The sequence below is a fragment of the Pristiophorus japonicus genome, chromosome 8, assembly GCF_044704955.1.
Source record: "Pristiophorus japonicus isolate sPriJap1 chromosome 8, sPriJap1.hap1, whole genome shotgun sequence".
NCBI lineage: Eukaryota > Metazoa > Chordata > Chondrichthyes > Pristiophoridae > Pristiophorus > Pristiophorus japonicus.
This window is the reverse complement of record NC_091984.1, coordinates 72,236,377-72,308,465: the sequence shown is the minus strand read 5'-3', so window position 1 is coordinate 72,308,465 and position 72,089 is coordinate 72,236,377. Positions and strand designations below refer to the sequence as shown.

Below are 72,089 nucleotides of genomic sequence, written 5' to 3'. Positions count from 1 at the left end.
TCTTCACAAGCAACTGTTGGTGGATACCACAGTTACACTGCAGAAGGCCATCTCCATGAGCCAGTCATTCATGTCCTCAACCTGCGGCTCCAGACAGATGTCTTCCCCTCAGGGCTCAAACTCGGCAGTCCTGTGCACAGAGTGGCGCCGTTTAGGGACTGGACTGTAGAGCGCGAATCCTCTCAGGGAAGAGAGAACAGGCCCCTCCGAGTTCCTTAGCTCAGAGTCCACCGAGGGGGGCTAATCGAGTAGCACGAGGGAATCACAGGGCTCAACAGTGCTGCTTTAAAGACTATGTTTGTAAAAGCTGCACCACAAAGGGCCACCTCCAGCAAATGTGTAAGAGAAATAGGACTCACTATCGATGAGGAGTTCGCAGATGGCCAGGAATCCAGCGTGGATTATGAATTGTTAGACAGAGAGGTAGCCCAGTCCCACGGGGAGGTACACAGCATGTTTACCTGCACCATTGAGTGCTCCCCGCTGAAGATGGAAGTCGAGATAGAGGGAAGTCCAGTCTTCATGGAACTGCACACGGGGACGAGCCAGTCAGTGATGAATCAAGGAGCCTTTGAGAGGCTATGGGACAATCCGGCTGAACGACCCGAGTTGGCCCCGGTTCAGGCAAAGCTGTGTACCTACACTGATGAAATCATCCCAGTCGTTGGTGTGAATGTCAACGTACTCCATGATGGCGCGGTACATAAGTTACCTCTTGCAGGTGATGGACCAACACTGCTCAGCAGAAGGTGGATGGAGCAGATCCATTGGAAGTGGGAAGACTGTGCCCCTCCAGCGATCGATGTCCTCTGCACTCAGAGGCAAAGCAAGCCCTCACCTGAGAGTGGACCCAACACCAGAGAGCAGTCCAGCACAGCACCCGAAACACAAACTGCTCAGCACGACTGCGTGGAGATGATCCAGCTGAGACGACCCGAACGCACCCTCCAGGCCCCAGTGACAGGACTCCGGAGGAAGAAAATTGGATCAAGAGACGACTCCCCAACTGCGGAGGCAGAATCCGGGGAGAAGAGGATCACTGCAGTCGACATAGTGGATGAAGGAAAGCTGGTGCCTGAACCACGAGGTGATGCGCTGAAGACAAAGATGGCCACGGCCAAACCACGAGGTGCAGAGCTGATAGAGCAACACATGGCACCAAACGGAGAAGCGGATTGGGGTAAAGCAAACCAGGCTCTCTTAAAGGAGGCCTGCAACCCACTACAATTAAAGCTCCACATATTTAAGCAATGTAACAGTAATTGTAATCTAGAGACAAAAGGTGCAACGGATTATGTAAAGTGTGTAACCGATCATGTAAGATGTGTAACTGATAATCGGAATTGTATACATGCAACAATAATGTACAATGTGTAATTGATGATCTGAACTGTGCAGATGCAACCAGCGAGAATAAGTCGCATGATCGTGATCGAACCCCTCGAGTGTCCATCATAAGCAAGGAAAAGCTGTGCAATGCAAGATTCCCACTGCACGCAGCCAATGCAGCGGGCAGACACCCATTGGGTGCACACAGGTCCAGCGAGCTACCCAATGCTGTAGCTTGCGTCCCGGGGACCAGAGTCAGGCACCATGAAGTGTGGCCACAAGCAGCTAACACACATGAGCTGCGAAGCAAGCGACCTCAGCAGGGCAATGGCATCGATACCATGTCCTGGGTCGGCTCCATCTCTCAGGCAACCGATGGCACCAACGGCCACGAGCCTGAAGGAGCAGACTGCACCAAGGCCATACCCCGAGATGTCACCCGCCACTGTTCCCCCAGAGGAAACAAGCACCAACCAGGAGCTCAAACCAAGCGACCTCAGGCCAGCAAGTCAGCAATTCCCTGTACACTGCTAGACGGCAGCTCCTCAGGGAGCAGCTGGGACCCAGGGCGTAAAGAAAGAACGGGGACGGTCACAGACATCTGTGAACCTGCCCGATGCTAGGGACCACGGCAACATACTAGAGAGCAGGCTACATGAGCCAACCAGCTTCCCACTGCCAGCACCAGGCACTGAGCCGCCACGAGACTGCAGGGACACCACCCAGCAGCTCCGGAACTAGCTCGTCCTCTCGCACCAGTCAAACAAAAAAAACGCAACACCCACTTACCTGAACTTGAACGTGCATGAATGTGAGGAGCCCCCGCCACACCAATATGGGAAAGGGGGGGGAGAATGGAATGGTCAGGAACACACACACACACACACACACACACACACCACGCCACTGCACCCACTACCCACCCAAGGTTGAGCTGGCCTGCCAGAGATCTACCAGACAAAACCCACATAGAGCTAAGTCCAGAGCACAGTTAATGCAGGGGTGATTTGCACTGAGGATTCAGGGGGGAGTGATGTCATGTATCTTACATGGCTACTGTTGGTACTATCTTAAGGTGTGCCACCAGGAGGCACAGCAGTGGGAGACTCGTAGGTTACCTGTACAGGTGTGCCTGGCCTAGTATTTAAGGCAGGCCACCAGGTGTGATCCTCACTCTGGAGTTAACTAATAAAGGACTAAGGTCACTACAGTTCAAGTACAACACACTGCCTCGTGGAGTCATTGTTAGAGCATCTAAGGACACAACAGAAGTGACATTGCAAAATTAGGTGGCCAAACAAAATGGGACCTGGCCTACCCAGGCTATAGGATCAGCTTGGGAGAATTACATTTCATCACCATTATTAAATGTAAGATGAGCAAGTTTGTGTAGCTTAATTTATTTAAACCAAACTGGGTGTTATCAAAAACAATCTGATTTAAATTTTGCAATGAAATGTGGTTTAACTGTGTAAGAATATTAAAGAAAAACTGAACTTGTGTGGGCTCGGTCTCATCGGACAAGCACTCCCGAATGGAAATTAACAGTTTACCAGGAAGGTCATAATAGCTTTATGTAATTTGTATTCCTCCTATTTGCACTGCCTCTGCAACTTGTTTTGCGACTTTGTGGTACTCCGGTAGCAAATCACACTACACACAATCGGCCATAATTTGCGGCCCCTATGGATGTGTGCCACGTGCGCACCTGCCCATAGAGGCCGCACACGTTCCGGGCTTTTGCACACGAAGCGCAGGTGCGAAAACCTGAAATTTGCGATCTGTCAAGAATTTTCTTAACAGATCACAAGGCCTGCTTTTACTAGCACAAGAGTTTTAAAAAAACATTCAAATAAAATTGTATCAATTATTTATAAATTTAAAAACCCTGTGCAATAAGCTAAGTTTATTTTTAGCCCCTTGAAAACATGTACAAAAATTAAATGTTTGTATTAAATATATTTTAATTAGATTTAAATATGTAATGTTTTTTTAAATTTATTTGAAGTATAGATGTATTTTGGGGGTATTCCCATTCGTGCTTATGGGGATTCCGTACGGAATCCCCATAAACATGAATGGACATCCCTTTCTTTTATTGGTTGGGCCAACCCATGTGCTCTCAGGGGTGCTTGCGAACCGCCTACACCCCTGAAATATGTGGGCCTCTACTTGCGGGTACCTGGAGATGCCCAGGACCGCGAATCTCCATACCTCCCGGACCACCAGGTGCGTGGACAATTTGCTTGCGGATAGGAGGCATTTTCCTGCGGGAAGCCTCTGACCGTAAATTTAGAGCCAATAAATTTGCATAATTTGTCAGCAATTTCATTGCTGTACGAACTTATTTACCCTATTAACCAAAACTTCTTGTGTGTAAAAACTGGTAAGGACTGAGACTAAGCACCAGAAAAATCTGGCTACATTTAGTAGATAGGAAAGTAGTGTCAGGCTTGTTACCCTCAGGCTACAGATCCAAAATGTTTCTTTCCTGGATGACTGATATATAGTTTTCTTCTTCTGTGAATTTGGATATAAGTGCATTAGGTATGTTAAGACTATTGGTGACCATACTAAAGTCCAGTACATAGCTGAGAGTCATATAGACCAGGAAGCTCCCAGGTTCATTGCCCGTCTATCCCGAATCTAGCAGCAGTAGGTTCTACATTTTCTTTCAGAACCTTGAGTCGTCTTAGAGGCTCATGAGGCAACCATTATGCTCTGGGTTGTTTCCATAATGAAGACCCTTTTTATGTGGGCAGGTCATTAGCCTAACTCATGACCCCATAACAGGAGGACCAGCAAGATACGATGGCCACTCCACTCCCATCAGATGCGAGTACCTGGCTGGATATCGACCCAGTATTCAGAGGCTGGAACTCTGATCTCCAACTCACTGGGGCTATGATTGGGTGGGGGGCACCCCCAAAGGATGGAAGAACTTCGGCTGGGCTGAACGTCATCCCAGTATTCAGCGACTGCAACTCTCGTCTCCGCTCGCTGGGACACCTCTGGGTTAGGAATGGGTAGAATAGCCACGATTTCCACCCCTCATTACTATCCAGTTACAAGTGCTAGAAGTGTGCAGGTGTGGATCTTGACAGGTTTGGGCTCAGCTGTGAACTTTCCCACGTTTGAATAGTCTACCCATGCTCGCTGTCATCAGCTGGCTAACGTACGAGAGGGATACTATGCTTCCACCTTTGGTAGGTCTATCTTAACCTACAATCCCCATCAAAAGTCGTTAATTAAACTGCATTAATTACTATAAAAGGAACTGGATAAATACTCCGTTAAGAATAATATCAAAGGCGAAAAGCTATAATACAGTCTCCAGAAACCTGTCTAGTTGCTTATTAAACTCATTTATTCTCTTCAGTGCCTTTTTTGGTAACTTATTCCACAAATCTGTAACCCTTCAAGTAAAAATGTTCCACCTGGCTTCACTTCTTGCCCTCAACGTTTTTAATTTTTAACTTTAACTCCTTGGATTTGAATCCTTCTCGAATTCTCTATAGCCAACAATTTGCCTGGATAGATTTTGCCAATCTCCTTTATATTCGTGGAAACTTCAACTAGATAATCTCAAAATCTGCTTTTGCCCAAAGGGAATAAGCTTCCTTTTTGCATTACTTGGTGAAGATGGGTTTATATATGAAGGAGTATCTTGAAAATTTAGATTGTCCCAGTGAGCTTAATGGTGCCTTGGGTTAAAACAATGGCATTTCTGAGTTTGTTTAGAACCCAGAACTGGATGATGGAATGAAACCTTCCTTTCTCTTATCTCTGTAAATGTCCACATCTGAAATGAGTCCGGTTAGTCTGAAATCAGTTCCCAGTGGGCACAAGTCTAGAGTACAAAGCATTCCATATGGCTAAATGGAGCTTTATTCTGCATCTGTCTTGTGCTATACCTGAGCTGAGAGTGCTTGAAGCTGAATATCAGAAATTGATTACTTAAATCCCTCACTTTGAAGGGCACAAAAATTCACCAAAACATTCTGATTTCCTTTGTATGAAATTTGCAAAGATTTGACTATTATACTAGATATTTGCATATGCCCTCCCCCAAAACTCCTTCCCCATGTCTGTCTTCTGCCTTATCCTCCATGAGTCTTCAGCTGTCCCCCGTTCAAAATATCTACTTTTTCTTTCTCACTTCCCATTCTTGACATTGAGGTTTCTGGCCACAGACCTGCTCAATGGCAGTGCATTACCTCCAATGGCAAATGTCCCTCCCACGATCTATCTGGAGTGCTGCTGCCCAAAATTGATGTCCCATTCGCCGGTGAACCATCTGGGTACGTGCTGCAGGCAGTCGCAGCTTGCCACTCTTCTTCAAATAAGATCGAATTTCAATCGGGCTTCAGGACTACCTGTTCCAGCACAGGGATCATTCGCTGCACCTAGTTCACACCAAAAGACCAGCACTATCTAATTTCTCCATCTGTTTTGGCAATCTGGGATGAGAGATGAAAATTGGCCAGGACACCCCTGCTCTTCTTGGATTAACGCCATGGGATCTTTTACTTCTAATTGAGACAGCAAACAAGCCTCAGTTTAACATTTCATCTGGTCGGGAGCAGCAGCGGGAGCGGGCGGACCTTTGAGGGAAGCGGCGGCAGTGGAGCTCTTCAATAAAGGCCGAGGCTCGAGGCCCAGACCGAGCTAGTCGGGAGTAGCAGCGGGAGTTGGCGGACCTGTGAGGGAAGCGGTGGCAGCGGAGTCAAAAGTAAGAAAGAAGTAAAAAGTAATCAAAGTGTCATGTCACAGCCAAGAGGGTAAGTGATTGCTGGTTCATTGGTGAGAAGTTTTCTTTTTCTTTATCTTTTTTCTTTTTCTTAGCAGTAAGAAACCTTGTCATTGTTGCCAAATTAAGTAATTTAAGGGTTAAGTCATGGCAGGAGAGCCCAGACCCATATCATGCTCCTCCTGAGCTATGTGGGAAATCAGGGATGCTTCCAGTGTCCCTGACTACTATATGTGCAGGAAGTGTATCCAGCTGCAGCTCCTGCCAGACCGCATTATGGCACTGGAGCTGCGCATGGATTCATTCTGGAGCATCCGCGATGCTGAGGATGTCGTGAATAGTACGTTTAGTGAGTTGGTCACACCACAGGTAAAGGTTACAAAGGCAGATAGGGAATGGGTGACCATCAGGAAGAGCAGTGGAAGGAAGGTAGTGCAGTGGTCCCCTGCGGCATCTCCCTCCAAAACAGATAAACCACCTTGGGTACTGTTGGGGGAGATGGCTCATCAGGGGAAGGCAGCAGCACCCAAGTTCATGGCACCATGGGTGGCAGGAAAAACAATGGGAGAGCTATAGTGGTAGGGGATTCTGTTGTAAGGGGAATAGCTAGGCGTTTCTGCGGCCGCAATCGAGACTCTAGGATGGTATGTTGCCTCCCTGGTGCAAGGGTCAAGGATGTCTCGGAATAGCTGCAAGGCATTCTGGAGGGGGGAAGGTAAACAGCCAGTTATCGTGGTGCATATAGGTACCAACGATTTAGGTAAAAAGCAGGATGAGGTCCTGCAAGCTGAATTTAGGGAGCTAGGAATTAAATTAAAAAGTAGGACCTCAACGGTAGTAATCTCAGGATTGCTACCAGTGACATGTGCTAGTCAGAGTAGAAATAGCAGGATAGTTCAGTGGCTTGAGGAATGGTGCAAGAGGGAGGGATTCAAATTCCTGGGACATTGAATCCGGTTCTGGGGGAGGTGGGACCAGTACAAACCGGACGGTCTGCACCTGGACAGGACCGGAACTGATGTCCTAGGGGTAGTGTTTGCTAATGCTGTTGGGGAGGATTGGAACTAGTAGGGCAGGGGGATGGGAACCTATGCAGGGAGACAGAGGGAAGTAAAATGGGGTTAGAAGCAAAAGGTATAAAGGAGAAAAGTAGAAGTGGAGGGTGTGGTGTCTCTGCACCTTGTTACAAACTCACATGAGGCATGTATATATCAGACACGGTCCCTCTGTGACCTTCACTTTATTCCCAGGACCAAGGAGTGCTGACCCTGGGTGGGACCTCCCCTTTTATACCTGGAAACCCAGGTGAGGAATGTCTCCCGCAAGCTCACCCCCTGTGGTCAGGATGTGCATTTCAAGGGTACAGGTACAGTGTGCATGAGTTACAGATACATGACTATTGTCATTGCAAGATGGTGAAATACATGACATCACCTCCCCCCTTAAGTCTTTTAGTTTCAGAGGTTTAGTCTATCGGGTAGTCGACGCTCTCTCGTGGATTGCCGCAGTTGTGGCTCTGGTGGCTGAGCCTCAGCACATGTCTCTGTCACTTGAGGTGATTCCGGCCTGTCCGGGCTGGCCGCAAGGACTGTGCATGCTGAGGGCTGTCTTTGTTGCTCGTACGCTGGCAGTGGTGTGGGTGCTATCTCATCATGCTCTTCTTCCGGTTCCTCCGTGTCTATGCTGAACCTTGTCTTTACTTGATCCAAGTGTTTGCAGCATATCTGCCAATTGTTTAATCTGACCACCATGGCCCTGTTTCCTTCTTTGCCAATTATGGTGCCCTCAAGCCATTTGGGTCCCAAAGCATGGTTAAGAATAAATACCGGGTCATCTATTTCTATACACCTCCCCCTTGAGCCTCGATCATGGAGCTCAGTTTGGGACTGGCGCTTGCCCTCAACAATGTCTGTCAGGTCTGGATGAATGAGGGACAGCCGCGTCTTGAGCGTGCATTTCCTGAGGAGTTCCACTGGCGGGACTCCCGTGAGTGAGTGCGGCCAGGACCTGTAGGCCAGCAGGAGGCGCGATAGGCGGTACTGAAGGGAGGGTCCTTGGATGCATAGCATGCCCAGGTTTATGACTTGGACCGCCCGTTCCACCTGGCCATTGGAAGCCGGCTTGAACGGCGCTGTCCGGACGTGCTTGATCCCATTGCCCGACATAAACTCCTGGAATTCATGGCTGGTGAAACACGGGCCATTGTCGCTGACCAGGATGTCCGGCAAGCCGTGGGTCACGAAAACCGTACGCAGACACTCCACTGTGATGGATGTCGTGCACGAGTTCAATATGATGCACTCGATAACGATCAGAAACATTTTTCCCATGAAATGGCACGCATAGTCTACGTGAATACGTGACCATGGCCTGGTGGGCCAGGGCCACGGCTGAGCGGAGCCTCCCTGGGGGCATTGCCGAGCTGGGCACACGTCGTGCACCTGCGAACCCCAGTGTTCCAGGTCTGCGTCAATCCCCGGCCACCATACATGTGACCGGGCAATGGCCTTCATTAACACGATGCCAAGGTGCTCGCTGTGGAGTTCCCTGATGAACGCTTCCCTTCCTTTCTGGGGCATGACTACCCGGCTGCCCCATAACAGGCAGTCGGCTTGGATGGAGAGTTCATCCATCCGTCTCTGAAACGGCCTGACTTCCTCGGGCACACCCTGTGTGCGGGTGCCCAATTCCCAGTCAGGACACATTTCTTTATCATGGATAGGAGGGGGTCCCTGTTGGTCCAGAGTTTGATCTGTCTGGCTGTGATGGGGGAGCCCGCAGTGTCAAAAGCCTCAAGGGACATGACCATCTCGGCCCTCTGCTCCGACGCCCCCTTGGTGGTGGCCAGTGGGAGCCTGTTGGGTGCATCAGCACAATTTTCGGTGCCTGGCTGGTGCCGTATGGTGTAGTCATACGCAGTCAGCGTGAGGGCCCATCGCTGTATGCGAGCTGATGCGTTAGCGTTGACAGCCTTGCTGTCGGACAACAGAGATGTGGTCCATCTCTAGCTCGAACCGTCTACCGAAAAGGTACTGGTGAATCTTTTTCACACCGTACACACACGCGAGTGCCTCCTTCTCGACCATGCCGTATCCACGCTCTGCCTGGGAGAGCGACCTGGAGGCGTAAGCCACCGGTTGGAGTCGGCCGTCATCGTTACCCTGCTGCAACACACAGCCAACCCTGTAGGATGACGCATCGCATGTTAAAACCAGTTTATTACAGGGGTCATACAAAGTCAACAGGTTGTTGGAACACAGCAGGTTCCTTGCCTTGTTGAAACCCCGTTCTTGACAATCCCCCCAAAAGCATTCACAACCTTTACGGAGGAGCTTGTGTAATGGCTCCAACAATGTGCTTAAGTTCGGCAGAAAGTTCCCAAAATAGTTCAAAAGTCCCAGGAATTATCCCAACTCCGACATGTTGTCGGGTCTGGGCGCCCGGCGAATCACCTCAGTTTTTGATTCAGTGGGCCGTATCCCGTCTGCGGCAACCCTCCTGCCCAGGAACTCAACCTCTGGGGCCAAAAACACGCACTTGGCCTTTTTCAGCCGCAAGCCTACCCGATCCAATCGGCGTAGCACCTCCTCCAGGTTGCGGAGGTGTTCCTCGGTGGCTCGACCCAATATAAGGATGTCGTCTTGGAATACGACCGTTCCAGGGATGGACTTGAGCAAGCTTTCCATGTTCCGCTGAAAGATATCCGCTGCCGAACGAATGCCAAACGGGCACTTGTTGTAGACAAATAATCCTTTGTGTGTCATGATGGTGGTCAGAAGCTTGGAATCTTCCGCCAGTTCCTGAGTCATGTAGGCCGAAGTGAGGTCCAGCTTCGTGAACAGCTTGCCACCTGCCAGCGTGGCAAAGAGGTCCTCCGCTCTCGGAAGCGGGTATTTGTCTTTCAGCGACACTCGGTTGATGGTGGGTTTGTAGTCGCCACAAATCCTAACCGAGCCATCTGCTTTGAGGACGGGAACGATGGGACTTGTCCAGTCGCTGAATTCAACGGCCAAAATTTTGCCCTCTCTGAGCAGCCTGTCCAGTTCACTTTCAATTTTCTCACGCATCACGTATGGCACCGCTCTGGCTTTGTGGTGCACTGGTCTGGCGTCCGGAGTGATGCGTATCACTACTTTAGTGCCCTTGAACATTCCGGCACCGGGTTGAAAGAGTGACTCGAATTTTTGCAATACCTGCGAGCATAAACTTCGCTCCACGGATGAAATGGTGTGCACATCCCCCCCATTTCCAATTCATCTCAGCTAGCCAACTCCTCCCCAAAAGTGCAGGGCCATTTCCCGGAACAATCCGGCTCTGTAATCCATTATGCGTTACCACCAAGTTTGCTCTGCCCAGTACTGGGATGATCTCTTTGGTGTACGTACGTAGCTGCGTCTCAATGCGTTCCAGTTTGGGCCTGCTAGCTCTGTGTGGCCATAGTCTCTCAAATTGTTGGGCGCTCATGAGTGACTGGCTAGCTCCCGTATCCAGCTCCATTTGCACCGGGATGCCATTCAGTAAGACTTTCATCATCATGGGTGACGTTTTAATGTATGAGCAGTGGATGTCAGCCACATGAACCCGCTGAAGTTCAGCATCCATGGTTGTTCCCCAGGCCTCATCCTGCATTACAGACCCCTCATTTGGTTCCTCTGTCTCGCAGATTAGCCTTGCTACTGCCTTTTTGCACATCCTGGAAAGTGTCCACTGACATTATAAATTCTACAGGTAGAAAGCTGGAACCTGCAGCTTTTGGCAGTGTGTCTACCCCCACACATCCAACATGAGCTGAGATTGCTGTTAACAAAAGGACTATTCCCAAGTATTCCTCTCTGATGGCCTGTTTGGCTGTTTCTAAGCACTCTGATGGAGGGTGTTATTGGTACCATCACGGGATGCATTGTTCTTCGTGATGGCGTGAATTGCCGATCCCCTTTCCATTGTCCCTGTTGCGGGCCCACCCTGGAGCTTGTTGCTGTCTGGGCGGTGTCGAATTGCCCTTGCCTGCCTGCCTGGACTTGTCGAATTGCCCTTGCCTGCTTGCGGGGTTCTGTATCACTTTTACAACATTAACTCCCTTGTTCATCGCAATGTTAAAACCAGGGCTGCATATGTAAATTAGCTTGGTCTCCTTTTCCCCTGCCATAAAGGTCTGAGCTATCAACGCCGCCCCTTCTAAAGTCAAGTCCTTAGTCTTTATGAGCTTCCTGAAAATGCCGGCATGATTAATGCCCTCGATGAAAAAGTCCCTTAACATCTCCCCCCTGCAGGCATCGGAGAACTTAGAGACTGGCCAAATGCCGCAGTTCCGCCACGAAGTCCGAGACATTTTGACCCTCCCGACGCCGGTGAGAGTAGAACCGATGCTGGGCCATGTGTACGCTACTTGCGGGCTTGAGATGCTCACTGATCAGCTGGCTGAGCTCGTCAAAGGACTTGTCCGCTGGCTTTTGAGGTGCGAGCAGGTCTTTCATCAGCGCATACGTCTGTGGACCACAGCTGGTCAGTAGATGCGCCCTCCGCTTGTCAGCCGCTGTCTCTTCCAGCCAGTCCTTTGTGACAAAGCTCTGCTGGAGTCTTTCCACAAAGTCATCTCAGTCCTCACCCACACAGTAGCGTTCCTCTGTGCCACCAGTGGCCATCCTCGTGGTTTCGTGATTCCCGTTTCTCGTCGCCAAATGTGGTGTCTCTGCACCTTGTTACAAACTCACACGAAGCATGTATATATCAGATACGGTTACTCTGTGACCTTCACTTTAATCCCAGGACTAAGGAGTGCTGACCCTGGGTGGGACCTCCCCTTTTATACCTGGAAACCCAGGTGAGGAGTGTCTCCCGCAAGCTCACACCCTGTGGTCAGGGTGTGCATTTCAAGGGTACAGGTAGAGTGTGCATGAGTTACAGTTACATAACTATTGTCATTGCAAGATGGTGAAATACATGATATCGGACAGAAAAATCAAAGGCAAAAATCAAAAAGGGTCACATTACAACATAATTCTAAAAGGACAAAGAGTGTTAGAAATGTGATATGTGAAGAGAAAAAGATTAGTGAAAACAAACTTTTAGGTCCCTTGCAGTCAGATTCAGGTGAATTTATAATGGGAACAAAGAAATGGCAGACCAATTGAACAAATACTTTGGTTCTGTCTTCACGAAGGAAGACACAAATAACCTTCCGGAAGTACTAGGGGACCGAGGGTCTAGTGAGAAGGAGGAACTGAACGTTATCCTTATTAGGCGGGAAATTGTGTTAGGGAAATTGATGGGATTGAAGGCTGATAAATCCCCGTGGCCTGATAGTCTGCATCCCAGAGTACTTAAGGAAGTGACCCTAGAAATAGTGGATGCATTGGTGATCATTTTCCAACAGTCTATCAACTCGGGATCAGTTCCTATGGACTGGAGGGTAGCTAATGTAACACCACTTTTTTAAAAAGGAGGGAGAGGGAAAGCAAGTAATTATAGACCAGTTAGCCTGACATCAGTAATGGGGACAATGTTGGATTCAATTATTAAGGATGAAATAGCAGCGCATTCGGAAAGCAGTGACAGGGATCGGTCCAAGTCAGCATGGATTTATGAAGGGGAAATCATGCTTGACAAATTTTCTGGAATTTTTTGAGGATGTATATAGTAGAGTAGACAAGGGAGAACCAGTGGATGTGGTGTATTTGGACTTTCAAAAGGCTTTTGACAAGGTCCCACACAAGATTGGTGTGCAAAATCAAAGCACATGGTATTGGGGGTAATATACTGACATGGATAGAGAACTGGTTGGCAGACAGGAAACAGAGAGTCGGGATAAACGGGTCCTTTTCAGAATAGCAGGCAGTGACTAGTGGAGTGCCGCAGGGCTCAGTGCTGGGATCCCAGCTCTTTACAATATACATCAATGATTTGGATGAAGGAATTGAGTGTAATATCTCCAAGTTTGCAGATGACACTAAACTGGGTGGCGGTGTGAGCTGTGAGGGGGATGCTAAGCGGCTGCAGCATGACTTGGACAGGTTAGGTGAGTGGGCAAATGCATGGCAGATGCAGTATAATGTGGATAAATGTGAGGTTATCCACTTTGGGGGCAAAATCACGAAGACAGAATATTATCTGAATAGTGGCAGATTAGGAAAAGGGAAGGTGCAACGAGACCTGGGTGTCATGGTTCATCAGTCACTGAAAGTTGGCATGCAGGTACAGCAGGCGTTAAAGAAGGCAAATGATATGTTGGCCTTCATAGCGAGGAGATTTGAGTATAGGAGCAAGGAGGTCTTACTGCAGTTGTACAAGGCCTTGGTGAGGCCTCACCTGGAATATTGTGTTCAATTTTGGTCTCCTAATCTGAGGAAGGACATTCTTGCTGTTGAGGAAGTGCAGCGAAGGTTCACCAGACCGATTCCCAGGATGGCTGGACTGACATATGAGGAGAGACTGGATCAACTGGGCCTTTATACATTGGAGTTGAGAAGGATGAGAGGGGATCTCATCGAAACATACAAGATTCTGAAGGGATGGGACAGGTTAGATGCGGGTAGATTGTTCCTGATGTTGGGGAAGTCCAGAACCAGGGGACACAGTCTTAGAATAAGGAGTAGGCCATTTAGGACTGAGATGAGGAGAAACTTCTTCACTCAGAGTTGTTAACCTGTGGAGTTACCTGCTGCCGAGAGTTGTTGATGCCAGTTCATTGGATATATTCAAGAGGGAGTTAGATATGGCCCTTATGGCTAAGAGGATCAAGGGGTATGGAGAGAAAGCAGGAAAGGGGTACTGAGGGAATGATCAGCCATGATCTTGTTGAATGGTGGTGCCGGCTCGAAGGGCTGAATGGCCTACTCATGCACATATTTTCTATGTTTCTATGTTTCTAATAACCTTCCGGAAATACTGGGGGACCGAGGGTCTAGCGAGAAGAAGGAACTGAAGGAAATCCTTATTCATCAGCAAATTGTATTTGGGAAATTGAAGGCTCTGTGTCTCAATGCGAGGAGCATTCGTAATAAGGTGCATGAGTTAACTGCGCAGATAGCTGTTAATGGATATGATGTAATTGGGATTGCGGAGACATGGCTCCAGGGTGACCAAGGCTGGGAGCTCAACATCTAGGGGTATTCAATATTCAGGAAAGATAGACTGAAAGGAAAAGGAGGAGGGGTAGCGTTGCTGGTTAAAGAGGAGATTAACACAATAGTAAGGAAGGAAATTAGCGTGGGTGAGGTGGAATCTGTATGGGTAGAGCTACGGAACACCAAAGGGCAGAAAATGCTAGTGGGAGTTGTGTACAGACCACCAAACAGTCATAGTGAGGCTGGGGATGGCATCAAACAGGAAATTAGGCATGCATGCAATAAATGTACAGCAGTTATCAAGTTATCATGGGTGACTTTAATCTACATATAGATTGGTCTAAACAAACTGGTAGCAATACGGTGGAGGAGGATTTCCTGGAGTGTATAAGGGATGGTTTTCTTGACCAATATGTCGAGGAATCAACTAGAGAGCTGGCCATCCTAGACTGGGTGTTGTGTAATGAGAGAGGACTAATTAGCAATCTTGTTGTGCGAGGCCCCTTGGGGAAGAGTGACCATAATATGATAGAATTCTTCATTAAGATGGAGAGTGACACAATTAATTCAGAGACGAGAGTCCTGAACTTAAAGGTAACTTCGAAGGTATGAGACGTGAATTGACTAGGATAGACTGGCTAATGATACTTAAAGGGTTGACGGTGGATAGGCAATGGCAGACATTTAAAGATCACATGGATGAACTTCAACAATTATACATCCCTGTCTGGCATAAAAATAAAACGGGGATGGTGGCTCAATCGTGGCTTACAAGGGAAATTAGGGATAGTGTTAAATCCAAGGAAGGGGCATATAAATTGGCCAGAAAAAGCATCAAACCTGAGGATTGGGAGAAATTTAGAATTCAGCAGAGGAGGAGAAAGGTTGTAATTAGGAGGGGGAAAATAGAATATGAGAGTAAGCTTGCAGGGAACATAAAAACTGACTGCAAAAACTTCTACAGATATGTGAAGAGAAAAAGATTAGTGAAGACAAATGTGGGTCCCTTACAGTCAGAATCAGGTGAATTTATAATGAGGAACAAGGAAATGGCAGATCAATTGAACAAATACTTTGGTTCTGTCTTCACTAAAGAAGATACAAATAACCTTCCGGAAATACTGGGGGACCGAGAGTCTAGCGAGAAGAAGGAACTGAAGGAAATCCTTATTCGTCAGCAAATTGTATTTGGGAAATTGATGGGATTGAAGGCCGATAAATCCCCGGGGCCTGATAGTCTGCATCCCAGAGTACTTAAGGAAGTGGCCCTAGAAATAGTGGATGCATTGGTGGTCATTTTCCAACCTTCTATAGACTCTGGATCAGTTCCTATGGACTGGAGGGTAGCTAATGTCACCCCACTTTTTAAAAAAGGAAGGAGAGAAAACAGGAAATTATAGACTGATCAGCCTGACATCGGTGGTGGGGGAAAAGTTGGAATCAATTATTAAAGATATAATAGCAGCGCATTTGGAAAGCAGTGACAGGATCGATCCAAGTCAGCATGGATTTATGAAAGGGAAATCATGCTTGACAAATCTTCTAGAATTTTTTGAGGATGAAACTAGTAGAGTGGATAAGGGGGAGCCAGTGGATATGGTATATTTAGACTTTCAAAAGGCTTTTGACAAGGTCCCACACAGGAAATTAACGTGCAAAATTAAAGCACATGCTATTGGGGGTAATGTGCTGACATGGATAGAGAACTGGTTGGCAGACAGGAATCAAAGAGTAGGAATAAACGGGTCCTTTTCAGAATGGCAGGCAGTGACTAGTGGGGTACCGCAAGGTTCAGTGCTGGGACCCTAGCTATTTACAATATACATTAATGATTTAGACAAAGGAATTGAATGTAATATCTCCAAGTTTGCAGATTACACAAAGCTGGGTGGCAGTGTGAGCTGTGAGGAGGATGCTAAGAGGCTGCAGGGTGACTTGGACAGGTTAGGTGAGTGGGCAAATACATGGCAGATGCAGTATAATGTAGATAAATGTGACGTTATCCACTTTGGTGGTAAAAACAGGAAGGCAGATTGTTATCTGAATGGTGACAGATTAGTAAAAGGGGAGGTGCAACGAGACCTGGGTGTCATGGTACATCAGTCATTTGGCATACAGGTACAGCAGGCAGTGAAGAAGGCAAATGGGCATGTTGGCATTCATAGCGAGCGGAATTGAGTATAGGAGCATGGAGGTCTTACTGCAGTTGTACAGAGCATTGGTGAGGCCACACCTTGAAAGTTGTGTACAGTTCTGGTCTCCTAATCTGAGGAAAGACATTCTTGCTATTAAGGACGTGCAGCGAAGGTTCACCAGGCTGATTCCCAGGATGACAGGACTGACATATGAAGAAAGACTGGATTTACTAGTCTTATATTCAGTGGAATTTAGAAGAATGAGAGGGGATCTCATAGAAGCATATCAAATTCTGATGGGATTGGACAGGTTAGATGCAGGAAGCATGTTCCGATGTTGGGGAAGTCCAGAACCAGGGGTCACAGTCTAAGGATAAGGGGTCAGCCATTTAGGACCGAGATGAGTAGAAACTTCTTCACTCAGAGTTGTGAGCATGATTAATTCTCTACCACAGAAAGTTGTTGTGGCCAGTTCATTAGATATATTCAAAAGGGAGTTAGATGTGGCCCTACGGCTAAAGGGATCAAGGGGTATGGAGAGAAAGCAGGAACGGGGTACTCAAGTGCATGATCAGCCATGATCATATTGAATGGTGGTGCAGGCTCGAAGGGCCGAATGGCCTACTCCTGCACCTATTTTCTATGAAAGACAGCATTTCTGACAGTGTAGCACTCCTTCAGTACTGCACTGAAGTATCAGCCTAGATTATGTGCTCAAGTCTTTTGAGTGGGACTTAAATCTACAATCTGACTCAGAGGTGAGAAACAAATCAACTTGCTGGTAACATAAATTGGCTATTAGAAAGTCAGACTGTTGGAGCTAAGCTTCTCAGATTGACCTAATTTTAAAAGAACAGGATCCAGAGAGAGAGTTAACCTGAATAGACAATTGAGTAATTCACCACTCCAAGGTGGAGATGGGTGGTATTTTTGAATTTGGAGAAAGAGCAGCGGGAGAGATCAAGGTGAGGCTTGATGATGAATAGGATGTGGTGAAACATGACACTGGACAGAGTGGACTTGGTCAAAGTGAAGCAATTGCCAGCTGAGTTTCTGTTAGGCTAAGGATGCCGTGATGTTCTTTCACAATGAGGTCAAGAATGGGAAGTGAGACAGAAAAAGTGGATATTTTGAACGGGAGACAGCAGAAGACTCATGGAGGGTAAGGCAGAAGACAGACATCGGAAAGGAGTTTTGACTTCAGAGAAGCAAACTGCGTGGGTTCAGGGGAAGGAGACTAAAGCATTTAGGGTAACTGATGAGGCATACCAATCGGTGCGATCTGTGGTGGAGGCTGTGAAGAGTGGACAGGTTGAAGCAGAAGGAGTCAGTAATCCTGTCTAGAAAGGATAAGAATCTATGGCAGTGGAGGGCAAGGACTATAAGAAATAGGAGCAGGAGTAGGTCATATGGCCTCTCGAGCCTGCTCCACTATTTAATACGATCATGGCTGATCCGATCATGGACTCAGGTCTACTTCCCTGCCCACTCCCCATAACCCCTGAATCCCTTATTGGTTAATAAACTGTCTATCTCTGCCTTAAATTTATTCCATGATCCAGCTTCCACAGTTCTCTGAGGCAGTGAATTCAACAGATTTACAACTCTCTGAAAGAAGCAATTCCTCCTCATCTCAGTTTTAAATGGGCAGCCCCTTATTCTAAGATTATGCCCCCTAGTTCTAGTCTCCCCTATCAGTGGAAACATCCTCTCTGCATCCACCTTGTCAAGCCCCCCATAATCTTATATGTTTCGATAAGATTATCTCTCATTCTTCTGAATTCCAATGAGTAGAGGCCCAACCTACTCAATCTTTCCTCATAAGTCAACCCCCTCATCTCCGGAATCAACCTCGTGAACCTTCTCTGAACTGCCTCCAAAGTAAGTATATCCTTTCTTAAATATGGAAACCAAAACTGCACGCAGTATTCCAGAAGTGGCCTCACCAATACCCTGTATAACTGTAGCAAGACTTCCCTGCTTTTATATTCTATCCCCTTTGCAGTAAAGGCCAAGATTCCATTGGCCTTCCTGTTCACTTGCTGTACCTGCATACTATCCTTTTGAGTTTCATGATCCTCAGGTCCCACTGTACTGCAGCACATTGCCATTTTTCTCCATTTAAATAATGACTTGCTTTTCGATTTTTTTTTCTGCCAAAGTGCATAACCTCATACTTTCCAACATTATACTCCATCTGCCAAATTTTTGCCCACTCAGCCTGTCTATGTCCTTTTGCAAGTTTTTTGTGTCCTCCTCAAACATTGCTTTTCCTCCCATTTTTGTATCGTTCGTATACTTGGCTATGTTACACTCGGTCCCTTCATCCAAGTCATTAATATAGATTGTAAATAGTTGGGATCCCAGTACTGATCCCTGGGGCACCCCACTAGTTACTGATTGCCAACCCGAGAATGAACCATTTATCCTGACTCTCTGTTTTCTGTTAGCCACTCCTCTATCCATGCTAATATATTACCCCGAACCCCATGAAATTTTATCTTGTGCAGTAACCTTTAACGTGGCACCTTGTCATATGCCTTCTGGAAGTCGAAATACACCACATCCACTGGTTCCCCTTTATCCACCCTGTTTGTAACATCCTCAAAGAATTCCAGCAAATTTGTCAAACTTGACTTCCCCTTCATAAATCCATGCTGACTCTGCCAGACTGTATTATGCTTTTCCAAATGTCCTGCTACTGTTTCCTAATAATGGACTCCAACATTTTCCCAACCACAGATGTTAGGCTAACTGGTCTTTCGTTTCCTGCTTTTTGTCTGCTTCCTTTTTTAAATAGGGGTGTTACATTTGCAGTTTACCAATCTACTGGGACTTTCCCAGAATCCAGGGAATTTTGGTAAATTACAACCAATGCATCCACTATCCCTGTTGCTACTTCTCTTAAGACCCTAGGATGCAAACCATCAGGTCCAGGGGATTTTAGTGGTGAGGTGGGCAGTGAGTGAGCCAGGGGCAAGATGGGATGAAGGTAGTATGTTGGGGATGGTCAGAGGACAGTATGAGAGGCAAAGACGAAGGTCAGTGGGATGAGGAACCTTCCCATGCCATTTATCGCAAACATTTATCATGCCCTAGCTAAGAAGGCAGGTTGTAGGTCTAATGTCTATCAAAATAGCTTTATAAGCAGTCACTAGACACAGTTATGAGATGCTCCTAGGGAGACTCTAGGCTGAATTTTCAGCACGAAAGCAATCTGCCTGCGTGATCTCCGCTTGAACAATAGCATTAGTGCTAATCACATCTTAGTTTTCAGGATACATTTAAATAAGATTGTGGGTGAGCGCCAGGCATTGTGAATTGCTGTTGGGAGCAGGAAATAATGGCCTGCAGCAGCTTAAAGGGGCCACCATACAAATCTTTGGTTTTCATGCAGCTGAAAAATCTCTATGTACAAACATTGACAAGATCCTTGTAGGGCACAGAAGGGCTCTGCTTTGTGGATGCTGATCAGGAAATGTTACTTCAAGAGTTCAGGTTCAGGAGAGAGGCGTTCTTTAAAACTGACTAAAGGAGGAGGACCCAAGAAGCCCTTCAGCAGAAAGGTGGAAGTGGCCTGAGTAGTCAGTGCCACTCCAGAACTCGGTACACAGCCACTCGATGCTGCAAAAAGTTTAATCTGGCAAGGATAGAGGGCCCTCCACTTACAACTTCCTCCCCTCAATGTGTTAAAGTGCTTAAGTTATCATCAAAGCCCATGAGGTAGCCTGGTGCCCCCAGCCTTCAATCCTACTTTTACATATATTCTACCCATAAATATCTCATGGAATATAATTGGTTGGCCCATGTACCTATCAGCACACCAATATGGGTACGGTCTATGTGCTGATACCTAAGTTTTACTGTATATCATAGGAACAAAAGATCATTCTCACTTTTTGATTTCCTTCTTCAAGAAGATAGTCCATGACAGCTGAGATTGGTGACAAGTGGCAGGCTCAAAACCTTTAACATCTGACAATCTATAGGAGGAAATTGTGCAAATCCTGGAGATAGAAGCTATAGAGGTTGTAGAAGGTGACATAGTAGATGTGCATATATCAACCGAGGCTATATGTTGCTGCTTTTTATCCTATTGTACCCTGCATTATCATTGAACTATATTATGCAACCCTCATCACTCCTTCTGCTAAAGAATTATGCAAGTTATTTTCCTGAAGACACCATTCTATGCTCTCTTCCTCCTCCAGCTGTTTCTGGGGAATATGAGCCAAGCCCATCTGCATCCAAGCACTGAAGAGCATATGCTGTGAATCCTTCTCACCTTTATAAGCACCAGCCCAGCCTCATCCACATTGGGGAAATTAGGGGGGAAAAACAGGGGAGTTACTGGATGATACAAAAAGCACGAGTGGGCACGAGGGTGAAGCTGCTGACCAGAAGATCAGAATATGTCACCCATTAGCTCAGTAGCCTAGTGAGTGACCTAGATCTCATGTAACCTTCTTTTAGAAGAGTGATGCTTGCAGAACATCAAACATATATGCAACCACTGAAGATGATGTTTTACACTATGCAGCACATAGCAGAGCATAGAAACATAGAAAATAGGTGCAGGAGTAGGCCATTCGGCCCTTTGAATGGCGGTGCAGGCTCGATCAGTTCATGGCTGAACATGCAACTTCAGGACCCCATTCCTGCTTTCTCACCATACCCCTTGATCCCCCTAGTAGTAAGGACTACATCTAACTCCTTTTTGAATATATTTAGTGAATTGGCCTCAACAACTTTCTGTGGTAGAGAATTCCACAGGTTCACCACTCTCTGGGTGAAGAAGTTTCTCCTCATCTCGGTCCTAAATGGCTTACCCCTTATCCTTAGACAGCTGGAAGAGGAAGAGAGCTTAGAATGGTGAAATCAGGAAAATAACTCGCATAATTTTTCAGCAGAAGCATCTGGAGTATACCCGAGATACCTTCACTGCACAGCAATTAACCAAGGAAAGTGTGGCAGCTCCAGGGATGTTTTCCGGAAGATTCCCACAATAGAGGCCCAAAGGGCAGTCTGCAGTTCTTCCATGAATGTTCCACTTGCCAAGGTAGAGGCCTAGGTGCCAGACTGCAGAGAGGTCTGTCTCTTCTGGTTTCCAAGTGATTGGGGCTTGGTTGCAGGCTAGTATCTCATGGGTTTCACTGACCTCATTGATACCATTAGGTCAGCTTTCCCACAGATAGGAGGTCATGCAGAGCTAATGCCTGGTACTAGTGACAGGTAGGAATGCACAGATGACGGTGCTCTCAGGATAGCAGCACATTGTGTGCTTTTCCACCAGCCCTCTTCAATGCCTATATATGGCACAAGGCAGGTTCCCAGACAGCAGCTTAAGAGGTGATGAATGCCTCTTTGTCCATCTTTGGACACAGTTGCCATAAAGTGTGGACCACTTCAGTCGCAAGAGGCACGTATTGACACAAGCAGCCAGCCATTGCACCCCTCCCTGCCACTGAGAGTGCCCAGGTACACTTTGCACACTAGCACTAAGAGGGACCACACATACGGCATGGATTTTGATTAGAAATGAAGCAGTCCCTAAAGGGAGCAGTTATCCAGAGTAAAGATTGGGTTTTTCTCTCCAGTGTTACCATTCTTCCTGTCTGGAAGCACCTGGTCTTTGCTAAGTGCTTGCCCTACACTATGGCTGAGATCAGGAACACAGCATGTGGAAAGTGGACATGAGTCCACATTCTACCATACCATGTCACTGTAATGCCTAATTTTGAAGGCCACAACTATAATACTCTACATATTCAACAAATCAGACATGTTAGGTCATTTCTGTGTGGTTTAAACTAAGTGGGTAAATTAAACATAGTGTCATTTGTTTAATTCTTGGCACAGCTATAATAACACACACAATGTAGCATTTTTATATTGTTCAAAATAAAGTTTAATATACCATAATCATTTTGATATAATGTATTATTTTTTCCAAATGTGTTTCTAACTCATTCTGAAATCACTGTGAAGTTCACTATTAAACATTTTAATAACAAAACAGAAGAACAAGACAAATTATTGGCATAGCCAATTACAAATTGAACAAAATTATCCTTATGATTGTGATTCTAAGTTTCTAAGCACATCGTATCATGAAATAATCCGAAGCAGGTTTCTACCTCCCCACAGAGAGGGAAAAGTGAAGTCTGATTGAGCTGTCTCTGTGCATCTCCTAGTGCCTGGCTTCAGAGCAGTACTGGTGGATATTTAGGAGCATGCTGCCTGCTTGGAACAGCAGGTTGTCAGGCTCGAACCTATGGCTGCTCCCAGAGTTCAGTTCTTGATCTCGATTGTGTTCGGGAGAAGCAGTGAGTATAGCTCGGGAGGGTGTTCACAGAAAAGAAAAATCAGAGGCTGAACACTCTTGAACTGCTCTCGCATATCTCTTTGAGTAACCAGTTGCATAGTGGCGGACAGAGGGGCTTGGGTGAAGGTCACCTGTCTACCAGTTAGCCCAGGGAGAGAAAAAATATCTAAATGTTTACATAAAAGTATATTTTTAAAAATCAAAGATAAAAGTTCATACATGTAAAACACTCAAGTCTCATTAAAAAATGTGGTTCATATTGTACCAAAAGCTCCACACCATTAGAATTCCTTCACAATATGTCCCATGCTGTCTGTATATTCAAAAATAAACAAGAAAATGTGCTATATATCCAACAGGTCATATGAAAATAACCCAAACTTTACATCTTCTGAAAAAGATCATCTTAATTAAACTACATTGCAGTTATAGTTATCTTTGGCGACTCATCGTTGGTGATCTCATGTATATTTTCATAGGCATTGGGATGTTCACTGGACCTGTTGTATTAAGAAAGGTTCAACAATAGTGAGATAGCGATCAACGAAAATTATTTTTAAAATCACTGATATTATTTTATCCATTTTGTACTGGATAGAATAATCTCACTTTATGCCACATGTCAAACGATGATGGTTAATCAAGTGATAAAGATATGAAAGTTCAGTAAAGAAAATTATGAAAAAAATGACAAAATAATTGAGGTGCTACAATCACTTCAATTGTTGATTGCTATTCGTGGCTCCTACTGAAACGTACACATGTTGAGGACACGATCAGGCTTGGTGATGCTGAACTCTATGTTTGAATTGCCTGTTAAAACACACTGTCTAAGCTCATACAGATGATATGGCACCACAGTATGAGTCAGCACTTCGGGGAGGGGAAAGAACTGGGCAGAGGAAAATGGAAAAAATCACCACTAGACCAGAAGAAGGGTTCTAGTTGGTTGAGAACTACCATATGGCACTGAGTGGATAGTTTAATTCTGCATCTGAGTGTATCAGAAGGAGCAGTAGCCAGAAATGACATTTTAAACATGATTGCCTATACATACCTGGGATGCAATAATGAATTCAAAAGTTATGTACATATTGTGGGATTTACAGACCTGGTATCAACCTTGGGCTGAAATACACAATGCACATTGCCTCATTTTTTATTATTTAAATAACACTGGCTTTGATTTTCTTCTGGATGGTAACATCGTTGCCCAATTTTCCTGTGATTTATGATACTCCTCTGAATAAAGTGCGCAATGTAAAATAAGCATCTTTAAATCCATTTAGAAATGCAGGAAACATAGCAAAATGCTTCTACAAATATTTCAAACCTCTGCTTATATTTCTAATTCAGTCGTGAAATTCTCTTATGCCTTTGTTATCCTCCACATTTGGTGTAGATGCCACAGTGCCAAGATGCAGTACAAAGCCGCTGTAACGCACAAATTTGGCAACAAGAGCAATACCACCTGATCTCACCGTACATCCGTTCCAGGATAACTACAGGCAGGGCACAGCTGAGTTAGTTTAAAAAGAACACAGGGATCCAGTGTGACACCTTTAAATTTCAAAAGAACTGAGAAGCTTCCATTAATTCTTTTTTACTCTTTGAAATGTCACTGGCTGCCAAAGGTCAAGAACAGAGCTGTATGCAAATATTTAAATACACACCCACATAGCCCTGTTTTCTCCCACACCGAAGGGCTGTGATATGGCAGTATGCCCACAGCCACCTGATCATGTCACTGTTTTTGATGTCTGTTTACAATCCAGCTCTGTAACTGGGATTTAGCACTGGGATTTGGCACCCAATTGAGTCAGTACCTCGGAGAAGGGGAGTGTATTTTTTTTCACATAAAATTGTAAACAGCGGAAAATATAGCACTACATTCTGGTTGCTAACAGTGATCTTGATATTTTCAGGTTTGGTTCAAATAATGGCATCAAGTAGTTTTTAGATGTAATAAAAGTGCCAACTAATTGAAGGTCTGGACAGTTCCATTGAAATAAAAAGTTAAACTGACTGTGAGATATGATATGTAACAGTGTGTTATGAAGGGACCTCTTCAGGTAGTTCCCAGTGCTTCTGAAAGACAAAGTGCCTCATTTATTTCAGAGTGATGTCACCAGTGAGTGCACTGTAAGGGAAATGCACCACAACTTGCAATGCTTTTAGAAGCTCATTTCATAACTGTTTCCAGAAACAGTCAGCCTTAAATGATTCTGTTATCACCTCTTATGTTGACTTTTCTTTGTAAATGGCATTTCTTGTCCCTGACTACAGTGTTGCAGACTTAGTAAAATATTCTGAGCACCACACTGCCAATATTAAGAGCATTTGGGAAAATATTAACCATTGGCTCACCTCACAACATCTTTTAAAGTCAGGGTTTCATTGATCTGTGTTCCATCAATATTTGCATAATCAGCTTCTGTTGCTGGTGATTCAGGATGATTACTGTGGCTGAGCAAAATGAGAAAGATTGAAGCAAAATTATTAAATTACATTTTTGAAAATGAAATTCAGCTAGTGCATTATCAATATAGTCTCTTTAATCATTTGCCTTTACTGCCTGCAGGATGGTCCCTGGTGTATTATCAATATCACATTCCAGAGCTCCATTGGAATGTTAATAAAAAGTTCAAAGTTTGGGTCACCAAGTATTACTTTAATTTGTTTTGCAGCTTATGCTAATGGAAAGTTTTGACAGTGCACATCAATTAAATGTTTAGAAGTGTAACTCTGAAAAATTTAATCTTAGCTATTGTTAATCAGCATCTAGTAAGTTTCTAGCTCTACATGCATTTTGGTCAATTTTCCTTTCGCTGATTGACGCCAAAGAATTATTGGCCCGGAACTTGCGGTCCTGATGACTTTGAAACTGACCGTAACATTAGAATTTAGGGCATGCGCAGCCTAACGTGGAAATCCTGAAGTTGAGGTCTGTCATTCACTGCTCCTCTACAGGCTGAGCTGTGGACCACCTGTCCCCAACCGCCCCCCTCCTGCCTCCTCCTCCCACAACCCCCACACTCTTGCAGAGGCAACAATCAGTGAAATCAATGATCTGACGAAACTTCTGCTTTTCCGAACAAATATCGCTGTTAGAAACCTCGTAAAAAGTTAGAGACATTCAAATGAGAGTTTTTAACTTCAATTTGTAATAACTATTGAAAAACAACCGTTCTGGCCCTGAACAATTAATTTTACATTGGTAGACTGTCAAATTTCTCTACTAGGTTTTAAATGATTAGATTTTAAAATTAAGTTTAAAAAGTTTTTAAATTTTGTTCATATTTCAACTTCTACCTTAACCCAATCTGTATGTCACAATCTTTATTTCACTCTCTGTAAAAAAAAAAATTAAAGTGACTGATTATTAGTGCTTTCTATTTCCTGGTTCTCTGAGAATTTTGCAATGTGATTGGCTGCTTAGATAGCTTGTTAACGTCACAGCAGCTCGCATCATGGGATTTCTACTATACTACATTGATTCAACTGCACGTCGGAAAAGCCGAACTTCTCGCCACAGAGATCGCGAGGTCTTTGTAGGATGTATATTTCGGGGCCAGTGGCGAATGCCTCTGCTTCGCTGCTGACTACAAATTATATAGAATCAGGAGTAGGCCATTCAGCCCCTCGAGCCTGTTCCGCCATTCAATGAGATAATGGCTAGTCTGCGACCTAACTCCACATACCCACCTTTGGGCCTTATCCCTTAATACTTTTTGTTAACAGAAAGCTATCAATCTCCGATTTAAAATTAACAATGATCTAGCATCAATTGCTGTTTGCAGAAGAGAATTCCAAACCTCCTGAAAGGTCTAGTTCTAATTTTTAGACTATGCCCGTGGTCCTAGAATCAACAATCAATGGACATAGTTTCTGTCTATGTACTTTATCTGTTCTCCTTAATACCTTGAAAACTTCAATCAGATCACCCCTTAACCTTCTAAATTCTAGGGAATACATCCCTAATTCGTGTAATCGTAACTTAATGCTTGAAGTCCAGGTATCCTGCTGGTAAACCTATGCTGCAATCCCTCCAAAGCCAATATATCCTTTCTATGGTGTGGTGCCCAGAACTGCTCACAGTACACCAGTTGTGGTGAAGCCAAGGTTTTGTACAGCTGCAGCATAACTTCTACCCCCTTATAGTCTAGACCCACACAAGAGATTAATGTGCAAAGTTAAAGCACATGGGATTGGGGGTAGTGTGCTGACGTGGATTGAGAACTGGTTGGCAGACAGGAAGCAAAGAGTAGGAGTAAATGGGTACGTTTCAGAATGGCAGGCAGTGACTAGTGGGGTACCGCAAGGTTCTGTGCTGGGGCCCCAGCTGTTTACAGTGTACATTAATGATTTAGACGAGGGGATTAAATGTAGTATCTCCAAATTTGCAGATGACACTAAGTTGGGTGGCAGCGTGAGCTGCGAGGAGGATGCTATGAGGCTGCAGAGTGACTTGGATAGGTTAGGTGAGTGGGCAGATGAAGTATAATGTGGATAAATGTGAGGTTATCCACTTTGGTGGTAAAAACAGAGAGACAGACTATTATCTGAATGGTGACAGATTAGGAAAAGGGGAGGTGCAACGAGACCTGGGTGTCATGGTCCTTCAGTCATAGAAGGTTGGCATGCAGGTACAGCAGGCGGTTAAGAAAGCAAATGGCATGTTGGCCTTCATAGCGAGGGGATTTGAGTACAGGGGGAGGAAGGTGTTACTACAGTTGTACAGGGCCTTGGTGAGGCCACACCTGGAGTATTGTGTACAGTTTTGGTCTCCTAACTTGAGGAAGGACATTCTTGCTATTGAGGGAGTGCAGCGAAGGTTCACCAGACTGATTCCCGGGATGGCGGGACTGACATATCAAGAAAGACTGGATCAACTGGGCTTGTATTCACTGGAGTTCAGAAGAATGAGAGGGGATCTCATAGAAACGTTTAAAATTCTGACGGGTTTAGACAGGTTAGATGCAGGAAGAATGTTCCCAATGTTGGGGAAGTCCAGAACCAGGGGTCACAGTCTAAGGATAAGGGGTAAGCCATTTAGGACCGAGATGAGGAGAAACTTCTTCACCCAGAGAGTGGTGAACCTGTGGAATTCTCTACCACAGAAAGGTGTTGAGGCCAATTCACTAAATATATTCAAAAAGGAGTTAGATGTAGTCCTTACTACTAGGGGGATCAAGGGGTATGGCGAGAAAACAGGAATGGTGTACTGAAGTTGCATGTTCAGCCATGAACTCATTGAATGGCGGTGCAGGCTCGAAGGGTCGAATGGCCTACTCCTGCACCTATTTTCTATGTTTCTATATAAAGGCCAGCATCTATACTTGTTGATGACATTTTAATGATCTATGAACCTGGATCCCCCAAGTCTATTTGGCCCACTACAGTTTGTAGCCTTTCACCATTTAGAAATTACCCTGTTCTATCCAAAGTGGATGACCTCACATTTGCCTACATTGAAATCCATTTGCCACAGTTTTACATTATTTTGTGTGCGAATCGACTGCCCTAGTGGTTGGGTGCAAATAAATTCCAAATTCTGCATTGGTGTCACAAATAATAAATGAATAATATTATATTCATCATGTACATCATACAGTATATATTACAGCAGATGATCATAGGATATGGAAGATACTATAGAAAAGCTGGAGTCCATAATATATGATGCCAAAGTCTGTTGGGTCACCTGAAAAAATGTTCAGTGTTTCATGGTCACACAGCTAATATGTTCTAGTTATGAAAGTGTAGCAAAACTGAAAGGATATTTTATGTTTTTAAATCATTTAAAAATTGCGTTTGTGGCTTATTGTCCCAGGTGTTGGAGAATGGACATGCCATTGTGATTAATCGGTGCTATTCAACAATTTTCAGGCACCCTTCCACAGCATAAAGCTTTATTCCTATAATCTCTTTAGCTCTGTCACTGAGCCAGTCTGCAAACATTTAAGAGCATTTGTCCAGCATCAGTTTTAGTCATACATTAATCCTGTTAATAGAGCTCATGAAGAAATTGTAGGCTTCGTTCTATCACCCCAAACCACCCTGATGCACCTCAGAGCTGCACTGGTGAAGGTATGGGAACAGCTCGTTTGCATGTAGTCCTTTTTAATGGCAGGAAAGAGAATGGAAGGGAAGAAAATTTAGGTATTAAAAAGAGCATATTGCAAATTCCAAAAATATTTACATTATAAACAATGTCAATAAGTAAGAAGCTCATACAGTAATAATAAAATAGTTCAGGAACTTACTCAGAATCTTTGCACCAGATTTTATTCACAATGAATCCAATGAAACATAAGCCCAAGAACACAATTACTGCAATGATCCCAGTAAGCCAGGGCTGTAATCCTCTGCTAGTCGATTCTTTAGTTGCTCCTGTTGGGAAAAAATGAAGTAAAATCACAAGAAATGAAATGCATTGAATGTAATTAAATAGTCCTTTCACAGATCTAGGGTGGTTCAATGCAGAATTTATGCCTGTTTTTAAGGAAGCAACTCACATTTTATGCAATGTTGCATAAATTGTAATATATTTATTCATCAGTTGCATAGTTGCGTTCGTGATGTTGCATTTTATAAATGATCATAAATCTGTCTTTACAATGCTCACTCCCTAATATTCCAAACCTTAGCAACATTACAAAAAATACTTAAAATAACCTTTTGAGTCTTGTGGGATTTCAGTATCAGAGTAAAAGGTGATTCTTATTAGTCAATTACAGAGCATCATGAGAACATATAACAACTTTTAGGAATAGGCCATTTTCATCATATCCATCAATCTACTCTTTCTCCTGAAATATATATAACAAAAATCATCTCTTGAACGCATTTATACTTATTTCATCAATTGTTAGTTTATTCCATATGCCTGTTATCCTTAATGAAATAGTTCTATTTGAACTGTGTCCCTGAATTTTGGAATCCTTCATCAGTGTAAATGATTTGTATGAATCAATTTATCAATTCCCTTCCTAATTCTCAAGATAACTATTACATCACCTCTGAGTCTTCACTAAATAACCTTTGCAAGTTGTAGAGTTATTCCAGGAAGTTAACCGCCAGCATTGGAATACTTTCTGATAACTTTGCAGTGGGTAATAATGGTGAACTAACAGCGTTTGCTGTTATTACCCCTTAGAAACTGACTACAATTTCAGGATGTAGCGCATGCACATTCTAATGTGGAAATCCTGGCGTTACGATCAGTCATACACTACTCTGACACAGGCTGCCAATTTAGCTCAGTGAGCACAGGGGTTATGGGTGAGCAGGATTTGGTGCGAGTTAGGACACGGGCAGCCGAGTTTTGGATCACCTCTAGTTTACGTAGGGCAGAATGTGGGAGGCCAGCCTGGAGTGCATTGGAATTGTCAAGTCTAGAGGTAACAAAGGCATGGATGAAGGCTTCAGCAGTGGATGAAGGCTTCAGCAGTGGATGAACTGAAGCAAGGGATATAGGCGATATTACAGTGGTAGAAATAGGCAGTCTTAGTTATGCTGTGGATATGTGGTTGAAAGCTAATTTCAAGGTCAAATGTGACACCAAGGTTCGAACAGTCTGGTTCAGCCTCAGACAGAAGTTGGGATGGAGCTAATAGCTAGGGAACGGAGTTTGTGGCGGCGACCGAAAACAATGGCTTCGGTCTTCCCAAAATTAAATTGGAGAAAATTTCTGCTCATCCAGAACTGGATGTCGGACAAGCAGTCTGACAATTTAGAGATCGTGAAGGGGTCGAGAGAAGTGGTGGTGAGGTAGAGCTGGGTGTCATCAGCGCACATGTGGAAACTGATGCTGTGTTTTCGGATGATATCGCCAAGGGGCAACATGTAGATGAGAAATAAGAGGGAGGTCAAGGATAGATCCTTAGGCGACACCAGAGGTAACGATGCACAGGCGGGAAGAGAAGCTGTTGCAGGTGATTCTCTGGCTATAATTAGATAGATAAGAATGGAACCAGGCGAGTGCAGTCCCACCCAGCTGGACAAGGGTGGAGAGACGGTGGAAAAGGATAGACTGGTCAACCGTGTCAAAGGCTGCAGACAAGTCAAGAAGGACGAGGAGGGATAGTTTGCCTTGGTCACAGTCACAAAAGATGTAATTTGTGACTTTGATAAAAGCCATTTCGTTACTGTGGCAGGCGCGGAAACTGGATTGGAGGGATTCAAACATGGAATTGCTGGAAAGATGGGCACGGATTTGGGAAGTGACAACACATTCAAGGACTTGAGAGGAAAGGGAGGTTGGAGATGGGGCGGTAGTTTGCAAGGACAGAAGGATCAATGGCTGTTTTTTTGAGAAGAGGGCTGATGACGGCAGATTTGAGTGAGAGGAGGACAGTACCCGAGGAGAGAACCGTTAACAATGTCAGCTAACATGGGAGCCAGAAAAGGAAGTTGGGTGGTCAGCAGTTTGGTAGGAATAGGGTCATGGGAGCAGGAAGTGGGTCTCATGGACAGGATGAGCTCGGAAAGATCATGAGGAGAGGTCGGAGAGAAACTGGAGAAAGATGTGAGGTCAGGGATTGGGTTGGGGGGATCTTTAGAGGAAGTTTGGCCCGGTGAGCTAGGGGAAGGAAGGGAAGAGGCAGAGGCGGCCGAACGATGGTCTTAATCTTAGAGACAAAGAAGTCCATGAGCTCCTCACACTTGTTGTTGGAGGTGAGGGTGGAGACTGGGGCGATGAGTTTAAAAAGACGATTAACAGTAGAGAATAGAAGCCTTGTTTTTTATTTACATTCCAGAATGATTCTGAAATAGTGAGCAATTTTGGCAGACGAGATAGTGCTTTATGTGGTCCAGCGAGATCTGGTGGTGAATGGCTAAACCAGTTGTCTGCCATATCTGTTCAAGTCTGTGTCCCTTGGACTTAAGGAAGCGGAGATCAGGGCTGTTACAGGGGGACTGGCCAGGGTGAGAGAGAGTAGTTGTTTTAACAGGGACTAGGGCATTAAAGGTGGTGGTGAGGGTGTGATTGAGCAGATCGGTAGCTGCAGAAATGTCATGGTGAATGGAGGGCCAAAGGCTGGACAGTTGGGAGTTCATAAGTGCAGTAATAACAGAATCAGGAGAGAGTTTTTTATGGCCCTGAAAAACTAATTTTAATCCTGTGGAGTGTCAAATTTCTCCATTGTGAAGTTTGTTTATGAGATTTCAGGTTCTAATGTAACCCCATGTGAGAGCCCTAATCTTTGTCCTGCTCTCATTTTTAAAAAGTCCAGACAAAAGCAGCTTCTCATTTTCTGGTTCCATGTCTGTGAGAATTCTGCAATGTGATTGGCTGCTTTTTTTTTGTATTCGTTCATGGGATGTGGATGTCGCTGGCAAAGCCAGCATTTATTGCCCATCCATAATTGCCCTTGAGAAGGTGGTGGTGAGCTGCTTTCCTGAACCGCTGCAGTCCGTGTGGTGAAGGTACTCCCACAGTGCTGTTAGGGAGGGAATTCTCAGTATAGAGCACTGATATCAATTATGCATCGAAAAAGGCAAACTTCAGCTATCTTCGGGGTCAGCGGCGAACGCCATTGCTTCTCTGCTGACTGCATGTGCTGAGCCATTGTAGTGTAACTCCTATAAAAATTTACAATGGAAAGAAACAACATTGGATCACTGTAATCAAATACTTTGAGGGAAAGTTTAAACCGGAGGAGCGCATGGGTTTGGGTGTGGGTGAGGAACTAAAACCGGCAAAAATGTCAGCGCGTCATGAAGCCGGCTCCAACCCGTCGACTTCCGCGTTTAACTGGAGTGAGTTAGGCTGCTTGCGCGCAACTCTCTTGGGGGAGACGGGTTGTGTATTAACATATGGTAACCACTTCAATTAGAGTGATATTTCAACAGACTTTTAAACTTAACGGCATGCACGAGTTTTCCAGACTTCCTGAAACTCACCAATGAAAGGAAGACGCTAACCATTTCTGCAATTGAGGGGGCTGAATCAATCTCATGGACCCACTGCAATAAATACTCAGTACTCACAGCTGTTTTCTTACCTGTGAGTGGGAAAGGATTTGCTGAGAGTTTATTTTCTACACTTTGGAGGTTTTCTCAATCACATCAGGATGGATGGCGCTTTGTCTGCCTTAGAGTCTCTGACGAGGACCAATATGGCCAGCACCAGCATTAGCACTGGCCTGCTGTTCAGAGATCTGTAGCTGGACAGCAGAGAGGGATAGCAGCAGAGAGGGGCAGCTCGGAGGAGGCACTATCCGCGACATGGTGTACAGGCAGAGGCTGAGTTTAGTTGACATGTCTGAACAACCATGCTTCAGAAGGCTCAGGTTGTTGCATCAGATGGTGGCTGACATCTGCAGCCTGCTGTTTGCTGGACCTGGTGGCCACGCAATACCAATAGCTGTCAAAGTGATCACTGACCTCAACTTTTTTGCCTCCAGATCCTTCTAAGGCTCTGCTGATGCATATCTAGGGTCTCCCAGTCAGCAGCCCACAAATGCATAAGACTGATGGCTTGTTTGCCAGGTCCAGCAATTTTGTCAACTTCACCTGTGACGACGCCAGTCAGAATGAGCAGCACTCAAGATTGCTCCCTAGCCGGCTTCCCACAGCTCCAGGGTGTTATCGACTGCACACACGTGGCATCCGGGCACCCCCAGATCAACCAGGAGTATTCATCAACCACAAGATATTTCTGCAGGTGTGTGCAAGATTCCTGGGAGCTGCCCTGCTGTTTTCATCCTGCGGCAGTCCAAGCTCCCTGACGTCTTCAGACCTACAAGCAGACTAAGGGATGGCAGCTAGGAGACAAGTGGTATCCACTTCAAACTTTGCTGATGACACTCGTCAAAAACCCGACCAATGAAGCCCAAGAGCGCTGCAATGAATGCCATATGACTACCAGATTTGTGATCGAGCAAGAAATCGGTATGCTGAAGATGCGCTTCAGGTGCCTAGACAGGTCAGTAGGTGCCCTTCACACGAGCCAGGGTCTCCAGAATGGTTTTGGTGTGCTGTGCTCTGCACAACATTGTGCAGCAGCGAGGTATGGACTTACAGGAGGAACAAGGTGCAGAGCACACATCATCTTCAGGTGATTCTGAGGAGGAGGGAGGAAAACAAAGCACAACCAGCTGCTCATGTTGCTTCCTGGGATGCCAGGGATGCCCTTGTTAGTGGTTCACTTAGACTGTACCAGTGGACCCATGTCACAAGCACATGCATTGGCAATTCTTCCCGCCGCGCCCCTGCCTCCCATTCCACTGATACAAAGCAGTCCTACAAACAACCAACCACACCTTGCACATCCCACCTTGGTCCACATCAATTCGTGTCTTCCCACTCATCATCAAGCAAGTTAAAGATGACTTTCCACCCAGCAACCAAGAATGGGAAAGACGGGAAAGTGGTGTAAAAGTATAATATTTATGTGCTTTAACTAAACAATAGAAACATAACAATGTAATATTTTCTCATACACCCATGTGCATACCCGTGTGCAACTACTAAGCGTTACTCCGTCTTTTCTGGCTGCTCCTACGTGGTGCAACCCCCATGGCTTGAGCAGAGGTATAGGCAGGCTGCTCATATCCCTGGTCTGACTGCTGAGATGCTCTTGGGCCACGACCTCTGGATTTTGGAGCCCATGAGGGCCCCACCAAAGACTGCTCCACTTAGGGCAGCGGGAGACGAGGCAGCATGTCAGGTACCGACTGGGGGTGCGGGGGGGGTGGGGGGGGGGTGTTGGCAAGTGAGAACTGGAAGCGCTTTGAGTGCAGTCCCCGCTTCCATGCCCCCTTTCGCCATCATGGCCCAGATGCATTTCGCAGCTATCACTGTGCTGGAGGGCATTTTGGTGCTGATCATTGTGGCGCTGTAAAACCAAGGCATCCGTCATCCTATTTAAGGCGACAGACATGTAGTCATCATATGATTGGAGCGTTTGATGTTCCACAGAGTTGGCCACTCGATCCATGCAAGAACACATGGCAATGCACTGCAATATCAACCCACTCATGCTTGAGGCGGCCTCCTCCATTCTCACTGCAATCGTGGTCAGTGTCTTGGAAGGCCTGTCAGCGCATTGCACATTCTCTGCTGCTACTCAATGATTCTGTTTTTTTATCAATGACTCCTGTGGTACAGCATCTGTGTCCAGCTGAGCAAAGCTTGGAGAGGGCTGTGCCCTCCTACACGGATGCGCCACTGCTGGCCCAGCCACCACCATCTGCTCTTGCTCACTTGAGAAGTGTGAGTCACCAGGTAAAAACCAACTATCTGCCTTAATGTAACACCATGTGTTCACCCAATGGACGGAGTGCATTTGGTGAGGGTGACTATCAGCGAGAGGCATGAAATTGCAAAAGGATGAGGCTGTGTATGTGAGTGATGGATGGATAGATGGCGATGTGAGGAAGTGCATCGAATGAAAAGGATGGTTGGGCATGCAAGGTAAGTGGGTGCGAAGAGTGATGCGATGGAGTAGGCTTGAAAGGCAGAGTGAGGGGGTGGGATTATGCACACAGTAACATGTAGGTGAATGTGCAACTGTAATTATCTTTCCTGACCTGCTTAGGTCATTAAAACGCTTCCTGCACTAAAGCCAGGAGTGCGGCACTATGCTCTTGTTGGTCACCTCCTGGGCCAGCTCCAGCCAAGCCTTCTTTGTGTCAGCAGCAGGTTTCTTCCTCCCATTACTGGGGAAGAGTATCTCTGGCTTCTCACAGCCCCCAACAGCACTTCAAAGGAGGCATCATTGAAATGTAGTGCAGCCTTTGCCCATCTCAAATCCATTCTTAAACTTCCTCTTCTTCTCAACTCCGCTAAATTCCATCTTCAGATTGGCCCTTTAAATGCTGGAGTTGAGATTGCGTCTTGCGGATCCTCATCCTCATCACGCCCGCTGCCGTGCATTGGACAACAAACCCGGAAGTAAAATGCTAATGAGCTGGCTGAGCGAAAAAGCCACTGACCGACATACTGAACTTACTTCCACGTTTCCCGCATGATATCGGACCACTGCCCTACCACTCCCAGCGCGATGCTGAGTAAATATTGGGGTCTTTGGTTCTGCTTAGTTCACAGATAAAAATGTGTTATCTCGAAAAGTAGTCTTAATTCAGAAACTAACATGAGACAGGAATGGCTAGTAAAAGCTGTAAGGCTGCAATTCAATGGAGGGGTTCTGAATTCAATTGAGGAAGCTGAAAAAGTAAAGTTCATTCAGATTATAAATGTCAACAGACCTGAAAATATGCTATTCCCTGAAATAAAATTCAGTGCTTTTTTTATGATGTATAGAAAATCATAGAAGCATGGGAGAAATAGAAATTAAGCAGTAACAACTATTTTTTGTAGAAAACAATTAAATCAAATGCCCCCTGATTAAAAGGGGGTGGGGGACACACACCAAAGACTTTCAAACTGCACTGTGAGACACCATATAGCTCAAACTGAGGCAAATATTGTGTGATTTCAACTTCAACTGAGACGACAAAGATTTATTTGACTGATACTGGGAAATATCATGCTTTCATCTCCAAATTTCGGCCATTTTTGCTACTTCTGAGTTCCACTCAATCTAAGATGAATATGAAAATCTCACAGATGTTTCATATTTATAAATTGCAAATTATTTTAGCACTGGATGCACAACTTTATATAAAATATCTGAAATTCAGCTATTTCACTACTAAAAATTGTAAAAAGGATTTTTAGAAACAGGAAAAGGCTATCAGACCCAGAAAACTGTGATCCTTCCATTATTCTCAACTACACTACCCACTTAGTCAATATACTTCTCAGCTCCTTATCACACCAGAAACACTTCAGGTTGTCTCTTGAATCCATTTATATTACTATATTTGATTCTGCTAACTTATTTGTGTATAACCCTCTGTGTAATTTTTTTTCCCCAACGTCCCTACTTACTCCTGACTTTCTAACACCTGTGGCCTGGTGTTTGAAACCTGTGTCACCGTGAACAATTTCCACAGAAGCCCAACTTTCTTAACTTTGTCCTCCTAACTCAAATTCCTGAGGCCTAGAATCAATTTGGTTCCTTGTCTCATGACCTTCTCAAGTACAATAATAATGTTCCTATAATTAATTAGCCATAACTGTGCCCAATAGTCTAGATGGAATCTGGCCCAATACCTCATACAGCAACAATATAATTACTATTGAGTTGGACTTTATTCCTTGGCTGCTACAATCTGCACTTGTTTTTGTAACTACAACAAAGGTTTAGGCTGATGATTTCAAACATCCACAAAACCCCTAAATTTCATAACAGCTCAGCATGTTGTATAACTATTTCATTTAACACACACACCCCTATTTTGTTCGTACACAGATTATTTTACTCTTTAACACATTGAGCTCCATTTGCTACCTACCAATCTGAGACCTGTATCATTCTGAATCTGGTAGTATTCCCTTGGAGAATTTCCTTGGAGCTTCTCCCACTCCGTCGCTGTAACTTTAACAGAAACTCTGTTTACGTGTGCAAGAGGAGTTCCTGCTGAACTTCTGCCAAGGTTACAGCAGCGGAGCAGGAGGAGCTCCGAGGAAATTCCTGGCAATTGCCTCTCATTGTTTGCACTACGCATTGTCTGGTAACTTGGGAAACATTGCTTATCCCTCATTCCCCGTGCTCCCACTGCCCTCCGTTCTCCTGCCTCTTGTGCTAAGATGCCCGTCTCCAAATGGAAGCATGTTAAACATCACAACCCACAGGCGAGGACTAGACTGCCCATAAGCAGTACAAGGGGAGATTGGATATCATACTTGGATCTTTAGAAGCTTTTGACAAGTTCCATATTGCTGTGTAATGCTAATGTTAGGAATCACAGAATAGGGGGTAAAGGATGTGTCGATAATTAGATCAGAAGTAAGAAGCAGAAGAACTTTCCAAGCTGGAAATAATTAATAGGCAGAATGCTACAATGATTGAGCTTGGAATTCATGCTATTTCAATATATATTTCCGTCAGGGATGCAGCGAACTGTGATAACAGCTGTTCTGATTTTTTTCCCTGGATGTGATTTTCAACCAGAGGACTGTATCTGAGAGAATGTTTTTGTTTGTTCACTCAAAAAATTGACATGTTTATGAAATGACAGAATTTTTTATGATTGACAACATGACTGGCCATTCACAGAGCATTGCGCAAATTCTTGTTTGTCGCATAGCTCAAGTCCCAAACTCCAGAAAGAGGAGCAGGTCTCCTACGAGAAACTTCTTGAAGGCATTTCTAACATTGACATTATGGGAACATTTAAGGGCTGATTCTACATTTGGCTAAAACATGGCTTGTGTTCCCATATACACAAGTTCGAGTAGAATGGCAGCCTGATCCTGCCAGATTGCATGTGGTTGGCTGATTTGCATATATTTAATAAGCTCCCTGCATGATCTTCCGAGGTACTGAGCGTGTTGAGTCACCGGAGAGGCGAAGAATTAGGAATGCATCAGCTCTTCTCGGGCAATAACAACTTTAAAGAGAGACAATGGAGGCTTATTTTCTAGACAGCTTACCTATAGGAACACCCAGAATTGTGCTGTGCCCTTTCAGTAAACAAGGGCCTGGAGGTTTTATTGGAGCAGATGGTCCTGAGGAAAGTGGCGGAGCTTGGGGCTGAGGGAAATCCTCCAATACAGCCAGTATACAGTAAGTTTAGCAAGCGGCAGCCAAGCCTGTGAATGTTGCCTCCTCAGCGCTTAAGTCATAGGAACAAATAAAAAGACAGGTTCTCCAGAATGTAGGATGCCCAGTAAAAGTATGGCAGTATTATGCACACACCAAGCACTCAGTCTACTGTGTGCTGCCACATCTGCAAGGTAGCTTGCAAGCATTGACCGTAGCTCTCATTCTTAGACCTCCTAATAAAAGGACAGGCTTCCTCTCACTCACACAGCTCAAGCATGTTTTCTCACCAACTCACTATGTGACTCCTAAAACTATTGGCATGTTCTCTTCTAATCCTTTCTCACCAGATGGAATGTAGGTTGTTCATTGGGGTGCCCCTCGTGTTATCCCAAAATGGTCAGAGGCTCTTTGTTCTCTTTTCAAAAGGAACTCGCTGCACATAACCATCAATAGAATACCCAGACTGGTGGAAAACCATGGACACCTAGGTGTATAAAATTAGAAGGGGTCTAGATAGAGTGGATAGGAAGGGTCTATTTCCCTGAGCACAGGGGTCAATAATCAGGGGGCATAGACTTAAAGTAAATGGTAGGAAGTTTAGAGGGGATTTGAGGGGGAAATGTTTTCACCCAGAGGGTGGTGGGGGTCTGGAACTCACTGCCTGAAAGAGTGATAGAGTACATTTAAAAAGTACTTGGATGTGCACTTGAAGTGCCGTAACCTACAGGGCTATGGACCAAGAGCTGGAAAGTGGGATTAGGCTGGATAGCTCTTTGTCGGCCAGCACGGACACGATGGGCCGAATTACTTCCTTCCATGCTGTAAACTTCTATGATTATATGATTCTACCTCAGCCACTATGAGGTGCAGGCCCACAAATAATTGGAGTGGAGGCCAACGAAGGAGTGGACGAGAGCGTTTGGTAGATTTATGCCAGTCCAACAAGATATGGTTTCATTTCAACTTCCTCTTCTTGATAGCATTTTACACTCGGTGACTAAGAAGCTGCAAGGACCAGTTTCTATACTGTGGCCACAGTCACCGGTCACATAACCTATGTTAACATGTTCCCCTTTTCTTTGCATTGGGCTCTCCCAAGATAAGGAAGCTGACGCCAGTGAGGAGATGAGGAAGCAAGTCCATCTCATCTGCACCCATAAAGCAATGCTGACCTCACAAGTGGCAATCAAGATACATCGCTTTGAGAGAATCAGATGGGAGAAGTCTGCACAGAGCGATGGTAAGGCACAGAGCACCAGTGCGGATGAGTAAGGGGAGATGGCAGCAGATGAGCAGCAACAGGAGGAAAGGAGGTTCACAGCCAGGTGGAGAGCTGCTGTAGGTCCCATGGATTCATACCTTACAAAAGCTGCATAGTGAGCTGCACTGATTAATCAGCAGACGATCTTCATTTGAGAATCTTCAGAGCTCCCTGCACAGAAAGTTGGAAAAAATGCAGCAGTGCTGCTCTGACATCTGTGCAAGCTTACAAGATGGTTTTGGGAACCTGCAGGACACCATGGAGTGAGAGACAGCTGCAGACCATTCCACTGGAAAGCCTTCAAGGAGTAGGGTTCTTAACACTGCTACAGTTTTGCTCACCAACATTGTGTCTGCTACTACAGGGGCGTTGGAATCCAATTTACTGGAGGCTTTTACTTCTGGTCTGCAAAAGCTGTGCGATTAGCTTGAGAGCAGCTTAATGGCAAGGTCTTCAGTGGCACAGACCTCTGGTAAGTTACAAGGGACAGCCAGCAGCTGGGGCCTGGCTGGGGGAAGGGTGGGTGAGGATTTCACCTCACAAGGTGACGATCCATCCAACCGTGCTAGCCACCCTCTCGGAGGACTGCAGAAGAGGCAGACTTGTAGGTAAAGGAGTCATGACAGGGTCCACACTGAGGGACAGCAGTAACCAACCGGCTGAGGTGCTAGCAGTAACGCTGGGCCATTTCACGAGGGCATTTGCCACAGGTGAGTTACAGCGCCCACACTAAGGAGGAGCTGTGCGACACATTTGCTTCTCCCACTGGAGTGGCACTAAGAAGGAGCATGAGATTTGTAAGAACAACAACAACTTGTATTTATATAATGCCTTTAACGTAGTGAAATGTCTCAAGGCGTTTACAGAAGTATTATGAGATAAAAAAATTTGACACTGAGCCACATAAGGAGAAATTAGCGGAGGTTGGTCAAAGAGGTAGGTTTTAAGGAGCGTCTTGAAGGAGGAAAGAGAGGTAGAGAGGCAAAGAGGTTTAGGTAGGAAGTTCCAAAGCTTGTAGTCTAGGCAACAGAAGGCACAGCCACCAATGGTTGAGCGATGATAATCAGGGATGCTCAGGAGGGCAGAATTAGGAGTGCAGCCATCTTGGGGGTTTGTGGGGCTGCAGGAGATTGCAGAGATAGGGAGGGGCGAGACCATGGAGGGATTTGAAAACAAGGATGAGAATTTTGCAATCGAGTACTTGCTGAACCGGGAGTCAATCTAGGTCAGTGAGCACAGAGGTGATGGGTGAGCGGGACTTGGTGCGAGTTAGGACACGGGCAGCCGAGTTTTAGTTTACAAAGGGAGAACATGGGAGGACAGCCAGGAGTGCACTAGAATAATCAAGTCTAGATGTAACAAAGGCATGGATGAGGGCTTCAGCAGTGGATGAGCTGAGGCATGGGCGGAGAGGGGTGATGTTACGGAGGTCGAAATTGGCAGTCTTAGTTATGCTGCGGATATCTGGTCGAAGGCTCATTTCAGGGTCAACTGTGACACCAAGGTTGCGAACAGTCTGGTTCAGCCTCAGACAGAAGTTGGGGAAAGAGATGGAGTCAATGGCTCAGTAACAGAGTTTGTGGTGGGGACCGAAAACAATGCCTTCGGTCTTCCACATATTCAATTGGAGAAAATTTCTGCTCATCCAGAACTGGATGTCGGACAAGCAGTCTGACAATTTAGAGACCGGGTAGGGGACAAGAGAAGTGGTAGTGAGATGGAGCTGGGTGTCATCAGCGTACATGTGGAAAGTGATGCTGTGTTTTCGGATAATGTCGCCAAGGGGCAACATGTAGATGAGAACTAGGGGGGGACCAAGGATAGCTCCTTGGGGGACACCAGAGGTAACGATGCGCGGGCGGGAAGAGAAGCTGTTGCAGGTGATTCTCTGGCGACGATTAGATAAATAAGAATGGAACCAGGCGAGTGCAGTCCCACCCAACTGGACGACGGTGGAGAGACATTGGAGAAGGATAGAGTGGTCAACCATGTCAAAGGCTGCAGACAAGTCAAGAAGGAGCAGGAGGGATAGTTTGCCTTTGTCACAGTCACAAAGGATGTCATTTGTGACTTTGATGAGAGCTGTTTCGGTATTGTGGCAGGCACGGAATCTGGATTGGAAAGATTCAAATATGGAATTGTAGGAAAGATGGGCACGGATTTGGGAAGTGACAACACATTCAAGGACTTGAGAGGAAAGGGATGTTGGGGATGGGACAGTTGTTTGCAAGAACGAAAGGGTCCAGGGTTGGTTTTTTGAGGAGGGGTGATGACGACAGATTTGAGGGAGAGGGGGACAGTACCTGAGGAGCGAGAACTGTTAACAATGTCAACTAACATGGGAGCCAGAAAAGAAAGTTGGGTGGTCAGCAGTTTGGTGGGATTAGGGTCAAGGGAGCAGGAAGTGGGTCTCATGGACAGGATGAGCTCGGGAAGATTATGAGGGGAGATCGGAGAGAAACTGGAGAAAGATGTGAGGTCAGACTTAGGGCAGGGGGGATCCTTAGAGGAAGTTTGGCCTGGTAGGCTATGGGAAGGCAAGAGAAGAAGCAGCTGAACGGATGGTCTCAATCTTAGAGACAAAGAAGTCTATGAGCTCCTCACACTTATTGTTGGATGTGAGGGTGAAAACTGGAGAGAGGGGGTTTAAAGAGACGGTTAGCAGTGGCAAATAGAAGCTGCGGTTTATCTTTACATTGCAGAATGATTCTGGAATAGTGAGTGATTTTGCCAGACAAGAGCAGGACCTGATAATAGTTTATGTGGTCTAGCCAGATTTGGTGGTGAATGGCTGAACCAGTTGTCCACCATATACGTTCAAGTCTGCTTCCCTTGGACTTAAGGGAGTGACGATCATGGCTGTACGGCCAGGGTGAGAGAGAGTAATTGTTTTAACAGAGATTAGGGCATCAAAGGTGGTGGTGAGGGTGTGATTGCACAGATCAGTAGCTGCATAAATGTCATGGTGAATGGAGTGTTGGACAGCTGGGAGTTCATAAGTGTAGTTGTAAGAGAGTCAGGAGATAGTTTTTTCCAGGGACAGACACAGAAGAAGGTAGGGTTGGGGGGAAGCGTGATGTGCGTGGAGAGCAATACGAGGAAGTGGTCAGAGATGGACTTAACTGGAAGTAGACAAAACACATCTTACAGTATTACCGAGGGCAAGAACTGGGAAGCAAACATTGATGCAGGATCACTCATATAATGTAAGGAAATAAATTGGTTGATGTGTATCTATCATTTGCTGGGCTAAGGGACACTGTTTTCTCAGGATTCTTGAGGCTAAGACATGCAGAAAGCCCCGCCTCAAAACGTTTCCCAGTGTGCTGAGGGCCACCGTCACAATAAAAACATTCAGTGAGCATTAGATTAGTTTAATAATCCAAAACAAAATTTGCGGTTGGACGGTCCATGGGATTGGGCGAGCACCGACAGGACTGATGCTTACAGCTGGCTGGTTGTCTGCTTACTCGAGGTGCTCAGCGCCTCCCGGATGCTCTGCAACATCCGGCACCTGAGAATCCCTGGCCCAAGACCACCCAAAGTGGAGGAAGAGCATCCGGGAGGGCGCTGAGCACCTCGAGTCTCGTCGCCGAGAGCATGCAAAAATCAAGCGCGGACAGCGGAAGGAGCGTGCGGCAAACCAGGCTCCCCACTCACCCTTTCCTTCAACCACTGTCTGTCCCACCTGTGACAGAGACTGTAATTCCGTATTTATCTGTAGTCACCTGAGAACTCACTTTTAGAGTGGATGCAAGTCTTCCTCGATTTCGAGAAACTGCCTATGATGATAATATACTGAAATCACCAGCTCTCCGCAAACAGTGCAGCGCCTGTTCTACAGCGGTGATATGTTAGAGCAAGGAGATTGTCCGATGGGTGTTTGGAGCTTGTTATGTGTGAATAGCTGTACGGAGCCAAGCACCTTTATTGTCCCTTTGCAACAATGGATTGTGAAGGGCCAGGCGAGGGATCCGGAATACCTAGACTTGAAAACTGCACACGCCGATTTCACTGAGGCTTGATTTTACGAACTCGGTCAACCTTTCAACGTATGATCAGATTTCGCTCAGTTCCAATCCCCTCCTCTGTCGCAGGAAAGATAGTTTTTTTAAAGATACCTGCGGGACAAAATACTGAACTGCCAAAGGATAATTCAACCTGAAATCATTTTCCGATGAGTTTCTAATGTCATGAGATTGGCTTCACTTCCGCAAAAGTAATGAAATCGAACCTGAAATAGCACCGAACCGGTTTCAGATCATTAAACTGCTCAAAGATGAATGTAGTTATTGTTCCCTGGAATGCTGCTCAACCATCTTAACATTTCCAGAAAGAGACCAGCCTTCCCATATACTTGTTAACTACTGCCCGTTTTTATTAAATAAAGTAAGAGTAATGTGAAAGAAATGCTGCCATTTACTGTTACAATTTGGTAACTGATATTTGGATTCTGTTCTGATTTACGTGACGTTGTTTATTAAAGTGTTCACTATATTCCTTTTTGGACAAAAAGGTCAAGGTATTACAACAACAACTTGTATTTATATAGCGCCTTTAACATAGTGAAACGTCCCATGGCGTCACAGGAGTATTATGAGATAAAAGTTTGACAAGATTATCCCTGCAGTATTTTTACCCTAACAGTTGGTCTCTGAGGTTTAGCTCAGATTTAGTCAGACTCGCGTACTGTTAATCCCCGAGTTTGTAGTTTCAACAAAAAAAAATCCACCTACCATTCTGGGTATTTACAGAGACAAATGCGATTAGCGCACAACAAAACTGAAGACCTTTGCGAAACATCGTGAACTGCAAATGGATCTAAAACTGGGACTGAAAGCTGTGGCTGCAGAGTTGCAGACTGGCAGAAACTCGACATTCCTGAAGATCTGCGCCCCGTGTCTTTGCTCACCACGCCTCTTCTACCTGACATTTCCTGTGACCTCACATTCATCTTCGGCCTTGCAAGAGTCCTTTTTATTTAACTATGGAAAATTACTAGCGGGGGACAAATGGAGGAATTACGTCCCATTGCAATTACAGTACATCACCGTTTGAGCAACGACGTGAAACGTCAACAAAACTGGGACGGTCCGACTCCACAGTAACTCAGCCGGTGTTAGCCCCCCTCCGCCTGCAGTTTGTACTGCTATCGATTGCATAACTCCAGCCCAGCGCCCAGCCTCACTTTGAAAGTGCCAGGCACATTGGAGTTCCTAGGAAATTCAGTACATTTATTTTAGACTCTGTTTAATGTTCAGAGGGAAGCCGCGCTCCATCCCACTATCTCCCCAAATTTTAAAAAGCATTTGCAGAGCTCTATTGTCACTGAGCCCAGTGCGAGGTGTGGCTGCCACTGTAACTATGGTTGAGACTCTCTGTTCAGCTATCCCTGCTACATCCCTCTCTTCCCCATGCCAACCAAACCAAGCCCCCCCACCCCCCAAGGTTCATCCCTTAACCCACATCTTTTTCTAGTTTCACTCCACTTTCCCTCGTACCCTCTCTGAGCTCATCTTGTGCATGATCCCCTGTGGTCATCCCCCTGCAAAACAGATACACTGTTTTGAGTACTGTTGAGGGGGATGACTCATCAGGGGAGGGCAGCAGTAGCCAAGTTCATGGCACCGTGGCTGGCTCTGCTGCACAGGAGGGCAAGAAAAAGAGTGGGACAGCAATAGTGATAGGGGATTCAATGGTGAGGGGAATAGATAGACGTTTCTGCGGCCGCGACCGAGACTCCAGGATGTTATGTTGCCTCCCTGGTGCAAGGGTCAAGGATGTCTCGGAGCGGGTGCAGGACATTCTGAAATGGGAGGGAGAACATCCAGTTGTCGTGGTGCACATTGGTACCAACGACATAGGTAAAAAAAGGGATGAGGTCCTACGAAACGAATTTAAGGAGCTAGGAGCTAAATTAAAAAGTAGGACCTCAAAAGTAGTAATCACGGGATTGCTACCAGTGCCACGTGATAGTCAGAGTAGGAATCGCAGGATAGCGCAGATGAATACGTGGCTTGAGCAGTGGTGCAGCAGGGAGGGATTCAAATTCCTGGGGCATTGGGACCGGTTCTGGGGGAGGTGGGACCAGTACAAACCGGACGGTCTGCACCTGGGCAGGACTGGAACCAATGTCCTAGGGGGAGTGTTTGCTAGTGCTGTTGGGGAGGATTTAAACTAATATGGCAGGGGGATGGGAACCAATGCAGGGAGACAGAGGGAAACAAAAAGGAGGCAAAAGCAAAAGACAGAAAGGAGATGAGGAAAAGTGGAGGGCGGAGAAACCCAAGGCAAAGAACAAAAAGGGCCACTGTACAGCAAAATTCTAAAAGGACAAAGGGTGTTAAAAAAACAAGCCTGAAGGCTTTGTGTCTTAATGCAAGGAGTATCCGCAATAAGGTGGATGAATTAATTGTGCAAATAGATGTTAATAAATATGATGTGATTGGGATTACGGAGACGTGGCTCCAGGATGATCAGGGCTGGGAACTCAACATTCAGGGGTATTCAACATTCAGGAAGGATAGAATAAAAGCAAAAGGAGGTGGGGTAGCATTGTTGGTTAAAGAGGAGATTAATGCAATAGTTAGGAAAGACATTAGCTTGGATGATGTGGAATCTATATGGGTAGAGCTGCAGAACACCAAAGGGCAAAAAACGTTAGTAGGAGTTGTGTACAGACCTCCAAACAGTAATAGGGATATTGGGGAGGGCATCAAACAGGAAATTAGGGGTGCATGCAATAAAGGTGTAGCAGTTATAATGGGTGACTTTAATATGCACATAGATTGGGCTAGCCAAACTGAAAGCAATACGGTGGAGGAGGATTTCCTGGAGTGCATAAGGGATGGTTTTCTAGACCAATATGTTGAGGAACCAACTAGGGGGGAGGCCATCTTAGACTGGGTGTTGTGTAATGAGAGAGGATTAATTAGCAATCTCATTGTGCGAGGCCCCTTGGGGAAGAGTGACCATAATATGGTGGAATTTTGCATTAGGATGGAGAATGAAACAATAAATTCAGAGACCATGGTCCAGAACTTAAAGAAGGGTAACTTTGAAGGTATGAGGCGTGAATTGGCTAGGATAGATTGGCGAATGATACTTAGGGGGTTGACTGTGGATGGGCAATGGCAGACATTTAGAGACCGCATGGATGAATTACAACAATTGTACATTCCTGTCTGGCGTAAAAATAAAAAAGGGAAGGTGGCTCAACCGTGGCTATCTAGGGAAATCAGGGATAGTATTAAAGTCAAGGAAGTGGCATACAAATTGGCCAGAAATAGCAGCGAACCTGGGGACTGGGAGAAATTTAGAACTCAGCAAAGGAGGACAAAGGGTTTGATTAGGGCAGGGAAAATGGAGTACGAGAAGAAGCTTGCAGGGAACATTAAGGTGGATTGCAAAAGTTTCTATAGGTATGTAAAGAGAAAAAGGTTAGTAAAGACAAACGTAGGTCCCCTGCAGTCAGAATCAGGGGAAGTCATAACGGGGAACAAAGAAATGGCAGACCAATTGAACAAGTACTTTGGTTCGGTATTCACTAAGGAGGATACAAACAACCTTCCGGATATAAAAGGGGTCAGAGGGTCTAGTAAGGAGGGGGAACTGAAGGAAATCTTTATTAGTCGGGAAATTGTGTTGGGGAAATTGATGGGATTGAAGGCCGATAAATCCCCAGGGCCTGATGGACTGCATCCCAGAGTACTTAAGGAGGTGGCCTTGGAAATAGCGGATGCATTGACAGTCATTTTCCAACATTCCATTGACTCTGGATCAGTTCCTATGGAGTGGAGGGTAGCCAATGTAACCCCACTTTTTAAAAAGGAGGGAGAGAGAAAACAGGGAATTATAGACCGGTCAGCCTGACCTCAGTAGTGGGTAAAATGATGGAATCAATTATTAAGGATGTCATAGCAGTGCATCTGGAAAATGGTGACATGATAGGTCCAAGTCAGCATGGATTTGTGAAAGGGAAATCATGCTTGACAAATCTTCTGGAATTTTTTGAGGATGTTTCCAGTAAAGTGGACAAAGGAGAACCAGTTGATGTGGTATATTTGGACTTTCAGAAGGCTTTCGACAAGGTCCCACACAAGAGATTAATGTGCAAAGTTAAAGCACATGGGATTGGGGGTAGTGTGCTGACGTGGATTGAGAACTGGTTGTCAGACAGGAAGCAAAGAGTAGGAGTAAACGGGTACTTTTCAGAATGGCAGGCAGTGACTAGTGGGGTGCCGCAAGGTTCTGTGCTGGGGCCCCAGCTGTTTACATTGTACATTAATGATTTAGACGAGGGGATTAAATGCAGTATCTCCAAATTTGCGGATGACACTAAGTTGGGTGGCAGTGTGAGCTGCGAGGAGCATGCTATTAGGCTGCAGAGTGACTTGGATAGGTTAGGTGAGTGGGCAAATGCATGGCAGATGAAGTATAATGTGGATAAATGTGAGGTTATCCACTTTGGTGGTAAAAACAGAGAGACAGACTATTATCTGAATGGTGACAGATTAGGAAAAGGGAAGGTGCAACAAGACCTGGGTGTCATGGTACATCAGTCATTGAAGGTTAGCATGCAGGTACAGCAGGTGGTTAAGAAAGCAAATGGCATGTTGGCCTTCATAGCGAGGGGATTTGAATACAGGGGCAGGGAGGTGTTGCTACAGTTGTACAGGGCCTTGGTGAGGCCACACCTGGAGTATTGTGTACAGTTTTGGTCTCCTAACTTGAGGAAGGACATTCTTGCTATTGAGGGAGTGCAGCGAAGATTCACCAGACTGATTCCCGGGATGGCGGGACTGACCTATCAAGAAAGACTGGATCAACTGGGCTTGTATTCACTGGAGTTCAGAAGAATGAGAGGGGACCTCATAGAAACGTTTAAAATTCTGACAGGTTTAGACAGGTTAGATGCAGGAAGAATGTTCCCAATGTTGGGGAAGTCCAGAACCAGGGGTCACAGTCTGAGGATAAGGGGTAAGCCATTTAGGATCGAGATGAGGAGAAACTTCTTCACCCAGAGAGTGGTGAACCTGTGGAATTCTCTACCACAGAAAGTAGTTGAGGCCAATTCACTAAATATATTCAAAAGGGAGTTAGATGAAGTCCTTACTACTCGGGGGATCAAGGGTTATGGCGAGAAAGCAGGAATGGGGTACTGAAGTTTCATGTTCAGCCATGAACTCATTGAATGGCTGTGCAGGCTAGAAGGGCTGAATGGCCTGCTCCTGCACTTATTTTCTATGATTCCCACTAAATTGCTGATCATCCAGCTTCCAATCCTGCCTCCTACCCCGTACTCCCCCCCCCCGCAATGCTATCCGAGATTGTAAGCAGTTCCTTCTTTTCGGGTACTGTCCTCCTCCCTTTCAATACTCTTAACCCCTCTGTCTTTGTAAACTAAACTATCTCCAACCTCCATTTCCTCTCGAAAGTGTAGTACCTGTATACAATATTTATGGATAGTCCTTCAACCACAGTTTTTAAAAAAGCTTGATTTAATAACCAGGCCCAGCATCTACTACTAGCCTCTGTAATGGAACATCGCATCAGATTTTTATGAAGAAGAATGGTCTCATAAATGCTACGGCAGCAAAAACGACTTGTTTCTTCCTCACATGCAAGAAGTTTTCTCAGGACACTTAACAACAACTCGCATGTTTATAACATCTTTAACATAGAAAAATATCCCGAGATATTTCACAGACACATAACCAGACAAAAATGGATGTCAAGGCAAAAAAGGAGATATTAGGAGGGGGTGAACAAAAGCTTGGTCAAATAGATGGATTTTAAGAATAGTCTTAAAGAAGGAGAGGGAGGTAGAGGGGTTTATAAAAGGAATTCCACAGCATAGGGCCTACTTGGTTGAAGAAGCGAACGCCAATGGTGGGACAAGAAAGTGGAGGGAAACATAAGAAGCCTGAGTCGCAGGAACTGGGTGGGCAGATGTAGGTCTGGAGGAATTTACAGAGGTAGGGAAGGGCAAGGCCATGAAGAAATTTAAATGACGATGAGGATTTCAAATTGCTGGAGGACTGGGAGCCAATCAGGGATAAGAGTAATGGATGTGGGGACTTGGTGCAGGATAGGATATGGACAGCAGATGAGCTGAAAATTACAGAGTGTAGGGGATGGGAGGTTGGCCAGGAGAGTGTTATGTCTGTAATGCACTTATGAATGACTCCACGAGGCATTGCGCTGTACTCAAACTGTAGTGACCTTGGTCCTCTATTCGTAACTCCAGAGTGAGGCACAAGCATGGTGGGCAGCCTTTTATACTGGGCCCTGCACAGCTATGCAGGTGACCCTCAGATCTCCCACCGCAGTGCCCTCTGGTGGACAGCCTCTGCCACAGGGGCAGGAAACCCCGGTCTCCACGAGTTGTACCCTCTAGTGGTGCCAGCATAGTATATACACAGTGTAAACCTTATTGATAGAACATCAGGAAAAAGTCTCCATCTTATGCAACTATACAGTGACTACACAGAGAGTATATCTATAGTCTGCATATATAACATCACTCTCCCCCAAGTCCTTTGTGCTGATTACCTTTGCACTATGTGCTCTGGCTTAGCTCTCCCCAAACTTAAGTGCCAATAGCCCTAGCACCTTGGCTGTGCTTTGGCTTGGCTCTCTCCCTGTTAACCCCCAAGTCCTTTTGCCACAACATTGGGAACATTAAGGCGGATTGCAAAAGTTTCTATAGGTATGTAAAGAGAAAAAGGTTGGTGAAGACAAACGTAGGTCCCCTGCAGTCAGAATCAGGGGAAGTCATAACGGGGAACAAAGAAATGGCAGACCAATTGAACAAGTACTTTGGTTCGGTATTCACTAAGGAGGATACAAACAACCTTCCGGATATAAAAGGGGTCAGAGGGTCTAGTAAGGAGGGGGAACTGAGGGAAATCTTTATTAGTCGGGAAATTGTGTTGGTGAAATTGATGGGATTGAAGGCCGATAAATCCCCAGGGCCTGATGGACAGCATCCTAGAGTACTTAAGGAGGTGGCCTTGGAAATAGCGGATGCATTGACAGTCATTTTCCAACATTCCATTGACTCTGGATCAGTTCCTATGGAGTGGAGGGTAGCCAATGTAACCCCACTTTTTAAAAAAGGAGGGAGAGAGAAAACAGGGAATTATAGACCGGTCAGCCTGACCTCGGTAGTGGGTAAAATGATGGAATCAATTATTAAGGATGTCATAGCAGTGCATCTGGAAAATGGTGACATGATAGGTCCAAGTCAGCATGGATTTGTGAAAGGGAAATCATGCTTGACAAATCTTCTGGAATTTTTTGAGGATGTTTCCAGTAAAGTGGACAAAGGAGAACCAGTTGATGTGGTATATTTGGACTTTCAGAAGGCTTTCGACAAGGTCCCACACAAGAGATTAATGTGCAAAGTTAAAGCACATGGGATTGGGGGTAGTGTGCTGACGTGGATTGAGAACTGGTTGTCAGACAGGAAGCAAAGAGTAGGAGTAAACGGGTACTTTTCAGAATGGCAGGCAGTGACTAGTGGAGTGCCGCAAGGTTCTGTGCTGGGGCCCCAGCTGTTTACATTGTACATTAATGATTTAGACGAGGGGATTAAATGCAGTATCTCCAAATTTGCGGATGATACTAAGTTGGGTGGCAGTGTGAGCTGCGAGGAGCATGCTATTAGGCTGCAGAGTGACTTGGATAGGTTAGGTGAGTGGGCAAATGCATGGCAGATGAAGTATAATGTGGATAAATGTGAGGTTATCCACTTTGGTGGTAAAAACAGAGAGACAGACTATTATCTGAATGGTGACAGATTAGGAAAAGGGAAGGTGCAACGAGACCTGGGTGTCATGGTACATCAGTCATTGAAGGTTAGCATGCAGGTACAGCAGGCGGTTAAGAAAGCAAATGGCATGTTGGCCTTCATAGCGAGGGGATTTGAATACACGGGCAGGGAGGTGTTGCTACAGTTGTACAGGGCCTTGGTGAGGCCACACCTGGAGTATTGTGTACAGTTTTGGTCTCCTAACTTGAGGAAGGACATTCTTGCTATTGAGGGAGTGCAGCGAAGGTTCACCAGACTGATTCCCGGGATGGCGGGACTGACCTATCAAGAAAGATTGGATCAACTGGGCTTGTATTCACTGGAGTTCAGAAGAATGAGAGGGGACCTCATAGAAACGTTTAAAATTCTGACGGGTTTAGACAGGTTAGATGCAGAAAGAATGTTCCCAATGTTGGGGAAGTCCAGAACCAGGGGTCACAGTCTGAGGATAAGGGGTAAGCCATTTAGGACCGAGATGAGGAGAAACTTCTTCACCCAGAGAGTGATGAACCTGTGGAATTCTCTACCACAGAAAGTAGTTGAGGCCAATTCACTAAATATATTCAAAAGGGAGTTAGATGAAGTCCTTACTACTCGGGGGATCAAGGGTTATGGCGAGAAAGCAGGAAGGGGGTACTGAAGTTTCATGTTCAGCCATGAACTCATTGAATGGCGGTGCAGGCTAGAAGGGCTGAATGGCCTGCTCCTGCACCTATTTTCTATGTTTCTATGGTTACTGTGATGTATTCTACATGGTTACTGTTGGTATTATATCAAGGTGTGCAACCAGAGGACACAGCAGTGGGAGACTTGTAGGTTACCTGTACAGGTGTGCCTGGCCTAGTATAAAAGCAGGCCACTAGATTTAATCCTCACTCTGGAGTTACCTAATAAAGGACTAAGGTCACTACAGTTCAAGTACAACACACTGCCTCAAGGAGAGTTTGTTGGAACATCTAAGGACATAACAACTGGCGACGAGATTATGAACTTTCACACGGAAATGGCTACCCTTGGTACGTTGCAGCAGTTCGCCGATGGTGATGATTGGGACGCCTTTGTGGAGAGGCTAGAACACTTTTTTACAGCAAACGACCTGGCAGGAGACGACCCGGCCGCACTGGCTGATAAGCGCCGCACTATCCTGCTAACCAGTTGTGGGCACAACGTCTATCGCCTCGTCAAGGACTTGCTGGCACCAGCGAAGACAACGACCAAGTTGTATAAGGAGCTCGTAACCCTGATCCATGAGCAACTCAAGCCCAAGGAGAGCATCCTCACAGCCAGACACCGGTTCTATACCCACCGACAGCCCGAAGGCCAGGAAGTCGCAAAATACGCCGTAGATCTCAGGAGGTTGGCGGAACCGTGCAAGTTCGGCACCCACCTCAACGAAGCACTGTGGGACATTTATGTCATTGGAATTGGCCATGAGGGCCTTCTTCACAAGCTACTTTTGGCAGATACCACAGTCACACTGCAGAAGGCCATCTCTGTGAGCCAGTCATTCATGACCTCAACCTGCAGCTCTAGGCAGATGTCGCACCCTCAGGACTCAAACCCGGCAAGTACTGTGCACAGAGTGGCGCTGTTCAGGGACTGGATTGTAGAGCGCGAATCCTCTCAGGGAAGAGAGAACAGGCCCCCAAGTCCCTTAAATCAGAGTCCACCGAGGCGGGATAATCGAGTAGCATCATGCTGGCGTTGTGGAGGGAATTACAGGACTCAACAGTGCCGTTTTAAAGACTATGTTTGCAAAGGCTGCAGCACAAAGGGCCACCTCCAGTGAATGTGTAAGAGAAATAGGACTCACTGTATCGATGAGGAATCTGCAGATGGCCATGAATCCAGCGTGGATTATGAATTGTTAGACAGAGAGGCAGCCGAGTCCCACGGGGAGGTACACAGCATGTTTACCTGCACCACCGAGTGCTCCCCATTGAAGATGGAAGTCGAGATAGAGGAAAGTCCAGTCTTCATAGAACTGCACACGGGGACGAGCCAGTCAGTGATGAATCAAGGAGCCTTTGAGAGGCTATGGGACAATCCGGCTGAACGACCTGAGTTGGCCCCGGTTCAGGCAAAGCTGTGCACCTACACCAATGAAATCATCCCAGTCGTTGGTAGTGTGAATGTAAAAATACTCCATGGTGGCGCGGTGCACAAGTTACCTCTGTGGAATGTTGCAGGTGATAGACCAATGCTGCTCGGCAGAAGGTGGATGGCGTCACCCCTCCAGCGATCGATGTCCTCTGCGCTCAGAGGCAAAGCAAGCCCTCATCTGAGAGTGGATCCGGCACCGGAAAGCAGACCAGCATGGCACCCGAGACACAGACCGCTCAGCATGACTGCGTGGAGATGATCCAGCTGAGACGACCCGAACGCACCTTCCAGGCTCCAGTGACAGGACTCCGAGGAAGAAAATTGGATCCAGAGGCGACTCCCCAACTGCGGACGCCGAACCCGAGAAGAAGAGGATCACCGCAGTCAACATCGTGGACAAAGGAAAGATGGCGCCCAAACCACGAGGTGATGCACTGAAGACAAAGATGGCCACAGCCAGACCACGAGGTGCAGAGCTGATGGAGCAACACGTGGCACCAAATGGAGAAGCGGATTGGGGTAAAGCAAGCAAGGCTCTCTTAAAGGAGGCCTGCAACCCACTGCAATTAAAGGGACAGTTGCACACATTTAAGCAATGTAACAGTAATTGTGATCTAGAGACAAAAGGTGCAACGGATTATGTAAAGTGTGTAACTGATAATCGGAATTGTATACATGCACCAGCGAGGAAAAGTTACGCGATTATGTACAACGTGTAATTAATGATCTGAACTGTGCATATGCAACCAGCAAGGATAAGTTGCGCGATCATGATCGGACCTCCAGAGTGTCCATCATAAGTAAGGAAAAGCTGTGCGTTGCAAGATTCCCACTGCACGCAGCCAATGCAGCGGGCAGACACCCATCGGGTGCACACAGGTCCAGCGAGCTACCCAATCCTGTAGCCTGCGTCCTGGGGACCAGAGTCATGCACCAGGAAGTGTGGCCACAAGCAGCCAACGCACACGAGCTGCAAAGCAAGCGAGCTCAGCAGGGCAATGGCAACGGTATTGATACCATGCCCTGGGTCGGCTCCATCTCTCAGGCAACCAATGGCACCAACTGCCACGAGCCTGAAGGAGCAGACTGCACCAAGGTAGGATCACCCACCACTGTTCCCCCAGAGGGAACAAGCACCAGCCAGAATTCCAAACCAAAAGGCGCTCAGGCCAGCGAGTCAGCAGTACCCTGTGCACTGCTCGACGACAGTTCTTCAGGGAACAGCTGTGACCCAGGGTGTAAAGAAAGGACCGGGGGGTCACAGACATCTGTGAACCTGCCCGATGCTAGGGTCCACGGCAACAGCCCCGAGAGCAGGCTACGCGAGCCAATGGGTTCCCACTGCCAGCACCAAGCACTGAGCTGCCACCAGACTGCAGGGACACAACATAGCAGTTCTGGAACTAGCTTGTCCTCATGCCCTGGTCACTGCATTGACAAGGCATCTAAAGTACTTGTCGCGCCTCAGAACCACCAAAAGCAAAAGAAAACAAAAACGCAAAACTCACTTACCTGAACTTGAATGTACATGAACGTCAGGAGTCCCCACCACATCAGTGTGTGTGGGAGAATGGAGTGGTTAGGAACACACACACAAACAGCAACCACCAGCACGCTACTGCGCCAACTACCCACCCACGGTTGAGCTGGCCCGCCAGAGGTCAACCAGACAAAACCCACATAGAGCTAAGCCCAGAGCACAGTCAATGCAGGGGCGATTTGCACTGAGGGTCTAGGGGGGAGTGATGTCATGTATTCTATATCAACGTGTGCCACCAGAGGGCACAGCAGTGGGAGACTCGAAGGTTACCTGTACAGGTGTGCTTGGCCTAGTATAAAAGGCAGGCCACCAGGTGTGATCCTCTGGAGTTAACTAATAAAGGACTAAGGTCACTACAGTTCAAGTACAACACACTGCCTTCTGGACTCATTGTTAGAGCATCTAAGAACACAACAGTTACCAGTTTGGATAGTTCGATGATACAGTGGAGGTTCCAGTGGGTTCTGGGTGTGATCCATGTGTGTGTACATGGCTACATACATCCATTTCCCACCCCGCAGAGCAAGATAGTGCAGCAGGCCCGTTATATTAACATACAGGATCAGACACAGTGCAAGTACAAAGAAAGGAAGTTACAGTTTGTGTTGTACACCTTGGTTCAGTGGGTTACATTCGTTAACGTTTTGCAGTCAGGTGTCAGGATTGGGGAGATTGCATTCATGGTTCAGGCATGGTAAGTACTGAGGTAACAGTACAGGTATGCGAGGATGCAGGTTGCAGAACAACCGGACGGGGTTCTAGACATCTGAAAGCGGCGTGCGACCCCTGCTAACGGGGTGGGCTTGGTTCACTCACCTAGCCAGGACTCAGGGCCTTTGCCGTTGCCTAGTGGTGGGCAGAGCCACAGATGTGTGTGGCTTCCCTGTCCTCCTTTGAGGACTGCAGAATCTTCTGCCTGCTCGCTAACGATGTTGGGAACCTGGCAGTTCCAGGTCCCGTTTGGGGAACTCGTTGGTTCTGACCTTTCGCTCCCGGACATGGCCGAGGTAGCGACTGGGTCTGGGGGCTGCGCCGTCTCCACCCGGGTGGTGGGCAACGGTGGGCGACTGTGCATATTGGCGCTGTTTTCGTTTCCAGGTCCGTGGCGAATAGTGCCAGCGTGGGATAGACCTGGGGCAGGATATCAGGATCAGTGCCTTCACCCTCCTCATGTCGCTGGCCTATAACTTGAGGGTAAAGGCGCTGATCCTGATGCCCTGCTACTTTTGGGGACACTCTATTCCCGACATCTTGCAACAACATTTTGTTCTGTACATTAGGACTGGTATCGATATCTCACAAAAACATTTTGTTCTTTACATTAGGAATAGTACCAACATCTCGCAATAACATTTTGTTCACAATCTTAATTGGTTCGTTACTTTGATTGCCATGCATACAATGCCTCTTTAAGTTCAGTTGGTTGCAGGTCTCCTTTAAGAGAACCCGAGAAACATAGAAACATAGAAAATAGGTGCAAGAGTAGGCCATTCGGCTCTTCGAGCCTGCACCACCATTCAATAAGATCATGGCTGATCATTCCCTCAGTATTCCTTTCCTGCTTTTTCTCCATACCCCTTGATCCCCTTAGCCGTAAGCGCCATATCTAACTCCCTCTTGAATATATCCAATGAACTGGCTTCAACAACTCTCTGTGGAAGGGAATTCCACAGGTTAACAACTCTCTGAGTGAAGAAGTTTCCCCTCATCTCAGTCCTAAATGGCCTACCCCTTATCTGAAGACTGTGTCCCCTGGTTCTGGACTTCCCCAACATCGGGAACATTCTTCCCGCATCTAACTTGTCCAGTCCCGTCAGAATCTTATATGTTCTATGAAATCTCCTCTCATCCTTCTAAACTCCAGTTGATCCAGTCTCTCCTCATATGTCAGTACGGCTATCCTGGGAATCAGTCTGGTGAACCTTCGCTGCACTCCCTCAATAGCAAGAACGTCCTTCCTCAGAGTAGGAGACCAAAACTGAACACAATATTCCAGGTGAGGCCTCACCAAGGCCCTGTACAACTGCAGTAAGACCTCCCTGCTCCTATACTCAAATCCCCTAGCTATGAAGGCCAACAAACCATTTGCCTTTTTCACCGCCTGCTGTACCGGCATGCCAACTTTCAATGACTGATGAACCATGACACCCAGGTCTCGTTGCACCTCCCCTTTTCCTAATCTGCCGCCATTCAGATAATATTCTGTCTTCGTGTTTTTGCCCCCAAAGTGGATAACCTCACATTTATCCACATTATACTGCATCTGCCATGCATTTGCCCATTCACCTAACCTGTCCAAGTCACCCTTCAACCTCTTAGCGTCCTCCTCACAGCTCACACCGCCACCCAGTTTAGTGTCATCTGCAAACTTGGAGATATTACACTCAATTCCTTCATCTAAATCATTGATGTACATTGTAAAGAGCTGGGGTCCCAGCACTGAGCCCTGCGGCACTCTACTAGTCACTGTCTGCCATTCTGAAAAGGACCCGTTTATCCCGACTCTCTGCTTCCTGTCTGCCAACTAGTTCCCTATCCATGTCAGTACATTACCCCCAATACCATGTGCTTTGATTTTGCACACCAATCTCTTGTGTGGGACCTTGTCAAAAGCTTTTTGAAAGTCCAAATACACCACATCCACTGGTTCTCCCTTGTCCACTCTACTAGTTACATCCTCAAAAAATTCCAGAAGATTTGTCAAGCATGATTTTCCTTTCATAAATCCATGCTGACTTGGACCGATCCTGTCACTGCGTTGCTATTTCATCCTTAATAATTGATTCCAACATTTTCCCCACTACTGATGTCAGACTAACTGGTCTATAATTACCCTGCTGGCTTTACCCCGATCAAATCCTTAGTTAGACACCACGGTGTTGGTCCCTCAGCGTTGCACCTCGTGATATGGCTGTGGCCATTTTTTTTTCAGCTACGCTGCACCTCGCTGCAGCAGGGACGCCATCTTGCCTTTCTCCTCGAGGTCGACTGCCTTGATCCTTCTGTCCCACGATTCTGCCACAAAAGCTGGAAGAGTGCCTGTGAATTCAATCTTCCTCCCCATGAGTCCTGCCACTGGAGCCAGGAAGGTACTTTTAGGTCGTTCCGGTCGGATCATTGCCACGCAGTTGTGATGGATGGTCTGTGCCTCAGGTGCTGCGCTGGTCTGTTCTCTGGTGCCTGGCCCAAGCGAAGGTGAGATTTTGCTCTGCCTCTGAGCACGGGGGACATCAATTGCTGGAGTGAAGCGGTCTTCCCATTTCCACTGGATCTTCCCCATCCATCTTCTTCCAGGTAGCATTGGACCATCACCTGCAACAATCCACAGAGGTAACGTGCACCATGCCATTATAGATTACACTTACATCTGCACGACCAAGGACTGGGATCAGCTCCTTGGTGTAGCTGCGCAAATTCTCCTGTACTGGAATCAGCTCAGGTCATTTTTCATTCCACAGCCTCTCAAGGCATCCTGACTCATCACTGACTGGCTCGATCACGTGTCCACTTCCTTGAAGACTGGAATGCCGTTTATGTCGACTTCCATCTTCACTGGAGGACAATCGGTGGTGCAGGTATACACTCCATACACTTCTTCTTGTGGCTGAGCTGCCTCTCTGGCCAAATCATCATACTCCCTGCTGGATTCAAAGTCATCTATCAACTACTCTGCTAGACGGTGAGTCGTATTTCTTTTACACATACGCTGGAGACGGACCTTCGTGTTACAGGGTTTGCATACATACTCAGCAAACTGACACTGGTGAGCCCTATGGTTTCCTCCGCAACGCCAGCATGGTGCTGCTCGATTAACACCCCTCAGCAGACTCTGAGTTCTGGAACCCTGAGGTCTGTGTTCTCTGCCCTGGGCAGAGCCACGTTCTACAGTCTTGCCTGTGAAAGGCATCATTCTGTGTACAGTACTTACCGGGTTTGAGTCCACAGGATGAATAATTTGCTTGGTGCTGCAGGTCGAGGTCATGAACGCCTGATTGATGCTGATGGCCTTCTGCAGGGTGACTGTGGTGTCAGCAGATAATAGCTTGTGAAGGAGGCCCTCGTGGCCAATTCCCATAACGAAGATGTCTCATAATGCTTCATTGAGGTGCATGCCAAAATCACACTCTGCCGCAAGTCTCCTGAGGTCGGCAGCATATTTTGCAAACTCCTGGCCCTCAGGTCTGCGGTGAGTGTAGAATCTGTGCCTGGCCATGAGGATGCTCTGTTTTGGTTTTAGTTGGTCGCGAATGAGTTCAGTCAGCTCAATCAGCTCATCGTATGTCTTATCTATTGTGTTCCTAACACAGATGAGACTGCACACAGGGAGGTTAAAGTAACAGTGACCTCCGTCTTTATTAAGACACTCCAGAATGAGGAACAGACCTTAGGGGCTGGCTTATATACAGTGCTCCCAAGGGATGCTGGGATCCCTTGGGACTTCAGGGGATGCGCTCCCTGGTGACGGAACATGTTTTACAGATACACATCACACCCCCCAAAGTCAAAGTGAAAACTATTTACAAGGTGAAGCGTTTGGGAGCCTTTCTTTCCCTGGTGGACCGCCTCGGTACAAATGTCTGTTCTGGTGTGTTGGCTGTACCCTCGCTGGGCTGGCGTGTTGTTGGCCCTGCAGGGCTGCTGGGTGAGCCTGGCCTTGCTGGGCTGTTGGGCGTGATGGGTTCGATTTCCTGGTCCAGGGTGGTGTCGTTGATCCTTTGGGTGTGTGTTGTGGGCTCGAAAAAGGTGGTGTCTGCTGTGGGTTGTTCAGGGCAGTCTGTGAACCGCAGCCTTGTTTGGTCCAGGTGCTTTCTGCAAATTTGTCCATTGTCTAGTTTGACTACAAGCACCCTACTCCCTTTTTTAGCTATCACCGTGCCCGCGATCCACTTGGGACCATGTCCATAGTTTAGCACATACACAGGGTCATTCAGATCAATTTCCCGTGACACAGTGGCGTGAACAGCATGTATATTTTGTTGCTGCCGCCTGTTCTCTACCTGATCATGCAGGCTTGGGTGAACCAGAGAAAGTCTGGTTTTAAGTGTCCTTTTCATGAGTAGCTCAGCCGGGGGCACCCCTGTCAGTGAGTGGGGTCTCGTGCGGTAGCTGAGCAGTACTCGGGACAGGCGGGTTTGGAGTGAGCCTTCTGTGATTCGTTTAAGGCTCTGTTTGATGGTTTGTACTGCCCGCTCTGCCTGCCCATTGGAGGCTGGTTTAAACGGGGCCGAGGTGACATGTTTGATCCCATTGCGGGTCATGAATTCTTTAAATTCGGCACTGGTGTAACATGGTCCGTTGTCACTGACCAGTATGTCAGGCAGGCCGTGGGTGGTAAACATGGCCCTCAGGCTTTCAATGGTGGCGGTGGTGGTGCTTCCCGAAATTATTTCACCTTCAATCCATTTGAAAAAGCATCCACCACCACCAGGAACATTTTACCGAGAAACGGGCCCGCATAGTCGACGTATATCTTCGACCATGGTCTGAAGGGCCAGGACCACAAACTTAGTGGTGCCTCTCTGGGCGCGTTGCTCAACTGAGCAGATATGCTGCATTGCCGTACACAGGATTCAAGTCAGAGTCGATACACGTGGGATCTGGCTATCGCTTTCATCATTACTATACCCGGGTGTGTGCTGTGGAGATCCGAGATGAACGTCTCTCTGCCCTTTTTGGGTAGCACTATGCAGTTACCCCACACCAGGCAGTCTGCCTAAATGGATAGCTCGTCCTTTCGCCGCTGGAACGGCTTGATTGGCTCTTGCATTTCAACGGGGATGCTGGCCCAGCTCCCATGCAGTATATAGTTTTTTTTACTAGGGACAGCAGAGGATATTGGCTGGTCCAAGTCCTAATCTGGCAGGCCGTGACAAGCGATTTATCATTTTCAAATGGTTCCATGACCATCAACAAGTCTGCTGGCTGCGCCACCAGCAACAAGTTTGCAGGCTGCGCCATTTCCACCCCCGTGGTGGGCAATGGTAGCCGACTGAGAGCATCCGCACAGTTCTCGGTGCCTGGCCTATGGCGGATAGTATAGTTATACGCTGATAGCGTGAGTGCCCACCTTTGTATGCGGGCTGAAGCATTAGTATTTATTCCCTTGTTTTCAGCGAACAGGGATATGAGGGGCACATGATTGGTTTCCAGCTCAAATTTGAGACCAAACAAGTACTGATGCATTTTCTTTATTCCGAACACACACGCTAATGCCTCTTTCTCAATCACGCTGTAGGCCCTCTCGGCCTTAGACACGCTCCTGGAGGCATAGGCGACAGGTTGCAACTTCCCCGCAACGTTAGCTTGTTGTAATACACACCCGACTCCATACGATGACACATCACATGTTAGCACAAGTTTTTTACACGGGTTATACACTACAAGCAGCTTGTTGGAGCATAAAATGTTTCTGGCTTTCTCAAAAGCAATGACTTGTTTTTTTTCCCCATACCCAGCTCTCATCTTTATGCAATAAGACATGTAGAGGCTCTAAGAGGGTGCTTAACCCCGGTAGGAAGTTACCAAAATAGTTGAGGAGTTCCAGGAACGACCGCAGCTCCGTGACGTTCTGTGGCCTGGGCGCATTCCTGAAAGCTTCTGTCTTGGCGTCTGTGGGCCAAATGCCGTCCGCCGTGATCTTTCTCCCCAAAAACTCCACTTCTGTTGCCATGAAGACGCATTTCGACCTCTTCAGCCGCAGCCCTACGCGACCTCCTCCAGGTTTTGTAGGTGCTCAACGGTGTCCTGACCCGTGACCGATATGTTGTCCTGAAAAACCACCGTGCACAGTACCGACTTGAGTAGGCTCTCCATGTTTCTCTGGAAGATCGCTGCAGCCGACCGAATTCCAAATGGACATCTGTTGTAGATGAACAGTCCCTTGTGCGTGTTGATGCGGGTGAGGCCCTTCGAAGACTCCTCCAGCTCCTGCGTCATATAGGCCGAAGTCAGGTCGAGCTTGGTGAATGTCTTGCCTCCTGCCAGCGTCGCAAATAGGTCGTCTGCCTTAGGTAGCGGGTATTGGTCATGTAGCGAGAAACGATTAATAGTTACTTTATAATCACCGCAAATCCTGACCGTGCCATCACTTTTGAGTACTGGAACAATCGGGCTGGCCCACTCGCTGAATTCCACTGGGGAGATGATGCCCTCGCGTTGCAGCCTGTCCAGCTCGATTTCCACTTTCTCCCTCATCATGTGAGGTACCGCTCGCGCCTTGTGGTGGATGGGTCGTGCCTCTGGGACCAAGTGGATCCGCACCTTCGCCCCGGAAAAGTTTCCAATGCCTGGCTCAAAAAGGGAAGGAAATTTGTTAAGAAGCTGGGTACATGTGGCCTCATCGACATGTGATAGCGCTCGGATGTCATCCCAGTTCCAATGGATTTTGCCCAGCCAGCTCCTTCCAAGCAGTGTGGGGCCATCGCCCAGGACAATCTAGAGTGGCAGTTCGTGCACCGTGCCCTCGTAGGTGACCTTGACCATGGTGCTGCCCAGGACAGTGATAAGCTCTTTGGTGTACGTTCTCAGTTTCGTGTGGATGGGGCTCAGGGCTGGTCTGAGTGCCTTGTTGTACCACCGTCTCTCAAACATCTTTTTACTCATGATGGATTGGCTAGCGCCAGTGTCCAGTTCCATGGCCACGGGTAAGTCATTCAATTTTACATTTAGCATTATAGTTGGACATTTCGTAGAAAATGTGTGCACCCCGTGTACTTCAGCATCTGCCTCCTCTTTCTGAGGCTCAAATTTCTTTGTTCCACCATGGACCGATCTTCCTCTGCCACATGGTGGTTAGCAGGTTTTGCAGAGCTTGCAGCTTGTCTGCAAGCTTGTTGGAGCTACCCCATTGTTTCACAGCTCTTGCAAACATACCCTTTGAAGCGGCATGAATAGGCTGAATGGAAGCCTCCACAACGCCAACAAGATGTGAATTGCCTTGCATTCATCCTTTGTTGCGGACTCTGAGTCATCTGGGTCACCTGAGGCCTGCTGGTTTTTGCCCTGTACATTTCTGCTCGCAAACACAGTTCCAGTTAATTTATGAACATTGCTAGCACTTGTGTGTTGAGAGATTTATTTGGTGTTATCACTGGTGGACATAAACGCCTGTGCTATCGCAATGGCCTTGCTGAGGATCGGTGTCTCCACAGTCAAAAGTTTTCATAGGATGGTCTCGTGGCCAATGCCCAGGACAAAAAAGGCTCTGAGCATTTGCTCCAAGTAGCCATCAAACTCACATTGTCCTGCAAGTCGCCTTAGCTCGGCGACGTAGCTTGCCACTTCCTGACCTTCAGATCGCTGGCACGTGTAGAACTGATACCTCGCCATCAGCACACGCTCTCCCTTGGGTTAAGATGATTCCGAGCCAGTGTACACAGCTCCTCATACGACTTATCTGTGGGTTTCACCGGAGCTGGAAGATTCTTCATGAGGCTGTAGGTCGGTGCCCCGCAGACTGTGAGGAGGACCGCTCTCCTTTTTGCAGCGCTTCCTTCTCCGTCCAGCTCGTTGGCTACAAAGTACTGGTTTAGCCGTTCGACATAGGCTTCCCAGTTTACACCCTCCGAGAACTTCTCCAGGATGCCCACAGATTGCTGCATCTTTGCGCTGGATTCGTATTGTCGTCGCCAGTTATTGTGTTCCTAACACAGATGAGACTGCACACAGGGAGGTTAAAGTAACAGTGACCTCAGTCTTTATTAAGATACTCCAGAGTGAGGAACAGGCTTGAGGGGCCGGCTTATATACAGTGCTCCCAAGGGATGCTGGGATTCCTTGAGACTTCAGGGGATGCGCTTCCTGGTGGCGGAATATGGGAGTGTATGCTTTACAGACACACAACATTATCCTTGGCCTTCGTGGGTGGCAGCAAGTCCCTGATGAGGCAGTAGACCTCAGGCCCACAATTGGTCAGCTGTATAGCCTTGCACTTCTCCACCAATGTGTCCGTCTCCCCTGCCAGGCCGTTTGCCACAAAATATTGCTCAAGCCTTTCCATGAAGGCATCCCAATCATCACCCTCTGCGATGTCTTTTAACGTGCCAAAGATAGCCATAATCGCATGTAAGTCCATATTCTCGTCGCCAGTTGTTATGTCTGTAATGCACTTATGAATGACTCCATGAGGCAACATGTTGTACTCAAACTGTAGTGACCTTGGTCCTTTATTCATAAATCCAGAGTGAGGCACAAGCATGGTGGGCAGCCTTTTATACTGGGCCCTGCACATCTATGCAGGTGATCCTCAGTTCTCCCACCACAGTGCCCTCTGGTGGACAGCCTCTGCCACAGGGGCAGGAAACCCCGGTCTCCACCAGTTGTAACCTCTAGTGGTGCCAGCACAGTATATACACAGTGTAAACTTAATTGATAGTTCATCAGGTAAAAAGTCTCCATCTTATGCAACTATACAGTGGCTACACAGAAAGTATATCTATAGTCTGCATATATAACAGAGAGCATTGGAATAGTTGCGTCTGGAGGTGACAACGGTGTGGATAAGAGCGTTAACAGCACATAGGCTAAGGCTGGGGCAGAGGCAGGTGATTTTATGGAGGTAAATGTACGCCGTATTTGTGATGGAAAAGATATGAGGTTAGAAGCCCAGATCAGGGTTGAATAGGACAGCGAGGTTGCAAACAGTCTGGTTCAACCTGAGACCGTGGTCGAGGAAAGGGATGAAATCAGTGGAAAGGTTACGGCGAGTTGTGGCGAGGGCCAAAGCCAACAGCTCCGATTTTCCGAATGTATAACTGGAGAAATTTGCGTCTCATCCAAGAATGTGTAGCAGCCTGACAGCACAGAGGCAATAGGGGGTTCGAGAGGGGTGGTGGAGAGGTTGAGTTGGGTGTCATATGTATACATGTGGAAGCTGACCCCATGTCCTCAGATTATGTCACCAAGAGGCAAGATGAAGCTGAGGAGAGTTCCAGGGATCCTTAGGGGACTCCAGAGGTAATGGTGCGCAGGCGGAACAATAAGGATGTAAAAGATATGATGAACACCGAGCATGGAGAGGCTTGGATGTTGAACTGAAGGAAAGTTCAAAGAAGGTTTTGAGGAGGTTTTGGAAAGCAGGGAGGGAGGTGACAAGGTGGCGGGAACTGGGTAGATTTCCAGGAGGCCAGAGATTAGTGGCTATACAAGCGACCACCAGTGGTGGAGCAGTGGGAGCAAGGGGTGAGAAGTCCACTGTAAAAGGAGTAGAGACTGTGCACAAAATGTAAAACAAGAGGACATCAAAAACGAAATGAAACTTGCAGAATACTGTCAGCAGAAATAGCATGATAGCTCACATGCACTGCTTTGGCCCCAGGAGAGAGGTGGCCTGGGTACAGAGGTGCTGTTTGCACAGATTGCTATATTCTCCTACACTCAAAATAAAGGAGTAGCAGTGGTAGGAGTTGATGAGGAGCCACACAATGTGCCTTCCTGAATTATATGGAGTGATAGGCTTTTGTGGACCTGCTAAACAACAGAGGTTGTTGGATTATAGAGTCTATATTGAGCAGCTATTTGTCTCCATACACAAGGCATTGAAAGATTGTATGGATAGGTTGAATCAATGGATGTCTGCATTACAGTCCAACATTAAGCACATGGAAACACAAGTGGCATCTGCAGTGGAGACCTCAGTTACCATAGGTACATCTCTTACAATGTTTCCATTGCAGCAATGGAGGTTAAATGACTTAAAATACATGATTAAATTATGGCCAGCTTCAACTTGCTTGCAGAACAGTTGCCGGCAACTGTGAAGGAGGGATTTTGAGAACATGTAACTCAGACACTGGAGGTCATGAGGAGATCCCTTCAAGATACTGTTACATTCAACAAGTGCTCCAATCACTGGTACAGAAATGCATTTAAGCACGCAGGCCCTGAATCCATCGAGATGCCCTCTAATGATTTTAAAACCAAGCACAACATAAAATAACCCTGTAGAGCTTTAATATGTTTTCTGCCTTGTTAGCATGAATCCTGCTTCCAGTTTTCCCCTTGATCTCCGAGCACTCTATAGGCAGCTGCTTATATTAGACAGATTGCCCATGTACACAGGGCTTGCACTGTGTAGTCACTTTAGTTTGTGATTGAATAGTAAGAATGTGCATCATTCTTGCTCTTTGGATCATTAAATGCACTTCAATTTCTCAACCTACACTTTTGCATATGATAGAGTGAAACATTAAATTCTAACGAACACAGCACATTATAAATCATCCATTAACAGGACTAGTTTAGCAATTTTGGAAGATGTGCATTTAATCATATACTTAAATTATCTCAGTTCTTAAAGGGAATATCACTATGGAATGGCAGCACTGTTGATGAAAGATACAACAGCAAAAACAATTTGTTACATTTATTACAACACCTTTAATATAGCCACATGCCCCAAGGCACTTTGCAGAGGCATGTGTAAAAGAGATGCTGAGGTAAAGGCAGAGAGACTAGGAGAGGTGGCAAAAAGCCTGGTCAAATAGGTTGGTCTGTAAGGAGAGTTTTGAATGAGAAGAGGGAGGTGGAGTAGTTTAGAGAGGAAATTCCAGAGAGTTGGGACGAGGTGGCTGAAGGCGCAGTCGTCAGTGGTGGAGCACATGGGAGCAGGTGAGGGATGCACAACGTGCCAGATTCAGAGGAATGGAAACTTGGAGGGAGGGTGAGGTTGTAGGGTTGGGGCAAGGCCATGGAAGAATTTAAACAAAAGAGTAGGAATTTGACATTTGAGCCAATATAAGTTAGCGAGGATGGGAATGACAAGAGAAACACCTCAAAGCTTGCACACACTCGCATACAAACTGGGGCAGACTGCTCCTAATACAATCATGTGGGTCTCCACACATAAAGGTAGGAGGTCAGCAGAATCATAAACTGGTCCTCAGGAGATTTTCAAGATCTTCTGCATCTACTCCCTCCATTAGGGCAGCACAAACAAAAATTATATACTAGTACATGAAGCAAAAGGCAAAATTGCAGAGGTATCTCCTACTGGACAAAATGTACCTTGATAAGAACATAAGAGCATAAGAACATAAGAAATAGGAGCAGGAGTAGGCCACCTGGCCTCACGAGCCTGATCCACCATTTAATAAGATCATGGCTGATCTCATCATGGACTCATCTCCACTACCCTGCCCGCTCTCCATAACCCTTTATTCCCCTATCGCTCAAAAATCTGTCTATCGCCGCCTTAAATATATTCAATGACCCAGCCTCCATAGCTCTCTGGGGCAGAGAATTCCATAGATTTACAATCCTCTGAGAGAAGAAATTCCTCCTCATCTAAATTTTAAATGGGCAGCCCCTTATTCTGTCCCCTAGTTTTAGTTTCCACTATGAGTGAAAATATCCTCTCTGCATCCACCTTGTCGAGCCCCCTCATTATCTTATATGTTTCGATAAGATCACCTCTCATTCTTCTGAACTCCAAGAGTATACGCCCTGTCATGTATCTCACATTACTGTACATAACTGTATCTTACCATGCTATACATGACTGTAACTAATCGTGACCTGTAACCACAAGCATACCTTACCACCAGGGGTGCACTTGCAGGAGACACTGCATACCTGTTCCACACAGGTATATAAAGACAGGTCTCAGGCAAGTGTGGCATTCGAGATCTGCGAAATAAAGGTGCAGGTCCTGAGTGACCTTGACTTCAGCATGTGCCTCGTGTGAGTCTGTACTGCAGGGTCAGGACTTTACAGTGGCGACGAGTTACAGGATCACAGGATCCACAGAATGGCGGCCAACGGCTCAGATGAAAAATACAATGCTGGAGATAATTGGGAGGACTTCATAGAAAGACTCCAGCAAAGCTTTGTAACCAAAGACTGGTTAGGCGACGATAAGGCAGACAAGAGAAAAGCCCATCTCTTGACCAGCTGTGGCTCGAAAACATACACCTTAATGAAGGACCTGCTGGCACCCGAGAAACCAGCAAGCAAGTTGGTTGAAGAGTTGAGCACACTGGTAAGAGACCACCTGAAACCAGCGAGCAGCCTACACATGGCCAGACACAGGTTCTACAACTACAGACGCTGTGTGGGCCAGAGCATACCCGACTTCGTGGTGGAACTTCGGAGGCTGGCTAGTTTATGTGAATTCTCCGATGAACTAAGGAAAGAAGTACTGAGAGACTTTTTTATTGAAGGAATAGGCCACGCAGGCCAAGAACTTGACCCTAGAGGCAGCAGCACTGGTTGCACAGACATTCTTGGCAGGAGAGGAAAAAACGAAGTTGATCTACACTGTGGGTACGACAACTAACAAAACATCGAACAAGGGGTTCACAGCGTGAAACAAGCCGCTACCCCCACACACAGACAAAGGCAGGAGAGCAGGCCCTCAACAGCAGGCAGTGGCACCAGAAGCTATCAAGGGCCACATGAACGGTCGTTCACACCTCATCACCCACAATGCGAGCAATCAACTACAAACTGAGAGAAGCTCAAGAGAGATCAGCCAGACGCAGCTCATCCTTTGGAAACAATGGAAGCGGTCTGTGCTGGAGATGTGGGGGAAGGCACTCATCAAGGGCGTGTCGATTTCAGCATGCCGTTTGCAGAAACTGCAACTATACAGGGCACCTGGGTCGCATGTGCAGAAAAACAGCAGCTCGGCTGGTATATGAATTGGAAGGATCAGAAAGCGGACCAGGAGACGGTGAGGACAGTGTCCGGGACACCAAGGTACAGCGGGTCAACACAATCAATGGACACTGTTCTTACAACAAGACGCCCCCAATAATGATGAGGGTCCTACTCAACGGGATACCCGTCAACATGGAACTGGATACGGGAGCGAGTTAATCTCTCATGAGCGCTCAACAATTTGAACAGCTGTGGCCGCATAAAAGGAACAGACCAAAACTCACAAGGGGCGACACCAAACTAAGGACCTATACCAAAGAAATCGTCCCAGCCCTTGGCAGCGCCATGCTCTTAGTCACACACAAAGAGATAGTGAACCGACTTCCCCTGTGGATTGTCCCCGGAGATCTCCCAGCACTGTTAGGGAGAAGCTGGCTGGCAAAACTAAATTGGAAATGGGATGATGTTCGTCAGAGGAACGGACCTCCTGCTCAACAGTTCTAAGTCGATTTGAACATCTCTTTCAGCCAGGTGTGGGCCCCTTCAAAGGGGCTAAAGTTAAAATCTGCATCACACAGGATGCTAGACCGGTCCATCACAAGGCTAGAGCTGTGCCCTATGTGATGAGGGAAAAGATTGAACATGAAATGTAAAGGCTTCTGCGGGAAGGCATTATCTCACCCATGGCAAGTCCCATCGCCCCAGTCATGAAGCCTGATGGATCCGTATGAATCTGTGGGGATTACAAATCTACCATAAACAGAGTCTCCCTACAGGACCAATACCCACTGCCCAGAGCCACATTGACTGGAGGAAAACTTTTCTCGAAACTAGATCTCACATCTGCATATATGACACAAGAACTGACTGAAGAGTCTAAGCTACTCACCACCATCAACACACATTGAGGCCTTTTCATGTACAATCGATGCCCCTTCGGCATCAGGTCGGCAGCTGCTATATTCCAGCGCAACATGGAGAGTCTGCTCAAGTCCATCCTGGGGACGGTTGTGTTTCAAGACGACATACTTATCACGGGTAGGGACACCGACTCCCATCTCCGCAATTTGGAGGAAGTACTAAAGCGGTTGGATCGGGTAGGCCTAAGAGTTAAGAAATCCAAGTGTCTGTTTCTCGTGCCCGAGATTGAATTTTTGGGCAGAAGGATTGCCTCTGATGGAATCCGCCCAACAGAATCCAAAACTGAAGCAATTCGCCTGGCACCCAGGCCCCGGAATGTCTCAGAACTGCGAGCCTTTCTCTGGCTACTCAATTACTTTGGGAACTTTATGCAGAACTTGAGATCGCTGCTGGAGCCTCTCCATGTGCTACTCAGAAAGGGGTGCGATTGGTTTTGGGGGGATGCCCAGGAACACACCTTCAATAAGGCACGCAACCTTCTATGTTCCAACAGTGTTTTGGCTTTTTTTGATCCAGGTAAAAAGCTAGTTCTCACATGTGATGCGTTAGCGTACGGAGTCGGGTGCATTTTACAGCATGTCAATGGTGCAGGTAAATTATAACCCATAGCTTATGCCTCCAGGTCACTTTCGCGGGCGGAGCGCAGGTACGGTATGGTGGAGAAGGAGGCACTCGCGTGCGTGTACGGTGTCAAAAAGATGCACCAATACCTTTTCGGGGCCAAGTTCGCATTAGAAACCGACCACAAGCCCCTCACATCCCTGCTATCTGAGAGCAAGACAATAAATGCCAAAGCCTCGGCGCGCATTCAACGGTGGGCACTCATGCTGGCGTCTTATGACTACACAATAAGGCATAGACCAGGCACTGACAACTGTGCCGACGCGCTTAGCAGGCTACCCTTGGCAACCACGGAAGGGTCTGACGAACAGGACTGTGAGATAGTCATGGCAATCAATGTCTTTGAGTCCACAGGTTCGCCCATGACGGCTCACCAAATCAGAGCCTGGACGACCAGCGACCCCACGTTATCCTTAGTCAAACGATATGTCTTAACTGGTGACTGGGCAGAGGCTCGCGATGCCTGCTCCGAGGAGATCAAACCTTTCCATAGGCGCATGCATGAACTATCACTACAGGCAGACTGCCTGATGTGGGGCAGCTGAGTAGTTATGCCTCTGCGAGGCAGAGAGGCATTTGTCTGGGAGCTCCACCGCGAGCACCTGGGGATCGTTCTCATGAAGGCCATTGCCAGATCCCACGTCTGGTGGCCTGGCATTGACGCGGACTTGGAGCTCTGCGTCCGATGGTGCACCATTTGTGCCCAACTCAGTAATGCCCCCAGGGAGGCCCCCCTGAGCCCCTGGCCCTGGCTACTCAATTACTTTGGGAACTTTATGCAGAACTTGTGGTCGCGGGTGCACGTAGACTATGCGGACCCATTCATGAGCAAAATGTTCCTTGTAGTCATCGATGCATTTTCAAAGTGGATCGAATGCACCATTTTAAACTCGAGCACCACCTCCACCACTGTGGAGAGACTTAGAACCATGTTTGCAACGCACAGAATTCCTGACATATTGGTCAGTGCGTGCTTCACCAGCGCAAAATTCCAAGATTTTATCGTTGACCACGGCATAAATCACGTTAAGACGGCACCGTTCAAGCTGGCCTCCAATGGCTAGGCGGAGAGAGCAGTGCAAATCATTAAACAAGGCATGCTTAAAATCCAAGGTCCCATGCTGCAGGGCCGCCTGTCGCGACTGCTGCTGGCATACAGATCTCGTCCGCATTCATTGACTAGGGTTCCCCCCGCGCAACTATTGATGAAACGAACCTTAAAGACAAGGCTCTCGTTAATCCTCCCAGACATGCATGAAATCGTTGAGGCAAAGCGCTGTAAGCTAACTGAGTACCATGACCGAAATTCGAGGGGGAGGTGGAATGAGATAGGGGACAAAGTGTTTGTACTAAACTATGGCAGGGGTCCCAAATGGCTTGCAGGGACAGTAACAGGCAAGGAAGGAAACAGGCTACTGGTGGTACAAATGGACAATGGCCAAACCTGCTGGAGACATGTAGACCAAGTAAAAAGTAGATTCACCAACAACACTGCAGAACCAGAGGCAGACTACAATGTGGAACTCACACCACACCTGATGGACAGACAGAGGGAACAACCTGAGGAAAGGGCCATCTCAACAGACAGCCCGGGCGAGATACCAACAATCATACAGAACGAAACAGACAGCCCAGGCGAGATACCAACAATCACACCAAAAGAAAAACAGGCACCAAGGCAAACAACTGAACCACAACTAAGACGCTCCACGCGAGAGCGTAGACCACCTGAGAGATTGAATCTATAACGACAATAAGACCTTGGAGGAGGGTGATGTCATGTATCTCACATTACTGTACATAACTGTATCTTACTATGCTATACATGACTGTAACTAATCATGACCTGTAACCACAAGCATACCTTACCACCAGGGGTGCACTTGCAGGAGACACTGCATACCTGTTCCACACAGGTATATAAAGACAGGTCTCAGGCAAGTGTGGCATTCGAGAGCTGTGAAATAAAGGTGCAGGTCCTGAGTGACCTTGACTTCAGCATGTGCCT

General features: G+C 46.6%; 1 protein-coding gene across 1 annotated transcript; it reads right to left on the bottom strand.

Moving 5' to 3' along the window:
* Positions 1-22,264: 22,264 nt before the first annotated feature.
* On the bottom strand, positions 22,265-44,441 carry pdzk1ip1 (PDZK1 interacting protein 1). Its single transcript, XM_070886115.1, has 4 exons — positions 44,222-44,441; positions 28,869-28,995; positions 24,970-25,068; positions 22,265-23,102 (listed from the first exon to the last, which is right to left on the bottom strand). Exons 1-4 carry the CDS (start codon positions 44,286-44,288, stop codon positions 23,018-23,020), a joined length of 378 nt encoding a protein of 125 aa, XP_070742216.1. The 5' UTR covers positions 44,289-44,441; the 3' UTR covers positions 22,265-23,017.
* Between the last annotated feature and the right edge of the window lie 27,648 nt (positions 44,442-72,089).

Coding starts and splice junctions, on each gene's coding strand:
- pdzk1ip1 (XM_070886115.1), bottom strand. CDS start 44,288: ATGTTTCGCAAAGGTCTTCAGTTTTGTTGTGCGCTAATCGCATTTGTC. Junction 25,069..28,868: donor ATCTGGTGCAAAGATTCTGA/GTAAGTTCCTGA, acceptor CATTTTGCTCAG/CCACAGTAATCATCCTGAAT. Junction 23,103..24,969: donor ACTTTAAAAGATGTTGTGAG/GTGAGCCAATGG, acceptor TTAATACAACAG/GTCCAGTGAACATCCCAATG.